General features: G+C 46.9%; 3 protein-coding genes across 3 annotated transcripts; all 3 read left to right on the top strand.

Annotated features, from left to right (window-relative positions):
- The first annotated feature begins 23021 nt into the window (after window positions 1-23021).
- On the top strand, window positions 23022-25182 carry LOC121596120 (cytochrome P450 CYP12A2-like). Its single transcript, XM_041920784.1, has 8 exons — window positions 23022-23289; window positions 23358-23604; window positions 23663-23779; window positions 23844-24000; window positions 24067-24182; window positions 24242-24398; window positions 24460-24708; window positions 24774-25182. Exons 1-8 carry the CDS (start codon window positions 23055-23057, stop codon window positions 25107-25109), a joined length of 1614 nt encoding a protein of 537 aa, XP_041776718.1. The 5' UTR covers window positions 23022-23054; the 3' UTR covers window positions 25110-25182.
- Window positions 25183-25651: 469 nt separating this feature from the next.
- LOC121596121 (probable cytochrome P450 12a5, mitochondrial) lies at window positions 25652-28312 on the top strand. The gene is made up of 8 exons (XM_041920786.1): window positions 25652-25947; window positions 26322-26568; window positions 26637-26753; window positions 26826-26982; window positions 27051-27166; window positions 27228-27381; window positions 27443-27691; window positions 27762-28312. Exons 1-8 carry the CDS (start codon window positions 25749-25751, stop codon window positions 28092-28094), a joined length of 1572 nt encoding a protein of 523 aa, XP_041776720.1. The 5' UTR covers window positions 25652-25748; the 3' UTR covers window positions 28095-28312.
- A 113-nt stretch (window positions 28313-28425) lies between these two features.
- On the top strand, window positions 28426-33164 carry LOC121595413. Its single transcript, XM_041919378.1, has 16 exons — window positions 28426-28726; window positions 28796-29042; window positions 29134-29250; window positions 29317-29473; window positions 29543-29658; window positions 29724-29877; window positions 29942-30190; window positions 30260-30590; window positions 30927-31229; window positions 31292-31538; window positions 31595-31711; window positions 31774-31930; window positions 31989-32110; window positions 32181-32334; window positions 32400-32648; window positions 32705-33164. The coding sequence occupies exons 1-16, from the start codon at window positions 28531-28533 to the stop codon at window positions 33038-33040; spliced, it is 3252 nt and encodes a 1083-aa protein (XP_041775312.1). The 5' UTR covers window positions 28426-28530; the 3' UTR covers window positions 33041-33164.
- Window positions 33165-71230: the final 38066 nt, after the last annotated feature.

The raw sequence follows: 71230 nt of genomic DNA on the forward strand, positions 1-71230 counted from the left end.
GGCGGTTTGAGGTTCAGGTATGTCTGTTTGCAGTTCAGCTCACTGCTTCGTTTTCAGTCGGTAGAAAGATTTACTCCACACACTGTTTGCTGTTGTGCTGCCTGTACGGGGCATACCGATGTGGCCACCTTTTGCAAAGGCGAATTTGGAGCGGGACATTACACCGACCCGATTTGCTGCAGCTGTGCAGCCGTTCGGTGCTTTGGGAAGGAGTATTAAAACATAAAATACCGCAAGCTAAAGTTAACAAAACTACATGATGGACCAGTGGGCCCAGCGACACAGGAAGGTTGGACCAGAAGGTTGGTTTTTTGAAAGTAAGTAACATTTTGCTGATTCTTGGAGGAAAAAATGGGCTACAGCAGCAAACCCGTAGCGCGGGGGGTAACGCGGGCAAGCAATCGCTTTTCCCTTGCTCCCCTCGAAACTAACGTTCAATGTTTGGGGCACTGGGTGCCCACGGTATGCCAACATTGAACCGTAGGAAGAAACCAAACAAAACAACAAAAAAAGGGTAAAGTACATATTTTAACGCAAAGTACTTTGGGCGTTATTAATGTTTTTATTTTTGTTTTTCGTTTTTCCCGTCTGTCCCGGCACTGCAATTGCTTTGGGGTTTTGTTTATGAGGCTATGATTTGTGATTATATTGCGATTTAATTTATGTTTGCCAAACGTTTTGCAATGCTTTGCAGTGTTTTTAAATTTTTAATTTAAGGTTTGGCGATGGGTTGCATTTATTTGTTGATTTAAGGCCTTAACTTAGTTTTATGCCTTATTTTCAATTTTTTAATGATATTCCTTGAATTTTAGAATTAATCGTTTATGTAGGGTTACAGATTAGATTTTCAAAGTTAAACTCTGCCTTAGGATTCCAAATAAAAATAATCAGAGGATCAGTGAAGGATCAGGAACGATCTTACGCAACTACAAAGGCTTTAACATGTGTTCTGAGATACTCTAGGATCTGTATTTACCCGAGACTAGAATAGCTCTTATACTGATGCCAAAACAGGATCAGGTTCATTGGAGGTAACACGGGTCGTAATCGTAAAAGTCGTAAAACCTGTAACTGAGAATAGAATTTATACCAAGGTATTGTTTTAGGCCAAAAGATAGATCGAGAGCATTCCAAAGAGCGGGCCTTACTGTAGCCTAGATCTGTCTTACTGCCGTAATTGATCTATGAACCTTATTTTAATATACTGCAGTGTAGGAAACGAGAATCGGAACACATTCAGGAGTCCTTTTAAGAGTCAGATAATTCTCCAAACGATTTTCGGATCACAGTGAGTAGCAAGAATCAGCATTCAAAGGGAAATATTGAAAGAAAAAGCATTGCATATTAAGCGTGGAGGACTTCCTGAGGTCATCATCCACATCATCAATTGTTTTTGGATTTTACATAAATGTTTAAATGTTAATAGACATTTACATAAAAATCCCTCACTTTTTTACTCAAACCCGTAGAAAGCCCGAAATCAATAATCATCGGTATGCTGTAATGAGCCGAGAGTGAATAAATCTGCACCCCTAAAACCGGCTCCAATTCGATACGCGTAATCATCAAAAATACAGCAAAAAACCCCACTCATCCGATGATGATTGCGCGACTGCGTTGCCAACTTATTTACAGCTTCGTTAGAGTGGAGAATTAATTTGCCCACCAGCGTAGTGCTGACAGGGTAAGGGCGCTAAATAAAGACCCCCACGAATGCATCTGCCCCCGGACCCCGAGAAACCCCTTAGAGGTGCAAAACGGGAGTCTCACACGGATCCACCGCACACCAATCAAAATTCCATCGTTTACTGATTTTTTTTCTCTCTCTCCTTTTGATGAAGTTGGGGCGTCCCGTTTTTGTCGCCATCGTCCCAGCCCGACCAGTCGCAACCAGTGATCGTTGGAGTGTGTTGAATAATGAAGCAAAGTCATTTTTGCGCACGATCGCGAGTATTTGGTTGGTGACTGCAACGCCTTATTGATAAGGCGATCAACTCAACCGAGGTGTGATTTTGGGGGCACATGGGCTCGCATGTGGCGTTGAAAATGCGTTGATTGTATCGTGACGGGCCGTGGTCAGTGTTTGCGCGTGGAGTCGATTTCCATTCCGCATAGAGGTCCGGTATTAAAACGTACCGAGTAACGACTTCAATAAATTTATGACTTTATGCAACTACTCGTTTTCGTTCGCGCAGTGTTGTTGCGAGTGCGCCTCGTTTCGTTTCGTTGCTCTGGCCTGTGTTACCCGTAGGGACTCGTTTTATGCTCAACATAATTTCCCACTTCCCAGTAACAGCAAACGGCGAATGGTAACGGCAACAACGGACGGATGGACGGCCGTGTTCGGGCGCAGGTTTTTTCTAAATAAATCATCTGCACCCTTCGTCCGGTACCTTCTCTCCTCGGTTATCCTCAGGGTCAGGGAGTGCTTGTTTGTGAGTCCTTAACTCGTCGAGATCTCTACAAAACAAAACTCAACACAACACAAACGCTTGGACACGACACGGTGGAACACTGCGAATCGGACAACACACCGGGGAAAAGGAAGAAAGACTCCTCCTTTGTCGAACTTTATATAGTAATCATGTTGGTTGATTGGTAATTTTTACTCGCAGACATTTTGCTCTCTCTCTGTTCCCCGCGACCCTTTTCCCTCTGGTCGGCCACGCCACCAGTTATTATTATTCTACACCCTTGATTTTCTTTCACCGCTCTTCGGTGCGGTGTGGTGTGGTTCGTTGGAGGCCTGGGGACGCCACGCCATCAAAAACACACTCCGGCGCACGATGGACGTGTGCAATCGGACACATTCGTATGCGCGAAATTTAACGAGATTGGCGTCAAGTGGGACCCCGAACAGGGGAGACTCCAGAGTCCAGCTGAATGGACTGGCCGCTGCTGCAAACTCGGGGTGTCCGGTTTGGGGCGAGGATGATAAATTGCCACGATCGATTGTGATGGTTGGCCGGGTTTGAAAACCCAGCCCTCCAACTTGTGGCTTGATGGCCACCTTGTGCCCTGGCTGGGAAAGTTTCACCACACCGCCGACAACGACCAAGACGACGATGATGATGATGACGCCTTTGGTCCGAGCGATCGCCCGTTGGAAGCCATTTCGTCCGTCAGTTTCATTTTGAATGAGGATCGCTTGCTTACCTTATTTCTCTCTCACTCTTTCTCTCTCTGTGTTACCTTTTCAGCGCCCGAAGGAAGCGTTGGTAAGTTGGGCTGTGTTTTACTTATGATTGATGTCCAGCTGGCCGAACGCGGACGCTTCGACGCTCTCCGCGCTACGATCGCGTCAATAATTGGTTAACTTTGCGTTTGCATAAACATTTGTTATTTGAGGTGGAGCGATTGCAGGGAGAGTGAGCAGATTGAGGTGAGGCTGTTAATTGAACGGATTGATCGATGGTGCGATCGGTAGACAACGGCAACAGTTGTGCCACAGTTCGGTCCCGTCCAGCGGGGCAACCTGTCAATCTGTCAGCTGCAATTTATTGAGCTATCGATAGGGTTACGATGTTGCTGATGATTGTTTTTTCGTCCCCTCTGCGCGTCGATTGCTACATAGTATTTTCATTATGCTGCTGATAACTGATTGTTGTGAGGTACAAAAAAAGGGTGTCTAAAGGAGAGGAAACTATTTACCGAGAAATTACGCACGGTTGAATGGGAACTGTTTCGAATTGATTGAACGTTGACCGCTTCCTTGCACGTTCGCAACCGTGCCTGTCCACGGCAATTGCAATTGCCCAGGGAATGGAATTCATTTAAAAAACATTAAACCAACCACACTCGCTTCCGATCGGTGGTTCGTTTGGGCCGATTGAATTCAATTGAATGTGGTGGAAATGAGCTTTTTGCTAAACCATGCAGAACTGATGCTCTGTTTGTGGTGAAGTTGTCGATTGCGATCGATTTTGTGGCGACGCTGCGGAAAACCCGAGCCTCTCAGTTTACAGCCGGAAACCACACATCCTTGTGCGAAGGGAATAGTTTAACGCGGTGGAATTTAATTCCACTTGGAATGCACTTTACCGCTTCAATTGATCGTGCTATATCGATCGATCGTTTCGGGATAGGTTGTGGTTTGTTGTATGAAAAATAATTTAAAAATAAAACACAACACCTAATTGTTCTTGGAAGCAAATGAAGACAATTCCCGCTGTTGTTATTTGCTTTGCAACGCCTCGACCAAACAACACGATGCTCAAGTAACGAATCAATTTGTCTTTGGTTGTTAATTGCAAAAACAGAACCCCGCTCTGTCTGGCTCGATACAATCAAATCGTTTGCAATCGTGAGCAATCGTGACTAAAGTGATTTCTGACTCCATTTCCGAATAAGCTTCTACGCCAGGGCGTTTTTGGTTTCGATTGGTTTGCTGCTCTGCCGAAGCGAATGGTTTCCGGCTGATCGTTCGGCTCTCTACCTCTCGTTCTGTGGGTTCGATCAGGCTTTGGAGATCGTGAACGAAATCGCTTATAACTCTATAAAATTAATTAAGCCCTACAGCATGAACATTCGAGCGGCTTAATCGAGGGTCTATCTTTCCATTCTATTCTAAAGGCTTTTTTGTGGAGCCCACAGAGAGAAAGCGGACTCTCTGCACGCTTTGATAGGATAGAAGGCATTGAAAGCATCTATCAAAAACACGGACCCGATGTTCATTAAATCCCGGAATTCGATAGTGAGGTTCCTGTGGTGGCCATTTTTAAAGCTCGATCGATTGGGAGGATCACTCTCCGCCCCAGCTCGTTGCCTAGTGACGTCGATCGGCCCAGCCACCCAGTTTCCCCAGTTTCCAAGCAACACACCGGGGCCATTTTTCATCTCTGGCATCTCGGGTCTGTTGTGCCATGTCTTGCATCGTATCCCTCCGGGGCGCTCCTTTGCCGATGCCGTTTTCTAATTTACTTTTTATGATTCAGCTTAAAATTCTCATTCTAGCGAGATGGGCAAGGCACCAGCACGGGGAAAAGATGTGTTTTGTGTTTCGTGTGTTGTGTGTTATGTTACGGCTTTATGTGCCGTTGATGTTGTTGTTACTGTCCCGGAGCAGGAGGTTGTAGGGGAACCCATGTTTTCCACCAGTCCAACCCAAGAACAAAACCTTGATCATTACGAACAGGCAAAAACTGGAAGAGAGTGAGAGAGTGAACAAAAAAAAAAAAAGACCCGAGCTCGTCGTTCCGCGGCTATTAGTTAAGTTATACAAACGTTCGGCAATATGGCTGACACCGTGTATAATTATTAGATTGAAATATTACAAATCGCCCCGGGGACGCAAAGCGCAAGCGACGGTCGAAAAAGGGCTCTCGGGCTGAGGGGAGGAGCACACGGCACAGCTACGAGAGGGAGAGAGAGAGAGAGAGAAAGAGAAGGGAAACGTAGCCAATTCGTAGCGCTTGAAACCCGCGGCTTGAACACCGGTCGAGGAGGTCCGAAAATCGAAAAACTGAAACTGCGAAAGAAGATGGGCGTTAATCGAGGGAGCGACGGAGACCCGGCCAAAGGGATCGCCCATTCGCCATCGTCATACCAGCGCGAGAGACAGCGGGAGCGGAGGAACGTACGCGATCGCGGCCCTGGATCGCGGTGCGGCGGGTTTTTGGGATCGTTCCTTTTCCAGCGTTTTGCTGCAGCGTTCGGTGTCTGCTGTTCTTGCTTTCGTCCGTTGTTTTTCGTCTTCATTTCGTCGCCGGAAGGGGATCCAATTCGACATAGACCTGCCTTCGCCATCGTGCTTGTGGATCAGTTTTTGGTTGCGTTCCCTCTCTCTCTCTCGCTCTTGTTTCTTCTGATTTCGTGTTGCTTTTGTTTTATGTTTGTGCTTCTTGCTGTGTTGTAGGATGGAAGGAATTTCGTTTTTCCCATTTCTTCCAATTTAAGCTCATCGTTTCGCGCTAGCTGATGATGATGGTAGCTTTTGTGTTGGGTGTCTGTGTGTTGCCTTTGCTTGCTCTTGGATGGGGCTAGTTTTTTTTTTTTTGAAGGCAAGAACTTAACAGGATCTTCTCCACTGCCCGTGTCCTAGTGTTACCCGGTCCCGGGGCTTGATGGTTTCACCTTCAGCGCTTCGGAACACCCGCCCGGGTCGGAATTGTTGGGTCGCTGGCAACATCATAATAAATGATCGTGCAAAGGGGAAGCAGGGGGAGCGGGGGGCTTACATGGCAGGATCACGGGTGTCTGGAGCGCCCTGTGTTTCGCCTGCACTGGAATTGGCCTGCAAGCCGGTGTGGTTCGGGTTTAATAAGTTTATCTTCGTTTAATATCTATCAATATCTGTTTATGCCTACGATCGTGCTCTGAGCTATTCGTGCCCGTCGAAAGCATGATTTTGGTGTTCCCCGGAGTGGCAGGCTATGAGAGCGGGGTACTGCAGATGTTTAGTGTGCTGTTTTTGTAGAGGTTCGTTCCCGTTTTTGACACGGAAAGACGATCTTTCCAGAGCCAGATGGTTGCAGTTCGGTTCGATTTAATCGCTGATTTTTAACACGATTTAAACGCCTGTTGTTTCCAGAGTGGATTAAAATGATGCTGATGCAGTGGAACATGTACAGCTACGGGTAATTATAGTTTGGGAAGGATTTATCGCTATTTGAGCATTTTAATAATAACAAACATGTTTGTGGAATGTTTGCGGTTATTTGCCGTCGGTTAAAATGCTTCTAAAATGAAGCACACGAAACGTAAGGTTTCATAAAGATTTTCCTCGTTTGCAGTTCATGTTTGAATCATACAAAAAAAAAACAATAAAATATATCATCAATTCCCCTTCACTTCTATTACACATTGTGGAAAGTGTTTAATAAAATGGAAGTGTTGTTTTTCTTGCCCCGAAAAAAGATAAATTCAATCTGTACCCCCAAAATGGCCAATAAACTAGATTGTGTTGCCGAAATTTATGTCCTTTGGCAACACACACACACAACACAAACCTCGGAGGGGACAATAAAAAGACACGAAGATAAAATAAATGCATTCATAAAGATGTTAATTTGCTTCTTCATTTGCACACAGCTTGCGGAACTGACACGCAGGGAAGATGGAACAGAAACGGAAGATGGTCTTTCGCATGAGACAATATGTATCGCTGGCTATCGTCGTTTGTAAGAATTGCGCCATTTCCCCTCAAAAAAAAAAAAAAAAAAAAAAAAACACCAACTTCGTTATGGTTGTCTTCGTGTTGTTTCCCTGCAGCGTCTCCCATCTCCAGCGGGAAAGAAGAATTGACGCACCGTGAAGCGTTCATGTGATCATTTCATTTATCACCCTAATCGCAAACAAAGCAGATTGGATGGGTTTTCTCCCATCCTTTCCCCCTTTCTCCTGCTCGAAAACAGAGCGTCGCCTTTGATTGTACAGAAACCACCATTAGGAGGAAAAGTCGTAACGTACAAGCCATGATACGTGTAGCTACAAATCCCCATAAGCCCCGTGCAGGCGACGCAAAGGATCCTGAAAATTGCGTAATAATGAACACGTATTCAATTTGTGATGCGAACAGCAGCAGCAGCAGCGAACTGAACCAACAAATTCACTCCGTAATGCCCTTGGGAGGGAGAAAAAGGACACACCCAGTCGAACCGAGCGGCGGGGAAACCGAGCGCGATGCGTTTGTGCATCTCTTTCTCACTGGCGCTTCCCAGGAAGGGGTTCACTGCGCTCGAGCCGCTATCGATTTCAGCTGCGACGCTTTTCCACCACTGTATTATATGGGGTGAAAATTCAATCAACGGTCTAGGGTGACCGTGCGGCTAGAAGAACACACCAACAAGGACGAGAATGAAAACACACAACAAATGGCGCACCCCTGTTTTGCGTGAAACTGAGCGTGGAACCGGGTGAGAGCGAGTGAGTGTGTCAGTGTGTTTGTGAGTTTGTGTGCTGTGATGGTAGTTTGCCCTTCGCAAATGGATTCCTTTTGGCTGCTTCTTGCTGCCTTGCCCCCGCGTACATTAGCTTGTTTGTGTGGTTACCATTTTCATGTGGTCAATGGAGCGGGGAGGAATAGAACGGGATTTTCCACGTTGGTCGGAGGAGGAGAAGGTCGCGGGAACGGACGAATGATGGCCGAGTACGCGCGCGCGTTCGTAATAATGATGGCGTGTCGGTGAAAATGAGTTGCAAATTTGTTTGCTCAAGGCTTGCTGTGAGTTGTAATGTGCCGCACAAATGGACGTGTGTTGATTATTAAGCTTCAACATTGTCTGAAAAGAACAAGTGAAATTTTAATAATTTACTTCAAATTGTTTTCAATTTATATACAAACTTTTATCACAGCACTTCTTTCCCATACAGATCCAAAACCTTCTCGTCACTAATCCAAATCAATTTCCCTCCGCTCAATGATTAACCACAACTTAACCGACCCCACGCATCCGAGCGGGACCAAAATCGATCCTTTTTATCAACAGGCTCGAAGCTGTCACACAATCCACTCGAGGATATTTATTTCCCCTTGTGGAGGGTTAAACACACTACTATCAGCCGCCACCGACGAGGATGGCCGCGCCAGCACGGCAGCTAAAAGGTAGCTAGTGGCCAGTGCGTGCGTGTGTGTGCGCGCGCACGTTGCGTGTAGGTGCACGCTTCTCGACCCATTCTCCATTCTCCATAGTGTCCATTTAGCGCTCGTTCCCTTTTCTCTCAATGTATCGCTCCTTCTTCTCCACCCTTCCCTGCGTCATCCTTTCAGTGCAATCCGCGGTGGCGGTCACCGATATCGTGAGTGCATTATGGGTTCTCCGGACGCCTGACCGGTGCACCCATACGGTAACAGGATTTATCTCTCCGGTGGCTCAAATTAATGATCATAGTTGGTAAAATAATCTCTTTCGAATACAAACATGCACTGCTGTGTGGACAGGACAACAAGAGGGGGGAGAGGGCAGCAAAAGCAGGAAGAGGCGGATGGCGCGAGAAAACGTAACCGCGAGCGCGCGAACAAACGACCTTTTTTTTCGGGACGAGCGGATCGGGGACGGGAGGAATGGGCCGGGAATGTGTCACATCATTTATTCTATCTGAAGCGCGTTGACGCATTCGGGGCTTCCAATGTGGCAGATGCAACGCGGGCCCGCACATAGTCGTGGAGGATCGTTTAGATCGCCGCTATGCACTTCAGCGGGCGTCGGGAGCGGACGGTGCGACGGGAACATATTGAAGCCGACCCCGGAGAGCAACCGAACCGGCAGCTTATCTGGACAGCTGTCCACTCGCGCTTCGTACGGCCATTTATTTCCCCCGTTGCGGTGCACTGGCGAGCGGGTTTTATTGTAATGGAAGGGCAGCGGGAGGATCACTCGCGAGCGTAGGTTAAGCGACGAACCCGAACCCGATGCTTCACGCAGCAGTCGTCCTCCTGAGCGCGGTGAACGGTCCTGTTTGCTGCAGCCTGCTGGCGCGCGGTGTTCGTTGATGATCGTTTAACCTTTTTCGGGAGGTTTCGGTGTGTTCGTATTCGGTGACAAAGCTGGAGGTGTTAAATGACCCTTTCGGATCGTCATTAAGTGTGTTACAATGTTGCTATTAGGCGTGATTAGGTTGATCGATGCGGGGGGTTTACGAGCATCATTCTCGGTGCATTCGTTGCAGATGGATTGATAGGAGATGCATCGATACAAGGAGGAATTTAGAAGTTTGTTTGGAAGAGATCTTGAATATATTAAAATTAAATGTTCTGTTAAGGTTAATGATCAATCTCTCATCGATGTTATAGTGTATGAAGACAGTTGATGAGAAATTATTGTTAACATCTCTTCAGTGTTGTTCAAATAGTTGTTACAATTCGCCACGCTTCCCACACATAGGTCACACGCGTCCTATACATATATCAATCCACCCTTGCTTTCTAAGGCCTGTGACTCTCAGCCCAACCCAGTCGTGCTCTATAAGCCCTTTTTCACAGCAAATCGCGTCCATCCACCCGCCTTAAACGATCGTGATTTTGAATTAAATATTTAACACCACTGGCACCTCCTGCTCCTATCAAACGACCACCCCATGCACTAAGGGACTTGGAATCAAACACCAACCAACATGGATGGGATGAAACAACTAACATCTTCAACCGAGTGAAGTGTGACAATCTTCTGTCTGCGCTCATGTTTTATTCTCATGCCCCATTCCCTGCCCGAAGGACTTCCACTTCCCTGTGGATTGTGATTGTGTTCCATCTCCCCCTATTTTTGCTGAAGTGGATTAACTGGGATTGCCTTCCCGCTCCCTCGCTCCTCTTCCAGTGAAGCTGTTCAGCCGATAGATTGAAATTTATGGCCGACTTCATTTGGGTGATTGTTTTAAACCACCACCAAAGGGGGAAAAGGGCTTTAAAAGGCTCTGTGGGGAGCTGTGGGTGAAAACTCGTTCTGTCTGGCGGGACGGCCCAATCTTTCCCTGGTGCCCGAACGGGGACAGCCGTTCATAATTTTAATGGGTTTTTCATGAGCAGTGCGCTGTTTTCGGGATTTTCTCCCGGTGTTTGGAACGGGGTGGAAGGCGTGTGGCGTGGGTATGTCACACTGCCGCGTGTTTGCTCTATCACGACGACGACGTTGGGTTGAATTAGCCAGCATTACGTTACGCCACTTTACGCGCAAAAGATGAGTTTTCTCCCGGGCGTCATGGTGGAATAATGGCGTCGTAAAAGTGATGTTGGTTGGTTGGTTGGTGTCTGTGTGTGTGTGTGTGTTACTAATTTTGTCGAGTGGTATAAACGCTTTGTACTTTGGATGGTTTGTATGGGAGCTTGGAAACACCCTTAAGTGGGTTGGGTGAGGGTGAAAATCTTCGCTTCCAAGTTTTGCTACGTTCTGCCCGGCAAGGGGTTAATTAAATCAAGACCGGCAAAATGGTTACAATACAATTTTCCAACCATTTTCTGCCGCTGCCGATGCAGCAGCACGGATCGTATAACGGTTGTTGCTTTGCATTTTGAGGGTTTAAAGTGTAGAAAGTATGAACGGGAAACTCGATGGGGGGAGATCACTTATTGCAGCACGTTGGTTCATGATTATGTACACAGACACCTTCGCTTTGTAGGGCTTAGCGTCTTATCAGCCCGGGAACACGCCTTTGCGCCCTTTTTAATACAGTTGTGAGTGGCGGTGGTGGTGGTGGTGGTGTGCTGCCTTGTCTTACCATTGTGTGTAAAGTGGCGGGTAATTTGTATGCTGCTTGTGTGAGTGAATTGTATAAAGAAATAACAGTGCGTTGGGGTCATTTATTTTTATGTTATTTTTGGAGGAAAATCTCCATTCCACTGTTTTTTCCTCCAAATGTTGAATTCATGATGGAAAATGCCATAAAAATTCCTAATGATCTGGCCAACAGGCACCCAACAAACGTCCCCATAGTACTGTCTAATGCGATCAATAACGTTTAATCCACCGCTAGATCTTCCTTTTTCTTGTATGTATCACGTGCGGAAAGGTATAAGTCCGGCAAAAGGTACAACTAGACACGCACCCACGATCCCGAATCCAACCCAACGTGTGTGGTCCGTGGCCGTTTGTTTGCGGGGTGACACAAGGGTTAGGTGGCTATTAAAATGGTGGCGGCATCCTGAGCATCCAAGGACGATTGAAGCGCACCCCGGGGAAGCCGTTTTACGTTGAGATAAACACCTTTTCAGAGGCACACGCGCATCGTTTGATGTTTGATGGTGTCGATCAGGGAAGGAGACGAAGGCAGCAGAGAATAGGGAAACCTCAACCTCATGTACAACAATCCTCCAACCCGTATGTCCTCCCGTGAGTCGTAAGGAACGTTGTATTCTTGGCCCGTTTTTGTGTGTGTGTGTTGTGTGTACGTTGTCGTTCTCCAGTGTGGAATAATTTTTCACCTTATCGAAAGACTAATTGTCCCTCGGCCCACGGGTCCCTTAGCCGCCCCCGGTTATAAGGGGCCCCAGCAGAAGGCTCGCACCCAAAACGCACGGCACCACGGGGGTTGTCGGGATCGGGCTCTTTCCCTTTTCGGAGCGCATTTTATTTGTGTCATTACCGTTTCGGTGTCGATACGTTTTTTGGGATACCGGCCGACTTCTTTCTGTTTTTCGGGCGTTTCAGGCAGGAATTGTTATGATTGGGCTTCTCTTTCCGGGCTCGCATGTCACAACATTAAGATTTATGCGGTCCAGGATCTGGGCAGTTGCGGTCAGGTTGCAGCGAGCGAAGGTAGCAGAGCACAAAGGCTAACCGTATCGTGTTACCCTGGTTACCTGATACCATTTGGATTTGATTAATGAACGTGTGATGATGCGTATGCGTTATCGTTATGGCCGGGTCTGTGGCTGAGTGAGAATTATGGTCATTACGGCACAGAACAAATAAGCGACGAGGGACAAAATGGTGGCTAAATACACAGAGTGAGTGGGTCAGTGTGTTTTAATCAAGGTTATGTTGCTCGTACGCACAACGATTTGTTGTTTGTGTGTACCGTATTTTTTGGCTGCGCAATTAATAGCATTACAAAACTCCATCTGGTCTTTTATTTTCTATTCCAATCCTACTGAAAGCTCGACAACACTACGAAGCCCGAAACAACAGCTTCAATATCATGTAATAATTCTATTTAATGGCAGGTTTGTCCCATGTCCTAAGCCATAAGCCTCTACAATTCGGCAAACGATCCTGTACAATCACACAAAATGGACAACCATCCTTCCTGAAGAAACAAAAGCGACACACACACACCAAACCATCCCTGATTGTTGTCATAAATTGGCCAAATGCAACACAAACCACTGTGCAGTAGATCCGTTCGGGATCATTTGTATCAACGTGGTTTGGCTTGGATCGCTTTCGGCCCAAATGGGACGATTTGTTTGATCTTTTGTGCGGTGGAAAAACGATTAGCCCAAGCCCCGTACAAGCAGCCCACCTTTTGGGACGAATGGAAAAGAAGAAGAAGAAGAAGAAGAAGAGGGTCCCAAATGGTCACAATCGAACCGGTCAATAAGCACAACATCGCACAACAAAACACCCTCTTTGGGTATTTGGACGGTATTTGAGCTTCCTACAGCTGTGTGTGTGTGTGACTGTGCAATGGTGCAGAAAAGTCACAATATTATGTACTGTTGTTTGCTGTTGCCGCACCGCAGGGGATAGAACGCAGGGGCTGGTCTCGATTGGTGAAATCGATTTTTCATCCCTTGCTTGTAAGGGAGAAAAAACCAGCATAAATGTGCAAGCTGGACCTGGATTGGGTGCCGAGTAGCTGAGCCCTGGCAGGTTTATTTCGGGACAGCAGCTTTGCAAAGCAAAGCTTTTGGTGGTACTGCGACCGGACGACAATGACAGGGCAAATGGAGCGAAACGGTGTAACATAAATTATGCTCACAAATGGGAAGCGATGAATTCAATTATTGGTTGCTGCTTTTTTAGGGGAAATAAAATCATTGACAGTGAAAAGTTAGTTTAAGCGTAATATTGCATGAAGTTTAGGACATAAAACATCTTTTGAAAAGCTTACAAAATAAGCCGATAATTTAAACTGCGGATGGAGCTATTTTTAGACTCTAAAATGAATATTTAAATAAGCTTCTAAATGATGAGTTTCATTATTTTTAGTTCACAACAACAAGCACATTGTCTTACAAGAAATACGAGCTAACCAAAACAATCATTAGAGAATATTAAAGTTCAAAAATTAAATTAAAGACACACACAATTTAAGAGACCTTCTGCCATTTTTGCCTGAAAGAAGCAAACAATTTTCCGTCGGCAGAGCTGAAAAGCCACACAGCTTGGCCTCTCGCCGTTTGCTTCACCGTTCCCTGGAGTTTTAATATTTTGCCCTCTTTTAAGCACATCATAAATGCCAACCGCCTGCTGCTGCTGACTTGTAGGTGTCCTTTGAAATTTAATTAGTTTTTATTTTAAGCTGCCTCTCGGTGGACACACAAGAACAACGACAACAACAAAAAAACACGCTCAGGTGAACAAGAAACAAAACGAGACAGTCGGCACATCCTTCAGATTAGCAGGAGAAGAAAGGTTGAAACATAAAAGCGTTTCGTATGAGGACATCGGCACATGCGACAGACGCTTTGGTGTGTGTGTGTGTGTTTGTGTCCCCGTCGGCAAAACTAGACTAGAAAGCCGGACCACGGATGTGCACCCCGAACAAGAGCAAAGGACCCAACCCCATTAAACTCTTTTTTGCACGTCGGGGATGCTTCTGTTGTGTCATTGACGCAGGGAAACGCAGGCAAGCAGCTGCTTTCGTTCGGGAGACGGCTTTGGCGTTTGGCAATTCGGTTGAAATGGGATGAGCCAGGCGCTTGCGAGCGTGTTCCGTGCGTGTCTCTACCGAATAAGGCTCTTGTGATGTGATGTTTTTGTGTGTGTGTGTGTCACTTTTTGGGCTCGCTTCCGCCGCCGAGCTAGCACGTACTTAAGCTTTCTATTTATTATTGCTTTTAAGGTGTTTTTTTTGGGTTTGCTCTGCTCGTACAGCTCTTACCTCTCAGCAATCTGCATTCAATTAGGATGACAGCGGATTATACAATGTGGCTTCTTCTGGCCGCATGTCCCGGGGAAATATGTTACCAGACTGCGAGGCTGGCAAAAGTCATTTCATCCGCAAAAAAAAAGGTGTGTACATTGTACACATACGAGGACTTTAGCCTGTTCCCCCCGAGGGGATTATGTGTTCCGCGCCCGCAACGAGCAATGGAAGCATATAGCATGGAAAAGGATCACATGTTCAGGCGGCGAAGAAATCGTCCATGAAGATTAATAAATTCAATTTTTCAAAAGCTTCCCTCGTGAAACATTGTAATACGTTTGCTGCATTGCTTCGGGCACTATTTGCACTAAGACATTTTGCTACATTTTATGCGAGACAAGACACGACACGGCGGCGATGGCCTGCCTTAAACTTTGTTAGACACTTTGTCCCGCTTCGGCGTGAAACTGGCGGTCGGCTGGGAAAGGGTTGAAAAAGCCTCAGTACTGCTGCTGCTGCTGCCTCAAAGTAAATTAGCAATCATTGAGACGTTTAAAATAATGTGGCCCCAACTACACAGTCCAACTAAACGAACGGGGCACGGCAATGGGTCAATTCGCTTTGCTCTGTGCAAGCGATTGCATCGCGCTCCAGCACCAACGGCGCACCGAAAAGCCAAACATCCGCCACCAACAGCAGACTTCATAATGATATGATCGCTCACGTTTTCGCTTTATTTCTGCTTTAATAATACAATAAGCACCCGAATCCCGAGTCCCGACGCAAGACCCGCAAGGCCCGAGCAGTGCTGCAGCCACATGTTTATTCATTCCGTGCACGACTGACTGCACGTCCTGGTTGTTGGTTTGCTGCTGCTGCTGCTACTCTTCCCTGCTGTCTGTCTGGTCCAACACTAGAAAACAAGGCAGAAGGATGCACTGTTTGCGAGCACACAAAAAAAAATCGGAGGGAAAAACCGTCCAAACAATAGAGCGAGCGCGCTGATCACGGCTTGGCTCTTTGGCGATGTAAGGGAGAACTGTCCGAAAGGATCGCTGGCTTTATTATGTTATTATTGTACCGGCCAGACGCGAGATTGATGCTCGAACCGATCCCCCAACACACCACCATCACTGGCAGCACAGCCATTGCTGTGCCAAAATGGAGCGAAACAGCCCGCAAAAAGTGAAGTGACGATCGCTGCAAAGTGGAGAAGAAGTAGCAGAAGTAACACTGGCATCACTGCAAAAATCACTACAGAACAGCGATACAAAAGGGACACAAAAGGTGGCAAGATAGGCGATGAGAAAGAAGCAAAGAACACAATGGACGTACGGTTGATGGCGGAGTGTCCCCGGCGTGTTGAAATTGCACGTTTATGTTTTGCGCGCAGATCGCTCGCAACAAAACACTGCGCGCAGCCATCATGTGGATGGGAAGATGAAGAAACAATTCCACTGAAAAGCATATCATGCTTTACAATTGTGAAACATAAATTCGAACAAATAAATGTCGAACGTCTGCTGTGTATATTTTTATAACAGAAAATGCACACATACACAAACACACAGATTGGCGAACGATTTTACGTCCGTGGCGTGTTTTTCGCTCTTGTTGCTGTTTGTTTTATTGTTGCCTTCTCTGTTTTGCGCCGGTTGTTTTGCGAAAATTGTGTCTCACACACGCCTGGCGTTGATCTGTCTGGCGAATTCTGTTTTGCGCGAATGATGCCAATGCTGCTGCTGCTGCTGATCATGATGCTGATGATGATGATGATGATGTTGGCAGGACTTCTTTCCACTGCAGCAAAGGGCTTCCTCGTGGGGGGGCAAAGGAAAAGGGAAAAGGGTGTTTTAATTCTTCTCCCGTGCGCTTTCGCGGCAAGTTTCGTTTCGCCAGCGAGTTCGTTATGTTTTGTGCTGGGTTTTGATTGTTTTTTTTTTGTTCACCCCTCCCCAGTTTTGGTTCATTGATTTTTATTTACGATCCACGGTCGCCGTGTGGCATCTTAACGCGCCTGCGAATTGTACGATCATTTCGGGCGCGATTGTTTGTCGTGTAAGTTAAGTGTGGATGGGTGTTTCGCGTCCTGTGCTGCAGAGAGGACGTGCATAAACAGAGTGCGCAATAATCTATGCTGTTGTTCTTTTAAATTTGGTATTTTTATAGGTTGATGGATGTAAGAAGATATTTGCCCAGTGGGAACATGTTTTTTTTTTGTTTGATTTTGAATAAGAACATTTTAATGGTTTTTCGAGAGGAAATAAAGGAAGAGATTTTATGCTACAACATTCATTTCAAACCCAAACGTCCAAACCTTTGTGGTAAGGAATGTTTTGTGTGTTCTGAGTCTCCGATAACATTATTTACCCTCCAAACCGATGCATTCGTTAAGCTGCTTCATCAAGCATAAAACACAAAATGCACCCAAGGACACGGTGAAGCATCAAAAGAGGAAAGGGAACCATTCCCGTCCCCTTGGCAGAAAAAAGGCAAACCATTATTGATGTGGTAAAAAAATAAGTACTAACGATCCCGGAAAGGAAAAGTACTTTACAACATCTGCCGCATCTCTCACACACGGATTTTCTAATAATGTAATAATGTTATTGGATTAAATTGAATTATGGCACAGGCCACGCCGGATGGGAATGTGTGTGTGTGTGGTTGTGTGTGCTGTAGGACAAACTTACAACTCCCATAAGGGAACAATCAAATAGACACACAGACATGCGATTGTGCCGAAAATGGATAACGTAACGTTACATCCCAGAACCGTGAGCCATTTTGCCGTCCGCCATTGCTGACGCATCCTTTTCGGTCCCGGGGTGGAAGGGTGCACGAGCGAGAAAAAGCGTTATGTAAACAGCCCGTAACAGTTGGAAGAGGACAAAAGGCCGAGGGGGCAGGGTGGAAAACCACTCCCGGGAACACGACCGCAGATTACCGCTTTTATGTTCACACCATGCTTTTTGGCAACGGATGGCATTTCCACACGGATGGCAGGAGGGCCCTTTGCTGGCAAAAACTCCATCCTTTGGCGATGGATGGAAGGAAAATGGAATGCTTTTTCCCCGCCCCCCGCGTGATCGGGAATGATTGATCAATGTTTGATCTGTAATTGATTGGAGTTGTTCGGGAGGCGTTGGTCGAAGTTTTGCCAAGCCTGTGCCTGTGTCTTTCGTGTGTGTGGGGCGGAGGAGAATGAACCATTTGTCTTGTTTAATATTGAGTTTTCCCGCTTGCAGTTCGGTTGGAATCATATCATAACGACCAACTGTGTCCTGTAATCAACCATTCTCGGTGTGTGTGTGTGAGAGTGATTTTTTGCTGCTGCAGTTCTTGTTCTTTGAAACATAATCAACACGCACATCAAACCACATTGCTGGGCCGCTGGAACAACGGGATGATTATGAAACATAAATCTTATCATTGCCAGCTATCATGTCCAATAAACACGCTGGCCCGGTTGGGCAAGCTGTGTGTGTGTGTGGCTAGGTTTACACATCTATTCGTTGGCAAAGGAATTGATTTATGCGGTGGTGCACAAGAGAGTGTCTTAAGGGGAAACCGCAGGGAAACCATCAGTCGGGATTGGCCGCTCTAGTTTATATTGCTCTAGTTTATGCTTTTTTGGGCGAGCCACACGAGGGTCAATTATATTCCCGGAGAGTTTGATTAGAAGCAACAACATAGATTGTAACGCAGTCAGCGTACTAGAAAAAAAGGGGGAATGTGGGTATTAATTGAACGAGCTGTGAAGGATGTGGTTGTTTGCGCGTGGATGAAGTGGAAGAGATGAGGAGGCTCTTAACGAAGGTTATTTGATTTGATTTTAAGGAGTGGTAGAAAGGGGATGCGGGTCACAAAAAAGAAGCTCAGATAACATATCAAGGAAAGGGTTCAAACTGGAGCAAACAACAATATTCTTCCCTAAATTATATAAAGCAATGACACAAATTTCTTCTTTACCCTCAAAAGCATTAGCCAAAACATCCAAAATGAAAACTTTTTTGATACAACGCTGCATTCTCTATACATTAATCAAGAAAATGGTCACATTTTCGACCACAAATTTCAACCATGAAAACATTTCCCTTTCTTTTATTCATGATTTTATGCCCCAACATTGTATTTGGCAAGGCCTTTTCCCGGGGGGGGAGAAAAGCAGCATGCTTTGCCTGCTTTCTAGCACGTGTTATTGTGGGTGTAAAAACGCCCCCCCCTCCCTCTCAAAAGGGGAGTGCATTGTGCTTTAATTTATTCCCACTGACGACCAGAAGCGGCTGGGTGTGTGAATACAATAGCCACCAAGAATTGCCTTAATTTGCAGAATATATTCCCCTGCTTTGTTTCTTGGCAGGCCATGCCAGCGCCATGAATGATTTGAATCGCTCGGACTCCCATTTGTCCAGCTCCAGCGCCTGCTATGGCGAATGTGTGTGTGTGTGTTGGGGAAATAATCGGAAGAAGAGTCTCTGTGTGTGCGCGGTGTGTGTAAATGGTGTGTGATGTTTATGTTGTACTTAGCACGTGAACGGGAAGCTTTATCGCATTTATCGTTGCCTTTGCGGCTTAGCCGCATTTTATGCGATGAATAGATGGTGGCATAAATTGTGTTCATTGTGTGTGTATTTTTTTCTTTGCTTTGTTTTTTCGCACCTCAACGGCTAAGCTTCAACGTACGCGCCATTTATGCTCAGCAGTAAAAAGGGCAACGAAGGGCTAAACTTGCATGCATGTTGGTTATCTGCTTTAATTTCCTTCCCATCCCCCCCCCCCCCCCCACCCCGTTTGTGGCAGGCTCGAACAGCTCGAAGGGGGCGGGTTTCGTTATCGAAACGAAGACGATTAGTTCCGCTACTGTGATTGCGTTAATTAAAGGAGCATCCATGTGTTTGATTAAGTTTAACTCACGAACACACACATACACACACACACACGGGCGCACCCGCACTTCTGGATGCATAAGCGGGGTGGCGCCCTTTCTTGCTCGATTTGCCATTCCGTGGCGGTGAAGGTTTGTTTTGCGAAATGAGCGTAATGAATTCGATGAAAGGTTTTGTAGTTCACACCTCGCCGGAGCGCCACGAGCGCCACCGGACAAAAGGTAAAGGGAAGGCTCACTGAAGCGGTTACAGCACAAAAAAAGGGCAACAGCAAACCCAGCGAAGGGTGTCCTCGTTGATTGGAGCAATTAGCTGCCCTGGGTGGTGCCCATCACACACATAAACACACTGGGCATCTATTGTTTTATTTGATCGAGGTTCTTTTTTTACCAAAGCTGGGCAGCGCAATGTTTGTTTTATCGGAACGGGAGGGTTTTTCGCAATCGCAATCAACCATCAACCAGTGCCTGTAGGTGGGTTGAATGTAAGCCCACACAGGCTTGGTCGATTGGTCGATAAAGTAAAACACCGTTTCACTTAACGCGTTTGGCCGCGTCGCACAGTAGTTGCAAGTTGGTAAATGGAGCGTGTAACTGTTTTGCCAGGTCCATTAACAATCGGTTGTGTGAGGTATGTTGATGCTTTCGTTCAATGCAGATGATCGTATTGAGTAGTTTTTCTACTACTGAAAAGACTTCAAGGGATTGAATATGGAAAAGTCTTTAAAATACATCGCTCAAACTACTGAGAACTCCACAAGGTTGTCGGTCGCGTGACTGCTCCTTCCCGGTACTGCTACCGGTTCCATGTTCGTGAGGTTAAATCCTCTCGAGACCATGTTGACATGTAGCAGTACCCCCGAACCAGAACTACCAGGAACTCTCCCTCACTCACTCTCTTCTTCTCTTGCGTCTGTGTGTGTGTCCCTCTACCATTGAAGAATAAAAATCATTACAAACCACCACAACGGGATGCATCCTTCTGCCCAGTCCCGTCTGATCGCTGGTGGTCAAAAGGAAGCAACCAATTGTGTGTGTGTGTGTCCCTTTAAGGATGAGCAAAAGAACGACGGGAGTGTCCTCTGCAGAAGTAAGCTTCGCTTTGTGTACGTAAGAGAACGGTGCCTTGTGTCCTAGCAGTAGGACATCTAGGAGAATAGCATTAGGTTGACCAAACACAGCAGCAGCAGCAGCAGCTGGTTGTTGATGTTGTGGCGAGGACAATAGCAAACAACCAGCTTGTGCCTTTCTGTAGTAATGAATCGTTTAATAGAAGATGGTAATAATATTTGCTTTGTGACCGATTGTGGTTTATACATGTGATGCGCGATGTATGGAAAAGGCAGATGTTTAGGAAAGAAGCTGTTTTTTTGGAAGTAAATTCCAGAATTTTGTTAAGATAGACACAGAGCTATAGGACTTTGTTCTTGGCAATAACATAGCGAAAACGCAGTTAAAACTATCAGCAGAAATGAGCTATAATTGAGGAATTATACTAATCAATTGAATAAAACAAACACACTAATAGGCAGACACCATCAAACAGCCAAGCCGACTAGAATTCCGTCCATCTTGCTGCCCATCCACTTTCCCCTTACCTTTGGCAACTAAAAAAACCTGTGCCGGTGCGCAACACTCTATTTTGTTAATTTTAATTAAATAAATTTGTACCTACGTGTGTTAGCAGCGTGTTCACAGCAGCAACAGCAACAGCAGCATCCAGATCGCTGACGCCTGATAACAACACGCGTTGTCAGCTAGTTGTCGCACTACTTTACCTCCCCCCGATCGCCTCTTACCCTTCTGGCAGGAAAGGGGAACCCTATCATCACCCCGATTGCGTACGTACGGCTGCGAAGGTCAAGCTGCGCGCGTAGCCCCTTTTGTGCGCACTTTCTTTCGCAAAAAGGTAGCCTGAGCGCGTTACATGACACGACAGCTTTGCGCTCTGCCAATTACCACCATTATGTTCGGTGACGATGACGGTGGTGGCGGTTCTGAGTGCGAGGACACATCCACTCAGTGTGTGTGAGGGGGGGGCATGTTGGGTGGTAATTAAATAATTACCGGGCTTAAGCTGCTCATTACTAGTTGACTTGTTTTATAACATTATTTGCTGAGCGGTGAGCGGTGTGTAATGGAGCTCCTGGGGAGGAGCCCGTCAAGCTCCTGGCGTTGTTGCCTGGGAACTGTGTGTGTTATTCAAGATTGTGTGTGTGGATAAGCACCAGTAGCGTGTGATTTGAAACGTACTAAGTTGGGTTATTTGATCTTTGCTGCATTCAAACAACTTTATGTTTGTAGTCTCATAGCTTTCTTCCTTATTTGGACGACCATTTTGTATTTTAAAATAAGTACCAACATGGCTGTACAGGTTATGAAGGGGTGCATCATAAAACGGTGCAAATCACCCCCTCAGTGCCAGAACTCAATCACCCGGACGGACACCCCCAAAACGGGACCGAAGCATGACAGAACAGAGCGCAGCCCGCCTTATACGATTCGTTAAAGTGAACGATCACTTACACCAACCAACGGACGGTGTTGCCCCGTACCCGTGCACCATTCCCTCTTTCGATTCTTGATGAATCATACCGTTAATTGGTTTAATTTTCCTTTCTCGACATCCCGAAAAAACCTCGAGGACATGGAGAGAAGTTTTAATTGGAAAGTTTCTTTCTCCCTACCGTTGTCGTTTTGCTTCCTCTCAAACTCGATACGGCAGCCTTAAACAGGCTGCGATAAAAAGGGAACACATTATGATGAGTCCCCATCTCTCCCACCCACCCCGTGTAAGGTGGAAAGGTAATTGAAAAATCAATCAAAATGGCACCGGTTGCTCCGGCTCGGCACCGCGTAAAGTGTTGATGACCGTGCTCTTTGCATGCGGTACGATCGCGTTTGAAGTTGGCTGGTTGGCGGCGGTGGCCGCGATCACGGGGAAATCATCTCCCGCGGGCCGATTGGATTCGACTCAATTCGGACCCAATTTACCGAGCGGAGGGTTAATTTTCTATTCCAGCGGCACTGGGTTTCGTCGGAACGGGCAACATTACATTGAGTTCAATTATGGCAAAAAAGCTCACCACCGAGCCGGTTGCCGGTGCTGCCGAAGGTGATAATTTATACATTCCGTACGGTTTCTCTGTTGACTCTGGGGCGAAGTTTATTGCAAAATCGCGTGTTGCTGCGGTGCGGTTCGATTGGGCCTGGTTACGCGGCTGCAGGGCATTGCGACGTACACACCATGTGAAGTTATTATTCCCCGCACAGGAGCAACTCACAGAGGCAATCATGATGATGATGATGTAGTTGTTCGGGAAAATATGAATTACGCTACAAGTATGATTAAAACCGTCGGTGGTTTGTTTGACGTATTGAGATTCACCCTGTCCCTTTAAGGGTTAATGTCGGCCTAGTGCGCATTTTTCGGCAATTTTATTTTGCTCCAACACATAGACACCCGCTAATTGAACCGTCAACGAAACACATTCATACACGCTACCAATGACCTCGCGATTAGACGCCGCGTATACTCTGCTTCGCGCAAGATAAACGCCGGTCCGAATTCACGCATACGCAAAACCATGCGCAGACATACACATACGCCCGATCTCGTGTGCAGAAGTCCGTTATGATTTTGTTACATCGCGTCACAAACACTCGCGCATAATGTTTGCGGTGCGGTCAAATCCACGGCACGATGGGACGGTCGCATCTCAGTATCTGTCCGTACGTTTGCCCGTTCGCGATGCTAAAATTAACAACCGTCAATTCGCTACGCTTCCGGCCTTTCGGTGGTGCGGTTCGGTGGCGTAGCGCTACAGCGCAACCAGCTGCTGACACGTCCGTCGATCCGGAGTGGGAGAACGCGCTGCCGTTTGAAAAGATTCCCGCACCGTCTTTAATCGGATTTCTGAAGGAATTTGGACCTTTTGGTAAGCACCAGAACCAGCTCTAGATAAGCAAGTGCAAGTGCATGGTTAAAGTTCTCGTTTTCGCACAGGTAAATACAAGGATGGTAATCTGTACGATATCAACAAACGATTGCGCGAGCTGTACGGTCCAATCTTGCGGATGAACGGTTCGTTTGGGAGGGAAGATTTGGTGATGACGTTCGTACCGGAAGACTTTGAGAAGGTACTGCGCTCGGAGGGTCCCTGGCCAAGACGTACGGGGATGGATTCGTTCGTGTACTATCGCAAACAGCATCGTCCGGAGTACTTTAAGGGCTACGGCGGGTTGCTGGCCGAGTAAGTGACCCCTTGTTTGGGTGTGGCATCACTCGTGAAGATTTGCGTTAATTTGCAGACAAGGCGAGGACTGGCACAAGATGCGAACGATCGTCAATCCGATCATGATGCAGCCGAAGGTCATCAGGCAGTACGTGGACAAGGTCGATACAGTGGCCCGGGAGTTTATGGCAATGTAAGAGCTGAAGATCCCTAGAGAAAATGGTACTCTTTTAACAATCTCATCCGGCGTTCCATAGTGTCCATGGTCTGCGCGATGAGAAGCAGGAGTTGCCGGCTGACTTTAACGAATGGTTGAACCGTTGGGCATTCGAAACGATGGGTGTGCTGGTGCTGGACTCGCGGCTTGGTGTGCTGGACAAGGACCAAACGCCCGAAGTTACCCATTTCATCGATGTAAGATCTGTTCGGGTGTAAATGTAAATGAGATCAACTCGTTGAAACTTGCCTCGTACTTCACAGCTAACAAAAGAGGCAGTCACCTTGTTCTATCAGCTTGATATACTACCATCGATATGGCGGAAGCTGAAAACGCCCGCCTTTTACAGACTGATGCGTGCATTGGACGAGCTTTATCAGTAAGTACATTCCCGGGCGAATGTTTACAAATGCTCCAATGCTGTTGTTTTAACTCCAGTTTAATTGCTGCCCGAGTCGATGAAGCTGTAATAAGGATGGAAAATAATCCAAGCGCCGATCAGGACACGTTGAGCATTCTGGAGAAACTGTTGAAGGTGGATCGTAATGCGGCCTTCACGATGTCGCTGGACAGTTTGTTCGCAGGTGTTGATACGGTACGGTAGTTCAGCTCCAACCAATTGAACCGTCCCGTTGATATTACCCCATTTCCCCCAGACCTCTTCAGGATCGACGGGAATTCTGTACTGTCTGGCCAAGAACCCTGACAAGCAGGAGAAACTTCGTGCCGAGCTGCGGAAGATTATGCCCAACAAGGACAGTCCACTCACGCCGGATAGTATGAAGAATATGCCGTACCTTAGGGCTTGTATCAAGGAGAGTCTGCGCATGTATCCACCGACCTCGGGCAATGGTCGTTGTACCGGAAAAGACCTCGTTCTGCAAGGATATCGCGTTCCCAAAGGAGTAAGCATCAATGAGAGTTAATTCGAGGGGCTCGCTCAGGCTAATGGAAAGCTTTTCTGCTCCAGATTCTCGTAGGAATGGGCCAGCTGGTACTGCAGCGAGAGGAAGGCTACTTTACCCGCCCGTCGGAGTTCATGCCGGAACGTTGGCTTAGCGGGGAGGCTGCGGCCGGTTGTCCCAGTGCCAAGGAGGTTCACCCGTTCATCTACCTGCCGTTCGGGTTCGGGGCCCGTTCCTGCATCGGCAAGCGGTTGGCAATGATGGAGATGGAGATACTGATTTCTCGCATGGTGCGCAAGTATGATATTGGCTGGAATTACGGCGAGCTGAAGTACAGAGCGACACTTGTCAACATACCTGCGAACGATCTAAAGTTCCAGCTGAAGGAAGTGAGCGATTGAGCAACTGCTTAGGTAAGGTGCTAGGTGGTAAGGAAATATTGTTTTGCAAATAAATCGAACGAACCAATGTTCAGTGGTCGCTTGTTTGATTATTTCCACTTCAAACGACCCCCCAGTGAGAAATACCGTCAGTAAAGCGCAATTTGCGGATCACCTTTTGACTCGGAACACTTGTTTGCAGGTGTTCATCAGATGTTGATGACATGATTAGACACCAGATGGACAATGAAACCCTTCACGCACACATGCACAGCTACGTATCTCCAAAGTCACGGCCAACCCGTCGGAGTAACGCACCAACACACACGCGAATGGGCCAAACAAAGCGCGCTTCGCTTCGACATCTAGCAAGGTCACTGGTAGCGTTTGGCCGTTGCGTACGCGTCGCTGTTGAACACGATGTGGAACGTAAACATTTAGCGACGGATGCTATCCTCACAACCAAAACCAAATGTATACGATGCGGTAATTTACAACGCCGATAAGCTAGCGCGGTGGAGATCGCGTCTAATAGCACCTCAAGGAAATGAATGAATACTTTTCATTAGTTTAAAACTCACATTTAACTGCGAAAGGTGTGATTAATATTTTGTAATTGTACATCTTATTGGTGTACTTAACCTTTCGTAGACCCGAAAAATGTTGATGCGTCGTTGTTGGTTGACGAAACCCATCGGATGTACCCGATCTGGTCGGTGGGGTAACGTTCAGGCGCAAGCGCAACGGAACACTGCAACTGCAGAGCATGTGATCGATCCGGAATGGGCCACAGCTAAACCGTACAAATCCATCCCCGGGCCAACGCTGTGGCAGCTGTTCCGTGGGTTTTCTAAGGGTGGTAAGTGTGCCAACGACAACGTGCGATCGAGAGTGTGACAACAAACGCTGTGGGGCGCGGTGAGATCATTTGTGTACGCGTGCGGCATACGAGAGTTAGCTTGGTTAGCACACACAAACACACACACAGAGGCATAGTATTTGTGATGATGTGGTTTTGTTTTGATTGAGCGTAACGTAATCTATGCACCCGTGTTGACCGTTTCCGCAACCGGCTGTCACCGTCGGGTGCTGTGTGTTTGTGAGAGATGAATGAAATAGTAAAGGGCATGTATGACCTTGGCGCGTTTTGTTTACATGCGATCGTGGAGATGAGTTTTGATATTTTGACATAATTTTTGAAGTATTTAAATATCGATCTTCAATCTTCGACAGGCTGCTACGATGGACTTAATCTCATCGAGCTGCATATTCGTTTGAGGCAAGAGTACGGAGATATTTACCGCATACCAGCGGCCATGGGCCGTGCCGATGTTGTGATGAGCTTTGTGCCGGAAGACTTTGAAAAAGTGTTCCGTACGGAAGGTCAGTATCCGGTGCGGCGCAGCTTCGAAACGATGACGTACTACCGGCAGCAGGTTCGGCCAGAGATTTTCGGTGAACTGGGTGGGCTGGTTACTTCGTAAGGAGATCCGTTGCGTTAATGAAAGAATTGTTTTATTGAAGTGTTGAATTGTGTACACCTTTCAGACAGGGAGAATCGTGGCAAAATATGAGAAGGATTTGCAACCCGGTACTGCTGAACCCGAAGACGGTGAAGGTGTACGTCGAGCAGATGGATGCTGTGAGTCTTGAGTTCATGGAGATGTAAGGAAGGAATATGATCAAAATTGAAGGTAAGATAAGGGATTTAACAACCTTATTTGCTACACCCAACAGTATGGCCAATCTCCGCGACGAGAAGAATGAACTTCCGGCCGATTTTAACGAATGGTTAAGTCGTTGGGCCCTCGAGACGACTGGTGTGTTGGCGCTGGACACTAGACTGGGTGTGCTGCATTCCACGGACTCCGGAGAAGGACAGAGGCTGGTAGATGTGAGTGAGAAGTGCTAGAGATACAACCTTTCACTTCAATTACATTCATACATTCCCATAATATCAAGGTTGTGAATGAAATCTTCTATTTAACGTATCAACTGGATGTGCTACCATCGGTTTGGAAGTACATCAGTACTCCAAAATTTAACAGACTTATGAAACTGTTTGATAAGGTTACCAAGTGAGTATTGCTTAGCACACGACTATGCTATGAATGTATGACACTTTTCAATTGTTTCAAGTTTAATATTGGATCAAATCGAGCGAGCGATGGTAAGATTTGAAAAGAACCCACCAACTGACAGCAATCACAGCGCCCTGAAGAAGCTGTTGAGCATTAACAAGCATGTGGCGGTGATCATGGCGTTAGATATGATATTTGCCGGCATTGATACGGTATGCTCTTTTCCGGGATTTTAGTTTTGATTTTCCTTAATCATTATTTCTTCGCTTCCAGACGTCAGCGGGCTCCGTTGCCATACTGTACTGCTTGGCCAAGAATCCCGAAAAACAGGCAAAACTACGCGCCGAACTCCGCACGATAATGCCAACGAAAGATACCAGACTAACGGCAAGCATGATGAGCAATTTGCCATATCTTAGGGCCTGCATCAAGGAGGGTATGAGAATGTTTCCCCCTACGGCTGGGAATTTTCGTGCCACTGGACGTGATATGGTGCTGCAGGGATACCGTGTACCGAGCGATGTAAGTGACTTTAGGAATATATTCGATTTTTTACTCTACAAACTCCACAACATGTTCTTCCAAAAACCAGACGGACATTGCGATGGGTGCACAGGTGTTGTTGAGGGATGAAAAATACTTTCACCGTCCGACCGAGTTTATTCCCGAACGGTGGCTGAACGATCGTGATGCGTCCATCCCGAGTGCGAAGGAGGTGAATCCGTTCATTTTCCTACCGTTTGGGTTTGGTTCGCGCAGCTGCATTGGCAAGCGGTTGGCAATGATGGAGATGGAGGTGATACTGGCCCGGTGGATTAGACAGTTTGAGTTCCGGTGGAACTACGAGGACTATAAGATTCGCACGACCGTTATCAACATGCCGGGGTGTCCGCTGAAGTTTGAGATCAGGGATTTGGAGGACTGATGTAGTGGTTTTAATGCAGGGACAATTCAATTGTTAAAAGATCTGATAACTTTAATAGAAAATTGCCAATTTATACGATACCTGTTTCTTTTTTGCACCCAAAACATTGACAACGCCTATCTTATCGAGTCGATGCATACATGGCTATCAAGGGTTGATATGAGTATACGGGGGGAGTGGGGTGAGTAATAATCGCGGAATGAGTTTGCTATTTTTGGGGCGCGAATGTGTCTGTGCGTCACTTCACGCATACACAGTACACACTTCCCCGTACGCATGTATAGGTTTTGCGCTAACAAAATCACTTCGCACTCAGATTAGATAGATCATTGTAGAGCGAAACAGTCGCTTCGGAAGCAGCTGGTGTAGCAGATTGTTCAACGAGCAGTGTCGCGTTTTCTGTGCAAAAAGTGTATTACATCAAAGTGAGTGCAGAATGAACGTGCTAAAATCTCCACTGTGGCAACAATGGCTACGATCCAGCGTGCTTCCGTGTGGGACAACTTCGAACAGACTGCTGAGTGCACAGGCCGCGGTCGAACACGTAGATCCGGAATGGTCCACAGCGAAACCGTACGAATCAATCCCCACTCCATCGTTTATGGAGATGGCACGAATGTTTGGCAACAAAGGTTAGGTTTTTTTAGCTTTGCTGATCTTTCTTGCTTTGCACAATTAAAAATATGCTCCTCATATTAAAGGTCGTTACGCAAATCTGGATCTGGTGGAGTTGCATTCCCGCATGTGGGAAGATTACGGTGATATCGTTCGCTTTAAGGGAATGTTTGGTCGCCGAGATATCATTATGACGTACAGCCCACCTGATATTGAGAAGGTGTTCCGCAACGAGGGACAGTGGCCGATACGCCGTGGGTTCGATAGTTTTGCGTACTACCGTACGCACGTACGACCAGATATCTTTAGCGAGACGGGCGGTCTAGTCACAGAGTAAGTAGTTGCATCTTATCATCTACTGAAGGGAGTGAGAAGTGTAAACATGGCAAAAGCTGATATGAATCTTTCGATTTGGTACTTACAGACACGGTGAAAAGTGGCAAAAGGTGCGAACCATCGTAAACCCGGTGATGATGCAACCGAAAACAATTAAACTTTACGTCGATCAGGTGGATGAAATAGCGCGAGAGTTTATGACACTGTAAGCGTTAATTTGTGTACGCTTAGCAAGGATGGTAAGGTGTTTTACAATCTTTTTTTGTTGCAGGGTAGCAGTCATGAGAGATGAGAAGAACGAGCTACCGAAGAACTTTGATCAGTGGCTTAATCGGTGGGCGCTTGAAACGATGGGTGTTCTGGCGCTGGACACTCGGTTTGGTGTGTTGAAGGATGAACAGACGGAGGAAGCCAAAAAGATCCTTGGAGTAGGCATCTCTGACGATTCCAACTAATTATGATCAAGTTATCATTAACGAATCATTTGAATATTCCAGCTTGTACGTAACATCTTCGAGCTAACGTATAAGTTGGACGTGGAAATGTCGCTCTGGAAGTACATCAGTACACCATCCTATAGGAAAATGATGAGTGTCTTTGATGATCTAACAGCGTAAGAAGATCGAAAGAGGAAATACTACAGAGCAAGTTTTAATTCGATTGTCCTTCGTATTACAGATTGATCATGGCCAAAATCGATGAAGCGAAGCAGCGTCTCGAGAAACATCCATCAAACTCAGCCAATCAAAGCGTACTGGAGAAGCTGCTCAAGATCAACAAGCACGTTGCAGTGATCATGTCGCTTGATATGCTTATTGCTGGAATTGATACGGTATGAGCTATGGAGGTGCATCTTCATTCCAAAAGTCTTCCAAAATAACAATCAATTCTTGTAGACATCATCCGGATCGACCGGAGTGCTGTACTGTCTAGCGAAGAATCCGGAAAAGCAGGCAAAGCTGCGTGAAGAGCTGCGTACCATCTTGCCCAAAAAGGACTCTCCATTGACGGCGGAGAATATGCACAATCTACCTTACCTTAGAGCCTGCATCAAGGAGGGTCTGCGAATGTATCAACCCGTAGCTGGAAACATGCGTGCCGCCGGTCGGGACTTGGTCCTGCAGGGCTATCAAATTCCAAAGGGAGTAAGTGTACCTCAAAGAAGCTATACTTAAGAAGAAAATGTATTGAAAGTGTTATTTCCATCTATCCAGACGGACATTGCCATGGGTACGGCGGTATTGCAACGTAGCGAGAAGTACTTCCGCCGAGCCTCGGAGTATCTACCGGAACGTTGGCTTTCCGAACGCCCAGCAGATGTGCCGAGTGCAAAGGATTCGAATCCCTTCATCTTCCTTCCGTTTGGCTTTGGTGCACGAAGCTGTATCGGTAGGCGGCTCGCTATGATGGAGTTGGAGATGATTACCGCCCGGCTGGTGCGGCAGTTCGAACTTCGATGGAACTACGATAACCTACACTTCAAGCAAGCGTTGATCAACATTCCTGCCAATCCGCTGCAGTTCGAACTGCGGGATGTAGATCACTGAAAGAGTGGAAGCTATGTTTTGTTTTCTTTTTATGTCCTATGTAACTATCTTATCTGTGAAGGAGAACCCGAACAAACTGTCTTCCTACGACTTGTAACAAATTCCCAGTATTGAAGGCGTTATATGAGCTCTGCAGGGTGGATCAAAATAATTATTCAACTGCCAAATACATCTGAAATAAAAGTCGACACATTGACACATTACAAACAGTTGCTTTCAAAACATCATTGAAAAGATATACTCACGAAAACGCCCACTACAATGCAATGAATCACCCTGTATTATCATTGATGTGTAAAATAGCTTGTCACCCTGCTGTCTAGATAATAATGTTGTTTGTTAGCACACTTCACTAGAACGCTGCGATTGATTGAAGCACTCAGCACCTTCAGTTCGATGCACCCTTTGCGTATGTTAGTCGTGTGCGCGTGTGATTTCCCCTTCCGAAAAATGGCTTGGCGTACTTTGATGCAACGGTCTCGCGGTCCCACTGAACGTATGTGCGCAAAAAGGTATGTAAACACCGTTGCCACAGCAACGAAGCAGTTCATAGATCCGGAATGGAGCCACGCAAAGCCGTACAAAGCCATTCCCAGTCCGAAGTTGTTTGCGTTTGCGAAGGAATTCAAAGAAGGAGGTAAAGCGACCGTTGATGCCTAAAGATCAACTACTTGTGAAAACAAAAACCCTTCTTCGTAGGCCGTTATTACGATCTCACCGGTGCCGATCTGTTTGCTCGATGGCGTCAAGATTACGGTGACCTGATACGCATCAAGGGAATGTTTGGCCGACCGGACATTGTGGTTACCTTTCAACCGGAAGACTTCGCAAAGGTATTTCGCACCGAGGGTGCTTGGCCGATACGGAGAAGCTCGGCAACGCTATCCTACTATCGGCAGAAGGTGCGCCCGGAGGTGTTTGGAGAGCTGAGCGGGCTCATAACGACGTGAGTGAGGTTGGAAACGATGGTACGTTTCGTCGAGTAATTACTGTTCGCTCTAGGCAAGGTGAAACATGGCAGCAGCTGCGGACCATCGTGAACCCGGTGATGATGCAACCGAAAATCATTCGCCTCTACGTGGATCAGGTGGATGCTGTTGCGAGAGAGTTTATGACAATGTAAGATAGTATGAGTATGGGAACTTGTGAATGTTTTAGCTTAAATGTCTCATTATACACAGTGTGGCTGAACTGCGCGATGCAAAGTGTGAAGTACCGGCCGATTTCAACCAGTGGCTGAACCGTTGGGCACTAGAAACAATGGGAGTGCTCGCACTGGACACGCGGCTTGGTGTACTCCGACCGGAACAGACAACAGGGGCAAAGGCTATCATTTCGGTATGTTTAGAGCGAATGAAAAATCATTGTCATTCAGGTGTTCATTTCGACCCCGCAGCTTGTGCAAAAGATATTCGATCTGATGTACCGGCTGGAGTTTGAACCTGAATATGTTCTTTGGAAATACTTCCAAACTCCATCGCTCAAGCTGCTGATGCAGGAGTTAGATAATTTAACGAAGTGAGTTGGAAAATAGAGATATAAAACGGCATCCTCAGTTACATGTCTTATTACTCTTGTACCAATGTAGTCTTGTGATGGGGAAAATCGATGAAGCAGTCCGAAGGATTGAAAAGGCTCCCAAGATGGAAGGAACTCAGAGTGTCCTGAAGAAACTGTTGAAGACGAACAAGCAGCTGGCAGTGGTCATGGCTTTCGACATGATAATGGCCGGAATCGATACGGTAAGGTTGATCTTCATCAAGTTGATCATTAAATTCGAATGACTTGTTGACATCACTTTTCGCAGACATCATCGAGTACGTTTGGCATTCTGTACTGTCTCGCGAAAAACCCATCCAAGCAGGCTTTGCTGCGCAAAGAACTGCGTAGTGTTCTTCCGCACCATGATTCACCCTTGACGCCGGAAAATATGCGCAACTTGCCGTACTTGCGTGCTTGTATCAAGGAAGGACTGCGGCTGTACCAACCAACGCCAGCAAACGTGCGGAACGTGGGCCATAACATCGTCCTGCAAGGATACCGCATACCGAAAGGAGTAAGTAGTGGAAGCGTCCATTTACAGGTCAATGTTTAATGTTTAAATCGTTTCAGACGGAGGTAGTGATGGGGACGCTAGCGTTGCAGCGTGATGCAACTTACTTCCCTCAGCCAGACGCATATCTGCCGGAAAGATGGCTACCCGAAGGACAGGGCACGGGTATACCCAGCGGAAAGGAGGCTCATCCGTTCATCTTTCTCCCGTTTGGATTCGGTGCAAGAAGTTGCATCGGCAGACGACTGGCGATGATGGAGATGGAGATCGTTATTGCACGGCTTGTGCGTAGGTACGAGGTGGGATGGAATTACGGCAAGCTCAAAGTGAAAATGGGCTTTGTTACTATTGCCACAGTGCCGCTTCAGTTCGAACTGAAAGATGTGATTGATTAGGGGCATCTATAAATAGCTCTGTAACGCTAACGGCGATAACGGTACGTCCGGTGGTGTTGGTACAAGTGTTTTGCATGAGTCAACTGTTCTAATCTAATCTTATCTTGCCTCTATTCACTGACCTAGTACACTGAAACAGAGTACTGGACTATGTTTTATGATAATTGAATATAATTTGAATATTTTGCTCAACAACACAACTATTACCATTGCCTTTTGTCACATAAATTTTGCAACCTTATTTTGATACTTTGACTTTACATTACCAGTTAGCAACAAAGTGTTTTAAGAATTAATTAAACAACAATGTATCGCAGAACAACTGCCCCAACAGACCATCGTAAGGTCCCGATACTATCAGGCCCCGTCTTAAGGTGTTGTTTATCGACGTGTGGAAAACGAGATTGTGACATTGATAACACAATTTACTACCTAACTCAACCCAGTAAGCTAATAACTCCAGCTTGGCTGTATTGGCCGGTGCAGTCCATAACCTACCCCGAAAAGGGGTACATGCTGTTATCACAATCTCCAAGTCTCGCTCGCACCAGCATCGATGGCATGTGGCAGGGCCGGCCGAAGGAAAACTAGCCTCCGAAGGTGAATAATTACTGAACAAATTCATTTAAATTGTGCATAATTTCTCAATTATTCAGCACACTAACACACACACACACACACTCGTACGACGGTAGCGCTGGATGGAAATGAGCTTCCGGGCGGCTTTGGCCAATCAACGGTAGGTCCTTTCACTCAGCAGCAGCAGCAGCAGCAGCAAGTCGAACGCGTGTATGCACCCGTGTGCACTACCTACAGAGTGCAGTTTTTAGCCAGCAAGAGACACACAAAAAACAAGAAAAAAGGGGGCTGGAAAGAAAATCGGCGCCTTGCATCGTCAACACATTAGCATGCAAATGAGCTCTGGCCACTGAAACGTTTCTGTTGTTTGTTGGTGATTAATTTCGAGGATAACAAAAACAAAACAACTGCAGCTTTAGCTTCAAAAGGGAGCTGCGGTTTTTGCGAGCACTTTTCTGCCTACTTTTTGTTTACTCCTGTGACTGTGGCGAAAAGGGAGTTTAGCTGCACTCTAGTCACGATCGACCCGATTGGGGACGATTAGCACTTAAAGGTAGGTTCGCCCGCCCTGTCGGGAGGCCATTGCCCGAGGTCCACTCCACATCTTAATGTTCATGATTTTCACAATTTCATTAGCATCGGTTAATGAGCAGCACCGCTGGGTGTACCGATCGTGCACTGGAATGCACTATTTGCTTCGTGCCGCCGTGCTAGATGCCACCGGGACATAAATTTCACCTCCCTTCCATCCCTCCGCCATAATGGTGGGCGTATGATCCACCTAATTGGAAGGCTCATTTGTGGGGGGGAGGAGATGAAGTCGGAACTGAAGCCGCCAAAATGGCTTCGTTGTGCGTTGCGTTTGTTTGATTGCGGAGACAGGCGAGTGTGCGCGCATTATGCTCATTAAAGTCGTTACCAGCACCCGCGCGCCCGTGCGCAGAGTAATCGCGTCTCGCCGCGCTGAAGGGTGCCAGTTCATAGCCACCTTGGATTATGCACGTGGAAACGATTACTTCCTTTGCGCTCGAGCTGTGCCGGTTGTGCCGCGATGCACAGGCCGTTGCTGTTGATGGGTGATGGTCCTCGTTAGGGACGGTTTGAGGTCGCCCCCGGTGGGCACCCATTGAGTGGCGAATAAATAAATCGTGCGTGAAATATCGTGTGAGGATGATTTGCGCTTGTAAGACGGTAAGAGTTTGCTTTATAATTAATAAATTGCCAATTAGAGAGATAGTAATGTTTAGAGTAGGGGTAGAGGTTTTGTTTTTCTTTGTTTCGTGCGAAATTATTACTAAAACATTACACCGAAGCTTTATTATGCATAGTTCGTTAAGCACAAAGCTCATGTTTGCTAGGAATAAATGATGTAAAACGAATTGATGGGAGTTAACGGAAATGCAGAAAGTAATGTTTTGCTAATTCAATTAGAGCTGTTCCTTTTAACTCGAAGCTTCTCCTCATGCACTCTTCTCGCAGGTGTTTATCAGTGTTTTAAAACGCTTTTAAATGCGGTCAAGTTGTATGCTTATCTTCATTCGAAAGAGCTCCATTTGCTGTATTGAAAAGTCTAATAAAAAAGATAAAAAGAAAAAGATCACTTCATATCTGACCTCCCCGAAAAATACTCCAAAACCATACTTTGTGATCGTGTTCTTCTGCCTGCCTGCACACTGCCTTGAAAAACATGTTAAGTGTAACTAACTCATTATGTTCGAGGCAATCCTTGGCGCGACCAGCAAGAAGATATCGCGCTTTTCTTTCCCACTTTATCCTCATCTTTGGGACCATCTTCGCTTCCCTTTTTTCGATCATTTTCTGTGTGTTCTCCCGCAGAGCGAAACCATTCCATGTCCTTCCCTCTCTCCCCCCCCCCCCCCCGCCTATAGTGCGCATTGGAGTCACTGAGTTTGTTGGAGCTTTTTGCTTCCTTTTTGGAGCTGATGCTCAAGTTTACGAGGGGCTGATCGTCGTCTAACGTTGGTTGATGCTAATCAAAAATTTTCCCCTGTTCCTTCACTGCTGGGGGGCTTCTTGGTGGGGGGGGGGGGGGACCATCTTTCATGGTTTCCAATGAAGGCATCGTCTGTCCTTTCCGTGTGTCTGTTTTTTGGAGAGGTGCCCGTTCTAGCCATTCCCCGATACAACACTCTCGTAAACACCGCGAAACGGCAGAGCGGGATAGAGAGAAGAGTAAAAATAAATCTTCAAATTCCCGAAAGCGATCCCTGCGGGGTGTGCTGCAGCCACGAGAGCACGAATCAAAGTGTTCTTTTTCTTTCTTTCGGTGTTCTTTTTTTTCGGGGAGTTAATTTGGAAACTTTAAATTATCTCATTATGGGTGATTTCTGTTTCTTCGAAACGCGCGTTCCCGTATTGGGGGAGGGGGAAGCTCCGTCCGCCACCGAGATCGGGCCCAGTATGGGGCGGATGTGATGGGTACCATCGTGAGCCGCCATTATCGTGCTATGCTGGAGTGTTAGGGGGCCTTTTTTGGGGTCTGTTGCTTCTCCATTTTCCTAAATTCTGGCCCCGAGCCCCAGGCAGATCATCATGATCGTTTGCGGGCTGGGTCCGCTTGCAGCTGTGCAAGGAGGGAAGATGGAGCGTTTGAGTTTGATTCGATCGTCTGAGAATTGCTTAATGGTGTAGTTGGCTTGAGATTTGACTAATTTCGGCTGGCACGCACGCAGCGTTTTCGCAACATGTTGGAATTGGAGGAAAATTGACACATTACCAGTAGGGTGGTTAAAGCAGTGCCCAATCATCGAGGTACCTTGTGGAGGTTATTTCGATTGACAATCGTCAAATTTACAAGCTATTATGGTATGGAACAGAATGAAGGAACTGACTGTTACTATGATACAATCACAATGATAATAAGACAATCGTGAACGTGATTGCAATGGTAAATGATGCCCAGTTTATAGATGAATTGGCTAGAGCTGAATCCGATCATTAGTTAAGCTTTGCTAGAGTATATCATGCTCAAGCTACACTCTTAGTGACTCATTGGAAAGCAATGTCTCTCTCGAAGTCAACATTTTCCCATGCCCAAAAGTAGGTGCAATAATTGACTGCCGGGGATGGAAAGTTCACCCGTCACCGATTGATTTGTGCTGCGAAATATGAAACTAACTCGACCCGATCGTGCACATACCGCCCCCGGGCCCGCAGCAAATAATCACCCAAACCTTACGAGACATGAAACTATTTCAGGAATCCCGACACACACGGCACGACGAGTTGGCACTTTATTTAGGGACCGTTTGCCGAGACACGGTAGCTGTGGCCGGCTCATATTACTTGCGATTTAAAATTCAAAACTTCAACCGCACACTCAGTCGTCGGACACTCTCTTGCCTTGCCGTCCAGGTGCCGGTCCTATGGTTTGGGGCACGCTCTGGTTGGCTTCCGTTTTGGGGGAGGGGGGGGGGGCGTACTCGGGTGATGAGTAACCGTCACCATCAAAAGGTACGCTGATCGACATAATGAACCACGGCAAGGATCACAAACACGCGCGAAAGACACCGAGACACTGAGGCCAGAAAAAGCTTTCAAATGCTACCCCCCCCCCCCCCCCCCCTTTTTCTCATGATCCTATGCATGATCATCTTCATCACGGTGCGTCGTGCATTAAGAGAAGCGAAACTCCGCAGACGAACACAGTCGTGATAAATGATTCGTCTCCGTTTCGTTGTCTCACTCCGAAACCGAAAGGATCCTCGGAGCCCTGCTCGGAGGTTTGGCTGATTATCAAAAATAACACATTAGTTCCCGTTTTTATTTCAATTTAGCGTGGCAACCTCCTCATCATCATCATCCCCTCATCATGATCGTCATCATCATCATGAGCAGCAGCATCAGCAGCAGCAGTGTGCGTGAAAGATATAAATATTTCATGGATTATGGAGATTTAAAACGGTTTTCAAACGAAACGCAACATGGAAGTAGCATTTCCAGGCTCTTGTTTTTCGTCTCCAGTGGGCAGAAGACGGGTGGAAGGGAGTGAAAAATATCAATCCACTAAACGCGACCGGTCGTGGTCGTGGACGCTCCCCGTTTCCTAAAGGTGACCCCAAGAACAACAGTGAAGCAGTGCTGTTTTTTGGTGAAAATAATAAATAAGGCAGAGAAACAAATGGATAAAAATAAAACTCACGCTCGCCGAATGAAGTAGAACGACAATCGTGGAAAGAAACGCCGTCCAGCGCCGAAAGCTGCCACCGAATTGTGCCACAATCGAGCGTCGAAGTCTGGGCCCGGGCGCTGCAAAACGGGGTGGATGGAAGCAACGTCCTGTCACGTTTGAAATTGGCGGCCATTTTTACTTGGCGGTGCTGCCGCGGATCTGGGCGCTCGTTTCGTGTGATTCCAATGAAATTTTTGGGGTGCCGAGTTCCTTGGGAAATGAAGCTAGCTGCGGGAACATAATTTTTAATGTCGATACACAATCGCCGTGTGTGTGTGCGTTGCGTGTGTGTGTTTCGCCGTCTGCGGCACAAATTTTGATGTTTTATGGTGCGTCTGTGTTCTTGTCCTCCGATAGAATTTAATGGAAAAGAAAGGCAGCTACAACATTCACTTTTTGTTCTTAATTTCATTTCAAAACTTGTTTTATTTGTTTTCCTTTCACAGCAAACGGCAAACACGCGCACCAACAACAAAAAAGTATAACATTTTCACTCATCTGCCGCGCGGAGTTGAATTTGAATGATTGAAAACACCGTTCCCGCAACGAAACGGAAAGCAATAATATCTTCACCTTTTTTTTGTAACACGCTTTCGGAGCGCTTTCATCCTCCCCGGCTACAGAGACGACCGTATGGTAAGACTGATAACCCATTCGCGCTATGCTTTATTGGTGAAGTTTTCTGAGCGCGGGCAATAAAAGTTTACGATCGCGAATAAAAGTTGGTAGGAATTATTTTCAAACCTGCAGAAATTATGTTTTCTGCTTCGTTTCTTTCTGGAGCAAAAAGAAAGTAAAACGAAGCCTGCGGGGCAATAAATGCTCAGAATGATCTGAGCACACCGAACTAGGGCCCCGGAGTGGGCTGGTGAATAACTCAGAAATCAACAAAACAATCCGTGACGCTCCAAACGATGGCTCATAAATTATGAAGAATCAGCAGCGGTACGGCAAACGGAATCAAACATTCGAAAGGGCGAATTATTGGAAGCGGAAAAGTGAGGTCGAGCTTTCGATTGAACTCGAACGATGGGTGGAGGGAAATTAACATGTTTCGCGTTCGATTCGCGGCAACCGCGTTTCCTTCGATGGGTGTTGTTGCTGATGCCATTCACGCTGATGGGTATTATTTACCTTCGGGTTTTGGCTTTGCTGTTTTGTTGAATTTGGCCATAAAAATAATGAACCAAACAAGGGTGGGGGTTTCATGTTTTTTTTTTGCACTATCGATGAAAGAAATGGTTGATGGAATGTGAAGAAGTCAGCAGCCGTCTTGGAGCGACCATCCGATCGATAACAAAAAAATATTGTTTGTTCTATAACACTGCTGCAGATGGAATAGAGTGTGCTACATTATGAGGTAAAGGTACACGTTTAATTGCAAACTGATTGATGAAATCGCAATCAATTGGCGCTTTAATTGCCAGGTGAATTGAGCAGTACATTGCGAGGGACTTCCTAACTTGTTGCCTTGCTCCATGGCTTCATAAAGCACCATAATTAACCATTTTATAGATACTTAAATGCAACCAGTGTTGATAAGTACTTCGAATTGTTGCTTGTAATAACTATAAAACACAACAATAATGAATTCGCTATAACAATGTCCGACAATGCACACTACACAAAGGAGCGATAATTAATGTCATTTAGAACTCCCAACAAAGCACGATCGTTCTGCGTTTCAATGTAAATGAGAGTCATTTACCACAGCTGTTAACGGCGCAAAATCAATCACAGCCACCTTCTAACCGAACGTAATTTCAATACTTTCTAACATCACAAACCACAAAAAAGAACACAAATTACTCGCGATACGATCGATTCCTTCCACCGTCTGCTTGCTTGTGAAGGAAAATCATCGCATCATTGCTGCCCTGCCCACCTCCCTCGTACACTAAACCAATTTATAAACCGCGCCTTAGGTTGTGTTGCTAGAAACGATCAAAGAATTATCATTTCAAGCTCTCGACCAGCACGACGATCTCCCCCCTCTCCGTTCTGTTGCCACCGAACTGATTTGATGGATCGAGGATAATTTAATTGATTTATTAGCGTCGACCCCCGGGAAGCCATGTTAACAGAGCACAGCGCAATGCCCGGGAATGCCCGAACCCCGGTAAAAACAGAAACGTAGGCAAAAACAGGCCGAAGAAAACAATCACAACACACAGAACGCAATTACGTTGTTAATAACTGGATGGATAATTTATAAAAACAACTACATCATTTCTTAATTTTCGTTCATTTTGTGTACAGTGGGGTGGGTTTCGGTTTTCTTCATCGTTGACTGTGCCAATGGCTGGTGTTCAGTGTGTTCCCGCAGGTTCCCGCATCTGCTGTTCGGGTGTGCGGGGTGCGGTGAGGTCTTACCGTCTTCGTAGGCCAGCATCCGTGTGGTTGTTGTTTTGCCTTCTCCACTCCACCAACCACTCTACCGTGCCTTTGGGGGAGTGTGATTAATGATCCCGAAATTATATGTTCGTACAGAGCCCTCGAACGATCGAACCTTCGGGAAGGAAGTGCTTGTTCGGGGGAGTTCAGCGGGAGTTGACCCTATGTAAGTGATACAAAATAATTGTCCTATATTTAGTTGTTTTCCATCGTCAGAATGAAAGCTTAATGCTATAAACATGATCATACATAGAACATTTATATTACGTGAAAGATCACTCCCAAAATGGAGGAATATAATCGACCCTCCACAATCAATAATCTAATACCTTTTTTCTAATGTAATTTCTTTCCCACTCCTCCAGCACTCCATTTCAAAGCGAAGACCAATGATTTTTCATTTTAATTTAATTCTCCCCCTTTATTCCCATCTCCCTTTCGCGGGGGAAGAGAAAGTAGAATGCCGATGGCGAGGGCTTCATTTTTTTTCTTGTTGGACACACATAGAAGGAAAAATCATTCCCCGTTTGACTAATATTCTTTCTTCGCTTTATTTCCCCGATTCTGTCCGATTCTCCAATTTCCTGGTGTTTGGTGGTGTTTTTCGAGGCTTTTAAATTTTCTGTTCCGTCATGTGCATGCTCATGCTTTACCTCCATCTTGTGGGGCCGTTGCATCCTACCACTCCACTGTACACATTTGGATCGGCGTTATCAGCGGGGCGGCTACGACCGCTCGATTCGTGTGTTGCGTATCATTAAGAAGCAGGCGGCCGGCACAGTTCGCCCACGTTCGCTGGAGGATATTTTTCTCTCACTCCAAACCCCACACGGCGGGACACGATTGTGTGTGTGTGTGGCTCCCGGCAGGGGTGCTCGCAGTGAGCGAAAATTGAATAAGCGGCCGTACAGGGAAAGGCCATTCTGTTTCCCCCTCTGTACAACCGTGTTTTCCATTTACATATTCATAAATTTAAAATAATAATGATATTCTCATTTATTATTAAATTTACCCAATCGCGTTCGTCCCGGGCGCGCTCGCTCGTTCAACTTTGTGGCGTCGAATTTTCTCTTTTTATTAGTGGCGAGCTTATTCACCTTCTCACCCCCATGAGGGGGAGGCCATTTCGGTTCGGTATGGACGTTTCGATCGCTCTTATCCACGCGAGATAAACTATCGGAGCGATGATGGCGTGGATGATCCTCGCCACGAAACGAGGGAATATATTTTAACGTAATCGGTTTCCCATCCCTTCCTTCAAAAACACTGCAAACACCCGCATACTACTTCCCGGGAAGGGTGAGTGGTAGAAGATAATCCAGAGAGCATAAAACCAGAGCGAAAGAGAGAGAGGCGAGGTTCATGCAGGTCCCCCGGGAGGTTGTTGAAACAATATCGTAAAATCCAAACCGCATCGTCATCGATACGGGAATGATTGTGCATAATGTTGTTTCCCATCACCATCTTCCGTTTCCTTTCCCTCTTCCAATCCCTTGTCTCTATTGGGCCCTAGGCGATGCTGATAACGATGTGCCATCCAGCGACGCAAACCAGCGGGTGATCGAGTAGAAGTTATAGTTTTGCTGAATAGGTTCGATTTTTTTCTCGATCCACCACCATCACCGCTTGCGCCACGATCGCGATCGAGATCGATCGAGGTTTCGAGATATCGCGAGGCCCATAAATGGTGCAGCCCCGGAAGCTTCTCATTAGGAGGTGCGCGTACCCGTACCCGGGGGAACTTGTGAGATGGGGAGCGGACATGACCGCTCGATCGATCGATCTCGATGAGCTGTGGAAAGCGATTGCAGCACGCAAAACATGCAGCAAAATGGTTCGATTGTAATTTATTTTCCGTATCGCATCGGCCGTACGGCCCTTCGCCGGCAGGGGGTAACTCTCATCGCAAACGGGGGGGTTTTGCTTACAACGCGACACCGACCGTGTTATCGGTATGTGTGCGCAATTGGTGCAGTTCCGTGTGTTTCGATTAATGAATTCATTACAGCAACCCTGCTGTGCCCGTGCGCCAATAACCGGGCACGGGCAAAACCTATCAGCAGGTTTAAATTATCGGCCCGACGACGGGGTGACATTATTTGGATGGTTTTGCGGCTGCGTGTAGCAGAAGATTGGAGTGAATAATGAGGCAAGTGATTGCAGCGCATGCCGTGATTTATTGGAATGTGGCGAGTGGCGTCGTTCGCGTTCGATCGATCGATCGGTTTTAATTATCTGTTATCAAAATAGATGCAGGAAAAATGTTAAACAGCTACCTATTTTTTTCTACTGCCCTATTAGAACCCCCCCATCGACACGCAATCTACTGAATCACGATTAGCTGCGGTTGGCCAATCGTGGGCAAACGGTATTCATAAAGTACAATTATTGATCGGTTTTACGGCTTTGCCCCGTGGCTACAATTTCTACAGTAGGTCCTTTGCGCTTTTGGTGGGAAACTTGATGATTTTAATGGCCTTTTTGTTTCGTATGAATATTTATTTCATAAAAACGAGCTCCAGCACATCATCACCTTTACTGCTCAGGGAACATCTCGCTTGGCCGCTCGCCGGACACCTAATAAACGACCGCACGTAGGAGCGAATCAGGCACACTGTTGCCTGATGAAAAATTTGTGCCCGGCCATGTTTTGTACACCCCCTGGTCCCTCTGGCTACCACCACTCTGTTCGTTCGTTAATTCTTTGGATAATTTTATTAAATGTCCACGGCGCACAAAACACCACCGAATCACTGGGCCCAGGGCCGGAGACGATGTCTTGCTTTTCTGCTTGCGAGATCATTTTTATGCAAAAGTCATTCAACCGCACAACAGGTAGCCGGTTATTTGTTATGTCGTTCCTCGAATTTCGTGCATGGAACTACCTTGTGGGGGATGAAGAGACAGAGCGAGAGAGAGAGAGAGCCATGAGGGAAGAGAGTTTGTGGTCTCTATATTAAATTCTCCATTTTGAATACAATCAGCTCCCGCCCTGGGCCGCGCGATCCTTAAAAACGACGCTTGTGTGTGCCCGAGCTTGTGTGTGCGCGAAAACCGTCCGCGTTCCCTTTTTCGGAACGATAAATCCGGTCTCCCAGCGGTCCCAGCCCAGGGGAAACGGGGTGCGCGCGCCAACGGCTGCAGACGACGCAAACCGACCCGACCCGACGATATAGCTGTCCGGGAATTAAGACCATTAAGGCAAAATTTATATTAATATCATCCCATCTCGGTTAATTAATGGTGGTTCGCTTGCGTTTGCGTTCGCGTTTTGGTCGCGCAGTGGTTCCAAAGCCTGCTGCGGTTGGTTTTTCTTTTGGTTTGTTTTTTTCCCCCTTCGCCCTGGTGCCGCGCAAAGAACCGGCAACCATGTTTTTTTTTCGGTGCGTATGTGACGGCGCACTCTGTGCGCACATGTCACAAACTGCCCCGCGCGCTTTCCGCTTAAAGCGCGCAAAGTTCTTGCTGCGGGTCGGAATATCATTTTCGTACGGTCGGCGTCCGCGCGTCGTTTGTGCCCGTCGTTTATTCTTCTGCCGAACGCACCGCGGCCATTACTGCGCGGCTTTATCTGGGAGAGACTTTTCGGAGACAAATGGCAGCAAGTAGCGAACGGACAGCCGAACCCGATAAAAGCTTCGATCGGACGTTTTTGGGAGGTTTTGGGCCGCTTCTTGCTTTGAACCCGGGCGCGCACTACAAACGCACCGAACGAAATAATCAAACGCAAAACGCACAAATGGCCCTAAAAAGCGGGTTCCTGACTGCGTGCGCGAATCGGGCACGCGATAAATTGGCGTTACTGGTTTTTTGTGTGTTTACTTCTTCTCGTGTTGCTTCGCTTCTTGCGCTGATTGCCTGCGCTTGCGATTCGCGATCGAATTCATTTACCATGTTCGGGAATGGGTTGTTGCGGGAAAATGATATAAGCACCTCATTTGGGTATGTTTGGGAAGGGGTTTGATGCCTGTGAAGCATGTTTGAAATTTATTAACCTAAAAAAAATGCTTCAAAATAAGCAAGCAAACACGACAAACTAATCTGTGACCATCTTCTTTTCCATAATTAATTTCTTCTAGGCAACATCTCTCTAAGCTCCGCAGCTCTGAAGCAACTTAAGCTGGGCTCAATAAGCAACCCCTTCCCCAAAACGCTTCCTTTCATGCTTGCCGACAACAGGGAGAAAGATTCAACTCAATCCTTTTCGCCCCTAAAAAACCCCTCTTCATAATGAGCATTCCAGTCGGGAGGATTAACTCATGTGATGCGATCCGCATTAAGAGGTAACTGCACTGAGAGCATACCGAACCGGATCACCGTAGTAACATTTCTACTAGCGCGAAACATTAATTTAGCTTCGAATCGGTTGAATGTCTCCACCAACACTGGTGTGTAAATAAAGAGTAAAAGCCCCCCGAAAAACCGAGTCATCTCCCTAGCAACGCTTTCACCGCAACGCTGCAAATGGCGCGGTTCCCTTTGGTGTGTCCATCCGAACGTAGGAGGCGGTTGAAAATGAAGGTGGGGGATTTTAGGAAGAAAAGTTGGAAAATAAATTCCCGATTATCGTCTTTTGATTGGTCAGTCCACGCTGGAACCTTCTGCACTTTATGATCGTACCGAAACCGACGGCGGGACGGCCCCTAAAGGAAGGAGTGGGACGATGGAAGTAAGCAGACGACAGGTTGTAAAGTTCGAAAAATGCACTTTAATGATTCCATTCGAAACAGCGCGGCAGTGCGGGATGGGGCTTTAAAATACTTTCTCATCCGAGAGGAGCGTCACATGGAGAAGGGGGGGGGGGGAACTCAAGAAGAAGATTTGAATTTATAATTCAACGAAAATAACCTACGGCGGTCGAGAACATTGGGACGGCAAGCGGCAAGCAAACCGTTCTCAGCAGATGGCGACCGCGAGCGCAAGATCACCGTTTTGCCTGCCATTTCGTTCGTTCATTCTTTCGTCCATTCCATTCGTTTTGGTCGTGTTGCGCTCGCTCGAATGCGTTCGTTATCTAAAATGAGAATGAAAATAAATTTGATAATTTATGAAAATACATTAAGACCTTCGCGGTCGCGCCGAGTCGTGCCGCGCGATTGGACCGGTAAGTGGAGTGAGACAGAAAGAGGCCGCGCTCCCGAGGTCCCGAGTAGGAGGAAGGAGGGTTCCAATGTATAAACTCTTTATTTTAAACGACCTCACTTTCGGGAGGCGCAGCTGGAAGTTGGGGATGACAGCGGGAACGAAATGAAGCTACCAATCTTTGGGAGCTCGAGCGTACCTTCCGCCATCTTTTCCATCCACGATCGTATTCGTCCGTAGGTGTCTTGGGGAGTTAATTTTCGTGTGCTCGTCCCCCTCTGATGCTTCTAAACTTTGTTTTTATGTTTATCTTTCCTCTGTAGATCCATCGTTCACCCGGCCCGTTGAGCTTCACAGGCAGAACGTGGAAAGCCAAGCCACACGGTAATAAAGTAACCTCGAACGTCGCATTTTGGGGCGACGATTGAGGTTCCAGACAGGGGTCAGCTGAGTAAATGGAGAGAAAAAAGAGTCCCAACCCAAACACCAGCGTAGACGCATAAATTGAAGTTTAGCCCCGTAGGCTAGCCAATGAGAATGAGGCGGGTACGGGACGGGCCAGTGTACTCCATACACCGGCCAGCCACGGATCAAGATCATCAGCATGATCATCGTGGTGCAAGATGGCGACAGCGGGCCAGGGGCTAATCACGCGAGCTGAAGTTTCATCTTTCTAAGTCGTCGACACTGCGTTGCGTTGTTTTGCTTTTTTTTCTCTACTTTACGATCTCATTAGTGTACAAGAATGGCTGCCCCAGCAAGCGCACAGCACGAAAGCACCTCTCCCGTGGGTTGTAGTAGTGCCCCTTTGGTTGGGCTAGACAAAAGTATCAAATTTCCAGAAACAATTTAATCACTCTCCGGCAAGGTTGTTGGATTGAAAAATCTCTCCCCTAATTAGATGGGAATAAATTAAGTGAACGGTTCTCAAGCACCGCGGGGTGTGTGTGTGTGTTGTTTTTTTCGGGTGAGACTCTGAGCACAGCTTCCAGGCGGCCATATTTCCGTTGATTTGTGGAACCAAAAATCACTCCGTTCAAGAGGAGATTTCTAGTAGAAAGCCCAATTCCAAGTGTTCATAATTCCGGACCAGGAAAGTTTACATCATTATCGATGATGAGGACACGGTGCCTGTTGGATAATTGTCCACGAAGCGGGAGTTTCTGGCAATCGCTCACAGCATGAGCTTCCACAGGATGAAATAATGATGAAGAATTAGTGTAAAACATTTACAGTCAAATTAACACACGCGTCCAAGCACCCCCGATGCTTAATTTAATACAAAACTTTTACCCACAAATACAGCTTCAAAGTGCACCCTTCACATCGTCCGTTTGCACATCAGAAACGGTTCTTTTGCCCATATGCAGCCTCCTCTGCCCATCACAAACAAATTATAATGTTGACCGCGTCGGCCTCCAAAACGACAGCGCGATGCAGTTTTATGTTCCAGTGGTTCCAAAGCCCACCGTTTTTCGCCGTTACGGCCTGGTTGGCCGCGGTTGTCCACCGAAAAAGTTCTGCTGGAAGAGGGAAAAGTAACAAACACACACACACAAACCATCGCGCCAAAAAAGAAGACTAAATTCGTTGGCCATTATTTTCGGTTGCGTTTAATGCTCTCCGACCGTGCTTTTTTAACAGGTTTCTTCCCTTCGAATCGTTCCCTTCTCAACCGGAGTTTCGGGGCAATGCGCAATCAGAAACAATTTCGACAACAAACGAGAACGAAGGAAGGACGAGTGCCGCACAGGGCGGGGGGATTTTGGGCGAATTTTGTTCTGTGTTTCCCCGGGGCTGCCGAGTGATCTGCTTCTTTTCCGGGCCCGGCCTGTTCGGCACGCCGCCTTTGAGCACCATATTTTCCATTCCGGTTTTTTGTTTAACGATCCGTTCGGGTGAGGTTGTTGTTTTGTTGGGGTTGCGGTCCGTCCGGCCGGTCGGTCTTCTCGTTCCCATTGCTCGAGGTTCCATTTCAATCAGCTCCTCCAGCTCAGGGGGGCGTCGATGGGTTTTGATGTTTTGCTCTGCTTCAGTTTTTTTTTTCACATTTCTGCCAACATGTGTGTGTGTTTTATAGCAAATCGTGGTCGTGGTTCTAAACGACTTTGATGGTGGCAGTGGGGGGAAGAGACGGAGAGAATTGAATTTAAATTAAGCTCTTAAGAAACGCGCATCGCATGATCGGATGCTATTTTCTGTGGCACGTGTTGGAAGTCGCGGCGGAAGCGGGTGGAAATTGGAGAATGTGTTACTCAACTCAAGGGAGATAAGTTTTGAGCCAATTTCCAAAAGCCCCACAGCAGCGCAGTGTCTAGCATAATTAGGAGTTTCTAATGTTGGCCAGCTGTCCCTCGCATGTTGCAGTCATCCATTTATCACTAAATTATGATGATGGCAGGTAAATTGAATTTGATGGACGATGAGCTCGAGTCGCAGGCCCACTACATGCTGCACTTAAATCGAATGATGTTGCAATTTAAAAACGAAAGAATCATCCAACCAAACACACTTTAATCGCTGTACATAAACGCGATACGTGCATTTGCTTACCATCCCCAAAATATTCAGTAAACCTGTCAAGGTCTGTTCCTATGTACCAAAAAACGAACCTTCCTACTGAGCAAACTCCCAGCAGGGAAAATCACCCATACACTGATGCTGTCCCGGGCTGTCTCCCCAAAAATGAAAACACTCTTGTGGTGCGCGCGCGCGCGCACATACCCCTGCACAGCGACATGGGCACGGCCAAGAAGGGGACCAACCGAGCGCCCACCGAACCGTGTACACAAGAGCGCGCGCGTGTGTACACACACAAAAATCATGGCGGCAGCGATGCGCAGTCAAAGCTCCGGGCTGATGGCTTTGTTTCTATGGCAGCACACTGGAGGAGGCGAGCATTAGGAAACGAGAAACGAACACCAAGACGACGCCGATGATGATGATGATGATGAGGGTGATGATGAGGTTGATGAAACCGATCTCTCTTTTGGGTTTGGTTTGGTTTTCGGGCCGCAAGAGACAGAATGAACAACGGAACGGATTGGTTGCATTAGATGGGAACGGATAGGTAGAAGGAGCAGCAGCAGGAGGAAAAAGCATAAAATCGGGCGGAGCATCAGCTTGAGAATGGAACAGAATTTCGTGGGCTTAATGTTTTATGTTTCTCCCTTTTATGTTTGTGTGAGTATGCTGCTGGAGCCCGTTTTTTTTTCGGTTGCCTCTTGCCGTTGAATTCTCAATTCTCGGGAACATCTTGCGCGTTCTTTTTGGGTTGGGTTATTTTCCCGTTGTATGAAGCTTTCCGATGTTCGCATCATCCATTCGGGGGTTGTGTGCTGCTTTAATAGAACTTTCCCGCTTACAGGAAACAATCTTTATGAGAAGAATAGTACAGATGGTGAAAATGATGATGATGATTCCATGGGCCATGGGTAATGACAGCTTCTTTACAGCGCCCGTGTGCCCGATCGCGATGAAGCGCTTGGGAAAAACGTCAAAAAATGTACTCCAAATAAACAAAAAAAATAACACAGGTGATCAACAGATCACCGTGGGACTAGACGAAGAAAGGAAATGGATTTCCTGCACTGGGCCACTTTTATTGCCGATTACCTTTTCGTTTGTGACATCACCGCCACGACCTGAAACCGATCGCCGTGGACATACGGTGGAGTGGTTGGGTTTTTTTTTTTTGGAAGTCGATTCCCAACACGCCCTCTGGCATTAGTGTCGTAATTCTCTCGATGTCGTTGGGCGACTTGATCGATCATACCAGATAGCAGTACCGTGTCCACGGAATGTTTACTCTACTCATTTCCAAACATATTTTCCCACCCTGCGTCGCCCAGCTGGAGTCGGCTCCTAAACCACCGAAAACGGCCAAGAATGCGCCTGGGAACGATTGCGCTGGGAAAACAGGCTTCGATCGAATCGAAACGATAAATTGTCCCGCTTATAAGGCACTCGTGTTCAATAATTTATGCACCTATGCGCCACGCCAGGACCTGACGGCGGCCACAGCAGGTTCGACCTGGCGCCAGGGTCAAAGGTGCTCATTGTTGCCTGCCCGTTTATAATGGTGGTCCGTAACCCCTTGCGGGGGTCGATTGGATTGGTACTGCGTCAAATCGGGATGGAAAAACACTAAATAACATGTAGTCAGTTGCTGTGGAGATGCGGTCTGAGTTTCCCTGCACAGCGTTTGGGGGTCAGCTTGCAGCCAGTGAACCTTGGGGTGAACCGGGAGTAATTTATGCTTTTACAGTTCTATTAACAAGGGTCGCGCGGTTCGAGGGAAAAGCTTTCCATAACGCTTGATGGTGAGATAATGGTGCCGGAGGTTGCTTTAATTGCTGCTTGTGTCCACCAACATTGTAAGCAAACTTTCTTCGCGTCTTTCGTTACGCTTGCAGGTCCCATTTTCCTTCAATCAACACTCTCCCGGGGGGGAAATGTCCAATAGGTCGTCGCAGCTGTTGTATCCGTTCCGCTCTCTTCAATCGCCAATCTACAATGTAGCACAGACACACACACTCAATAGAGAGGTACATAAAGCAACATAATACTTGCTGCGCGCTCTACTCCATTAGAAAAATAAGGGCGGCTTTGAGCTCCATTGAGGTTATTGAAAAAGGGTTTGCATTATTAATTCATCCCGACCAATCCCACTGGGTGTGGAAAAACGCGCTACTAGAGCGAAGAGACGAGGGTGGATGAGGCAAGAGCATAACGCAGTCCCGGAACCGGAATGGCGGCTGACGGATGATGGATTGACTGGTTCGCCCAGTTGACAGTCGCAACAGCCAGTAGCCGAGGGTGATTGCTTTTGGTTTTTCAATCGCAGCGAGCTAATTCCCTTCCCGAGAGCGCTTCATCAGCCCGGAACGAAACGTGGACCCGCACAATAAATCAGTCTCCCCCCCCGTGTGGTGGGCTACCCCACTTACGCTTACGCCCCGAATTGACTCAAGTGGAGGGTTCGTTTCGCCTCATTAAGTACACCATTATCGCAACAACAATTCGACGCTCGGAATCGCGGTCACGTGAGTTCTAATGTTTGCGTTTGCGGGGGATTGTCGCTTTTTATCGGAATTGGGGGCACAATTTTGGTCCAACAGCCATTATGGGGGGCCACCGAGATTGATCATTAAATATGTCGATATGATTGAGTTCCTGTGCGCGCTGGTGAGGGCGGTACCATTGGAAAGGGGCCAATAAAACGCTCTCGCATGTCGGTAAAGGACTTCCCTTGCGCTGCGCATTAATGTGTCTCGCTGTGGAGTTATCAAAACGGCCCAGCAGACAGAGAAAGAACGGCTGCTGTGGAGGCCGTTTTGTTTGAAAGCTATTCCACTTAAAAGTAGTAAACGTTACGACTTTTGGATAGATTTTTATGACCAGTTGGGATATTTTAACTGCCCGCTGAAGGTAAAGTTTTGCCTGCCATGCCTCCCGGTCCGCGCTTCGAAGGAGTAAAGTTTTGAAGCCGTTGTGGCAGCATTTTATGGCTTCATTTCTTTGCCAAACCCCACCGCCTTGCCCGTTTAATGGTGCAATATATATATGTGTGTGTGTGAATAGTCTGGGGTCTGGTGGTGAAAGCGTGGTGCGTTGTGTGCTGTAATCGACGGTTTCGATTGCATTAGAGAAAATTGCTTTTCCTTTTTGCGCCCGCCGTGGCTATTAACGGGGAGAGTTCGAGGCGAATCGGTGCGGTCGGTATGACTTTTTCGCTTGACCTCGGCCATTCGATCCCGGATCACGATCGCGGTTGTTTTAGCGGGCATCCCGCGCCATTAAATATGGCCAGTTGCCAGTTTGGAACCCGCTGGAGTGATCCAATACCAATGGGGGAGGAATTGTTTTATGTTCGTTTTATGGTAATTATGAAATCGATGTTTTACTCAAATTATTAGCAAGAATCAAACCTGAGGGAGGGGGGGGGGGTCGGAAAGGGGGAAGAAAAGCCATAAATTCTTCTCGCTGTAATTATACGATGGAACTAAAACCGAACCGAAATGGCTTCGGGGTTGATTGGAATTGCAGATTAGTGTTTGCTATTCAGCTCTCTGCTTGAGAGTGTATGTGACGGTCCAACCTTCTTGTTGTCGGTTTTAAGTAAAAAGGTTCAAACACACAAGAAGTACAGCAGTCCTTATCGTCCTAAGTGGAGGAGAAACGGCACAAGCTTCCCTACAAATAGATGGAAAAACAATCCAACATCCGGCGCAGTTCTTGCGCACCCGTTGAAGGTCTATCAAAACAACACCGGAAAAGGTTGTACATAACCCGGGCTAGTTCGTAAGGAAAAGACACGAGAAAAGATTCGATTATAATTGTAGGCTTGTCGTACGTCGATCGGACTCCATTTCAGGCGGTAATAAAAGAGCGGAAATCAATGGCACTTCCGTTCGAAATTCTTCATAATCAGCTCGGCGAGTGTTTTGGGTAGGATTCCTTAATATTTTGGACACTACCCGGAAACAACTTGTCTTAACAAATTGACTCCAGGGGAGGATAATTAATTCATATTTTCTAAGAAAATAGACCTCAAAACCTTTTTCGAAAAATAGGTTAATCGAGAGTGGAATCGAATCATTTTCTTTCAACTCTATTGCAAACCCTTTTCTTAATGTAAAAACCCAACAGCTGGCTCCGCTCACAATGTATTTCTTTGCCTCGAAACCCTTGGAGGCACTGGGCTGCAACAAAACACTGCCCAAAAAGGCATCGTTAACGGCGTTCAACATACACACACACACACACACAAAACGGAGAGCCACAAAGAGTCACTCTAATTCACCGATGGCCTCGAGCGACAATTACGCTCCGCAAGACGCAGGCAATATGGTTTAATTAAGTTACCTGTCACACGACGCGTCAGGCCGTTCGGTGTCCTTTGCGCAATCAAATGGGGCCAACAACTGCTCGGTGGCCGGCAGGCTGTTTATGTGTGCCCACTAATTGCTTATGGATGTTGTGTTCTAGTTGTTAAACTTTTATGTAATAATTACTCCTTACTAAGGCGAAACAGGGCGCACCGTGTTTATGTGTGTCGTTTTGTAGCTAATTAGGAGATTGCTCATAAGTTGAGCTCGAAAACGAAAACGAGAACGCGCGATCGATTGAGCGGAAAGTAGGAATCGGTTAATATTGAGTGGCCAGTGGTTTGCTGGTTGATATATTTTACGTAAGTCACACACATTTACGGCTGCCCATTTGTGAGAGAACGAAAGCACACAGAAGTATGAAAATGCTATAAATCATACTCCAAAAAGTATCACATTTCAGGCGTGTGAGGAGGAGGGCTCTTTTCAAAATGGAATAAATTTATTATATTTATCTCGCCACATCTGCGTTGAGACGTTCATTAAAAAGTCTTCAAAGCTGCTATCAGGTACCAGCAATCTTTCGCTACTGAATCTCGTTTTGCGCTTAATGAACGTACTTCCCGGAACAATGTCATCCACAGCGTGCTGGGGGAGGCGCCCAACATGTTATCAGCTCAGGACAACTCTGGCATTTGAGTGTTCCAGCTATTTGGAGCGCCCGCACGCTACTGGATACACATGGGAAATCCTTCCAAGGAAAGCTTTTTCGCCTCCAACGGTACCGTAATTAGTCAGATGTAAGATGCGAATGATGAAAGAATGGCAGACATTTGCTCCTTTTTTGCTCTTCTTGGACTACTAGCGGTCGCTCGTGGTGTCTACCAAAAGATCACCTAACCACGATGTTGTCAAGCAATGTGCGCCCCAAACCCGTGGCGACCAGCGTCCTTATCGCGACCAGCGTCTAGCTTGGGGGAATGAAAAATTAAAGGTAGATTTGACGTTGGTGCCGCAGCGCCACCACAAAGTGACACTCGCAGAAAAGGGAAGGATATTAATGAGTCCGTCGTCGTCGGTTTGCCGGTAGCCGCAGCGTGCCGTTTGAGTCCGTGCCGTGGCATAATAATCGTCAAGCCCAGCGCTGCAGAGGCCACCGAGCGCGCGCGCGCGAGAGAGATAATCCAGCCAGCCGCCAGCCAGTCAACCCAGCCAGGGCAGGCAAATTCGTCTTCCGAGAGGGAAACATGATCATTGGCCACAGATTAAGCCATTCTCACGACCACAGAGCCGCTCAGAAGCTAGGTGAGAAAGAAAGAGAGAGAGTGAGTGGGAGGGAGGTAGAGGTAAAGCAAATTGAATCGCTAAACGCAAGGCGCACAGACCCGGCCCGTCGTTTGGACGTGGGAACGCGAACGCTCGAGCGCTGCTGCTCGACGGATGCGCGCATGGTAACAGTGACGCAGGCGCATAACTCACCGGATCTGATGTCCGTGGCGTGGCGTGGCTAGAGAGGCTAGAGGGGTCGAGTCTAGGATAAATTCGTAAAACGTGACACGGCATGATGGGTGTTTTAGGCCCATCCGGGGGATCGAGATTGATGGTTCTGCGCTATGCCGCGTTTGCACAAGCTTGACTCTCTGTTTGCACAAGATTATTGGATCGCTTTCCGGTCCGGATTGCTGTGTTAAGTGTGGTGCACTTTAAAATGAGCCGTTTTATTGATCTTTAAGCGGATTATTGTTGCAAAGCAGAAGGGCAGCTAATGGAGTTATATTAGAGCGGGTAAACGGCGTCTAAGCATGCGATCGTACTTGGTTTGTTGTTGAACCGCGATCAGCAATAGATGATTTGGTGCAGTTGAAGCTTAAAGTTGGTTGGAAATAATTCGTTTTAGGAGTTTTTTTAAGAAGACAGTCCCCAAAAACACATAATGGTGTCATTGCCTTGACAAGCGATTGTCAGCGAAACTGATCCCTATCAAGATAGGGTAGGGTAGATTATCTTATGAGATTTATTCATTTTCTTGCCCCCGATTGGACATCTTAACCCTTAACTTCAGGCACTTCTTCAACGCAATCGGTACTCATATCATGCTTACCACACTCATCACTGTCTCACGTTGCGAGGCATCATCAAAAACCTTCATCAAAAAGAAACATTTCCTTCAAGATTAACCGACCGATTACGGGCAGACCACCTAAAGCAGTCCTTCTGGATCGTACCAGGAAAGATCGTACCCCAGAAAGATCGCGCCCATTTCTATCCTCCAATGTCAAAACATTGTTGTTAATATACCTATAAATTCAACATCAATCAAAAGTCATCCTTCATCTGTGTGTGTGGTATCTGAATCCTTCCCGCCGGCGGCAGAAGCTTTACGTCTCAAACAGCCAAATGGAATAATCAAAATTATGATCAATTAGACAAATCGAGCGTCGTCCCTCGACGCCATCGCACCAAAATCCATTATCGCACGCTAACGATCGATTATTTCTATTAGAGAAGAACGTTACCGAACGCCTGACGGATGACGGATTTGCCTTCAGCAATAACAGGCCCCGAGCGTCACTCGAACAGGCTGCGTTTTTTCCTCCACTTGGTTCAATTTTTCATCCCTCAAAAATACCTCTCTCGAGCGAGGTTCTATCTCATCATCACCCGCTTTTTTGACGAACAGCCCGAGAAGGATCAAAGTTCATCGTTCGTTGACTTAGCGGGAGATTTTAAAGTTCGATTTCGGGGTATGCCTGTTGTCGTATGCTCCTCAGCGGTTTCGTGATGTTGTGAAAGCCAGCCCGTGCGCTGTACGTTCATTGGCGGGACGGGCTTTTATCTAAATCCCATAGAGGGAGTTTGGGAGGGGAGTTAGTTAACGGTCACAGGACCGGTGCTAGACGATGATGGAGCTATTTTTCGCCATTTCATCACAGTGGAAGTTGTTGAACTTTGGCCACCCCTTTTTTCTTCTGCTTTGTGTCTGAATTGCTCCATTCTGGCCATTCAACGCACGCATACACCGTGGCCGTACAGACGAAAAAACACACTCCAAAATTGAATAGAAAAGCACTGGCCATGTGGACGGAGGCGAGGGTGACTTCATGATTGATACGGGACAAAATAATGCCGCCACAGCAGCAACACCGAATGAGGTAATGTGAGCTAAAGTTCTTCATCATCCTGCCGAGGTGCTGCAGTACATTCTATTTATTGCTTTTTTGTGTGTGTTGTACATCAGAGTTTTAGCCCCCGTCGTAGACACCGGTGTACTTCTTCAGATCTTTCCCGATGCCTGTTTTGGGGGGTGAAGCAACAATGAACGCACTACCACCCCCCAGCGCAACAAGAGAAAGAGTGAAAAATTGCTGTTTCGGCGCGATCGCACGGGTAAGCCTGCTGGTAGTGCAGGGTTCTTAAGTCTCCTTAATGGGGTCTGTTGTTGAAATTGAGATTATTTTCCCTCCTACCAGGCTTACACTTTCCATTGTGCTGGTCCGGTCCAATCTCTTGAAGCGGTCGGATTATATTACGCGGTCATTTGAAATTCCCGCTGGTGGGTGTTTGCTGCAGTTTCTTTGCCGCTGAACATCCCGAATCATGATCATCATCATCATCATCGGTGTTTGTGGCCATTGTGTGAATTTTGAGCTCTTTAAGCTTTCGACGCGTGATTACGTCCCACAGTGGCGGTTTACTTTAAACTATCGGATTAAGGAGTATCGTGGTCGTATGAAGCGGAAACGAAATTGGGTGATTTTGAGGGGACTTTGAGGAGCAAACACTAAAGAACTGGTGACAAATTGATGTTTTTTCTGTTTTTATAAGTAGTTCATTTCACAACGCATTGGCTTTGATCAATTGAATGAATTCCAGCACTCGAATGCCTTCCCTACCAGAATGATGTGAAGCTATCGACCATCCATTAACGAAACACTTAACAAACCATCCATCGTCTTTCCAATGTAAGCAGCTGCTTCTTGGGTTGCAGTTTATTTATGAATTTATTTATTAATCCCCCATCCCGCATCGTCCCAGCGCCAGCGCAAACAATCCATAATTCCACGCCTTCGAAAATGAGCCCGCTCAGAATACACGGAGCGGAACGAAACAATCAGCCAAAAAACCGTCCCCACCGGAGGAGATTGAATCGTTGCGCGCGTGGGCCGTACAAATTGTGCACAAAATTTATGACTTTTCATTTATGATAGGCTACCATATAAACGTGTTTTTCCCCGTGTGTTCGTCTTTATTCCCCCGCGGTCGATTACATCTTTTGCATAAGATTGACTTACCGACTGACTGCTGCGGCTGCTGGTGCTGCTTCCACCAGCTTAGTGCTCAGTTTGGGGCAAGTTGTCGCAGAGAAAAGGAAGGAATATTGCAAAGGAGACACAATGAAAACGGCTTTGCCGAATGCACTTTTTTTCGAGGGGGGCACTGGATAAGCTACTGCAAAAACAACCAAAAAATAAGCGCGCTGCCGTAAGATTAATGCACTCCATACACGAAGCTTTCAGCAAATGATCTGTCCTGGACCGTGGCGCAATGTGATAATTTATTCGCGAACGTTTTAGCAACAAAGCGGCTCGGTTTGTCTCCCACTCGAGGTGATAAATATGTGAATGTCTTTTAAAGTGCACAAAAAAACACATATTACTATAACACTTTTCGAAGCGACACACTTTTTGTTGGTTTCTATCAAAACACTTTTCTTTAACTTATCACAACTTTCTCTGCCCCCAACGGCTGTCACGTTATGATGATGGATGTCTACGAACAGAAGATACGTCGTGATACAGAAAGAATGTGCCGCTCGGGTCAGCTGAGTGGATTTTCGAGATGTAATTTTCGGTACCGTTAGAACCCTTCGCCCTCTTCGGCTTCTTCTTGATGACAGTTTGATATCGGTCGGGAAAGTAATCAAAAGGACGCGCTCTGTTGCTGCTCTGTGGTGTGGTGTCCAGGTTCGTACGGTATGTTCAGCATTTCCGGAAGGATTTCTTAATAACGAACGAACGAAATGGACGGTGCAGATGGTTCATATGAAATATGGGTTCGGGTCTTTCCGCATCGAGACATGCTTTATTAGAGTGAGCATCAGTTTTTTTTTGGGAAGGAAGGGATAAGATGATTATACACCAGCACAGTAAGATAAAGTTGGAAGCGAAATGCTTGCAAGAAGTGAAAATCAATTAAAGATCAATACCACAATTTGCTTCCAACTGCAATCATAATTGGTTCTTGATCGCGCAAACAATAATTTAATTATATTATTTTTGTTGAACGCGTTTTGACCCTTTAAGGGCAATGATTTGACCCGACTGTGCGCCCTTCCTCCCCGCAGATCGTTTTCAAACTACAAGAAAGTCAGCATGTTGTGCTTTCCTTGCGCTGCACCTCGCGGAGTAAGCGCTTCTCGCAAATGCCTTTTGCGCCCTTTTTTCCCTCGTCGAAAGCACCAAGATCTCCCTGCCAGACCGAGTGGCGAACTTTCGCATTCTGTGTCTTTCGCCAGAACCCTTTACGAGCTGCCGAGAGCAGCAAAAACCCGAAATGAAAAAAGCACCAAAGACAATCAACCAAGTACAAGCGCGCAAGCACGGGCAACCGGCAAAAGATCGCGTGGAATGTTCGCTGCATGAGTCTGGGCCGTGGTGTTCGGGCCGCTTGGACGATCCTTTTGGAAGAAGAACCCGTCCACTGATGGGAGGGAGGGGGGGGGGGTACAGCAGGAGCGACGCGACGGTGTACGAATGGCGTGAGAAGAACGTGCGCTCGCGTTTCTGCTTTGCGCTCCCTAATGACGGCCCGGCTTCTGCGGAAGAAACGAATTGGACCACCCAAGTTGAGAAATTTTTCTTCCTTCGCCGCGACCGTCATTCTCTCGGCATTCGCATGCCCGCTCGCTCCAACGCACATGCACACCCGCTCGCTCCCTCTTTGTGCCGAAGATGAGGGGGTGAAGAAGTTGTTCTGCCGCCTTTTCGGTGTGTGTGTGTATGTTGGTGGGTTTACGATGCGTTTGGGGGCGAGCTTTGGAGGCTGCCTGTTGTTGCCTGTTGTTGAGGCCGTTAAGCGTCTCCGAGATCGCGATCGCGTCCAGGAACGATCTATGCAAATCCAAAGCATGCCAAAAGTGTACCAAAGTGCCCTCACTCCTGGGCAGTTGTGACAGGGAAAGAGGGTGAACAAGGGGGAAGTGTTTTACATTTTTATTTCTATTTCGAATGCTTCTCGCACTGCTGGGCAAGATGGGTCGTCGTGAGCGTTTCTGAGCGTTGTGTGTCGTCTTATTTTTTGCAATGCACCCAAATGAGCTGCTGATCGAATCGGTTTAAGCCGGCGGATAAGAGGATGAAAAATGAGGGAGAGCGATAGCCGGAATGATCTGTGTTTGTTTCATTATTTGGAGTTTGTGTTAGGTTTTTTGTTGTTGTTTTATGGCATGCGATGGATTGATCGCCGGAACGAGGAAGCTCGCGATCAGTCGACGATGGCCAACGATGATAAAGCAGCGGACAGGTTAAAAATCAGTTCGGGAGCAGCAGGCAGCAGTTTTGGGAAGGGCAAAAAAAAACAAAAATGTTGCCCAAGTCCTCCTTCAGGGAGGCAAGAGGATTTAGTCTAATCGTTGCAGTGGATAAGCAGGTCGTTTCTCACTCGAGTCGGGTTGTGTGTTAAAGGTTCAGGAGGAGTTGTGTGGTGTAGATTAGGTGAAAGAGGCTATTTTTCAGTGCGGTAGTGAGTTTAATGTGCTTCCGGGAGGGAGTCTCGATGAGGATGAGTCACTTTTTGAGACAGTATTTGTAGGTCAGTAGTGGCAGTAGTGTTTTTTGTGTTGTTTGCAAATCTAGAACAGAAGGCAGACGATCAATTTGGATTGGAGTGATCAACATGGAAGCGTTGCTAAGTTGAAATTGGGTAAGAATGCTGGACATTTATTTTGATTGTATTAATCTCTTTCCTGCATGCAATTTCCGTAAAATTGGGGAGCTTAGAACACTTTCTTGAAGTCGTTTTTGAATGACTTATCAGACATCCTATCAGTTTTTGGACTGTCATTGACTCTTGCAATTTAACCATCAAATCTCATAAAGGTAATAATCACTTTCAATTTATGTATTGTCTTATAGAATCTCCTTTTCTATGTGGCTATCAGTGTGAAATTCAAAGCCTAGGATTGTGCCTTGACACCTGCAAATATCAATGTGTTGGGTGCTTTCTAAAGCAAACCGTAGTATCAACGTTTTCCATAAATGCACTATCGATAGCACACTGCTTATCCTTTAAGTAAAAAAACACGATACATTGTGAAATGGAGATTATGCTTATCGCTGCCAATTTTCACGTTTCACAGCCTCCTCTCGAGAACATAATTCAATTATTAGCTCACCATTGCGAATGACGACGTTTTACCGAGGTTTTACCCGGACGACCCTATTTGCATCTGGCGAACATTATTGCCTTCCCGAAAAACCCACGGCAAACACTGCACTCCGCACACCGCAAACAACTCGTTATCGTTATTGGGGCCGGCCGAGCGTTGGAAGTAGGATCACATGGCCTTCCGCACCGCCTTCCGCACCGCCTTCCGCCCGCCCGGGGAGGCCCGGCAAAGCAATTTAATCGATGAAATTCCATGCCCTTTTACGTTGTGCGAAAGAATTACATACAATGGCAGCATATATTTCCCGCACAGCACTGTACAGTGTGCTTCTTCTCTCGCGAGCGCGCGCCACCCTGTTATCGATTTTTTCCGTTGCGCCGTACGCTGTCCCCCGTTTGCGTCACAGTTGCAACGGTTGCAGAACATAAATAGCGCTCCGCTCCGTGAAGGCTATCAGCCCCCTTTCCTCCCTCCCTCGGGTGTACAATAGTGTGCTTCGGTACTAATCATTTGGCACCATCTGGATGCAGGCAAATTTTAACACTCTTCTGTGTGCAGTGTAACAACCAGTACACAAGCACAAGATTTACTTACCGGCGTGCGAGCGCTTCTGTTTGGCTATTGTTGCAGCGATGTAATAAAATGGCGCAGACACTCTGTCGCTCTATCGGTAGCTCTCTCTCTCTCCCTCTCTCTCTCCGTGTGTACTTACTTCCAACACACGACGCGCGGCCAGTACACAATTCAAAACAATCCATGAATAAATTTTCACCTTCTGGGGGGATGGGGAAAAACCTCGGAAAGATATTTTGTCGCGTTGCACTCGCTTCTGCATGAAATTGACCTCTTCTACCTCCTCGATATCCTCCTCCTCCCTGTGGTGCTTCTTGTTGGTGTACCTTACCTTCGAATCGCCCAAAGGCTCGAGCCTCGCCGGCCCCGCCAGCACCAACCAACAAAAGGTCGATGAATAATAAAACGCGCGCGAAACATTCCTTCCGTGTTTCCGTGTTACATCCTCGAATTGCCGGGTACGCGCGTCCTGTCACTGATACGCCTCGGTGTTCGGCCGGTGTGCCCTTTGGGGTGGTTTCGGCTGCCACCTCGGGTTGTTGCAACTGCTGCACGGGTCGTGGTCCTATGGAAAATCGGTCCCGCTTATCGATAATCCTTCTTCCACAAGCTTCGCCAGCTCGCGCGGGCAAGCTGCAAATTGAATAAAAAGCCATTAAACAAAATTATCTCGCCCGAGCAAAATTCCTTTTACGGCATTTATTCCGGCCTGCTAATGGATTGCCATTGTACGCAAGCGTTGGGATGTTGGGATGTTGCGGTGCGCAGAAATGCAGTCGCGTATCGCGACACCACCCGACCCAGCCAACCGGGGTGAAGATGGATGTGGAGCAAATAAAATCCTATCCAGGAACCAGGCAACCGATGCGACCTGGTGGAGGACAGAGGCGCTGACGTGTAGTGTTGGGGTGTGAAAACGAGCTAAGCCGACGACTTCGATTACACATTGGTGCATGCCAGGGTACAGCAACAACACTCCGCAAAGGTGTCAACTATGCTGCTGGCTATCGATGCATTAATTGTGCGAGTCACAGCGACAAAAGGGTCGTGGTAGAAAGGGCATCATTTGAAAGGATAAAAGCTCACTTTCTTGGTATGAAAAGAGTCGATTTCTTTGAACATTGTCGTTTCGTGGTTTTAGGAAGGGGTAAGAAAGCAACCGAAAAAAGTTATAATTAACGAAAACGGTGCATCGCTCGCACAGTGGCACGGTTTCGTGTGGTGAATAAACAACAAACACCGCTCGTCGTCAATTCAATTAGCTTTATTGTAATCGTGTAGAATGAAAACACACACACACACAATTACCCAGCACTATTTTTCATTCATTTTGCACTGGTTCACATAATTACCGAATCGTGAGCATAGAACCACGAACGCTTATTAAGGCCCATGGAACTGAAGAGCTTCAAAGGGGGGGGTCGGTGTTAAACAGTTCAACAGCCTGCGCTGCACATCGACTGCTTGAGTCTTGAGAGCCCGCGGGGGGGTTAGATATCACGAGCACGTCCGTGTTGCGTGTGCACGGCTGGAATGATAGAATGTTGTGTGTGTTTTGTTTTATTCGCTACTGCCACCAGCTGCAGTTTGTTGCAATTTGCCTTCCATTTGTTTGTTTAATTTATGCTTTTGTTTACAGTTAATTTATGAGTGGGGAGAATGGTGTTTGGTAAGGGGACGATGATCTCAGAAGTGTGTTGAAGAGAGGGTTTCGTTTCGCTTATTTGTTACGAATGTATTTGTATGGTGAGCTGATGGCTACCTGAATGACATGTGATTTTAAATCATACATAATTTACCATGAAAGGCTGGGCGTCTCCATGTCATTTTGTACTGTTTAGTAATTCATAAATAAAAATTAAATGTTTCTATTTCTTAGATTAATATTTCTTTTCACTCCAACGAATATATATTCTATGAAAATTACAAATTGTCTGCATTATTTAACAAGTTCATTTTGGCCATAAAACCGACTCAAATGGAATTGTGTAGATCTATCCCACTAGCTTCAATCCCACCGTCCTAATATTAACATCACTAAAATATCACTCCACTCTTCGAAAAAAAGAAAACCAAAAACCCAAAAACACTTGACAAGATCGTAAAACGAGCACAATCACATAAAAGCTTCATAATCTAATCCACCGTCCCAAATGACACATCCCCGAAAAGGGGATCCCCAGCCCAACCCAACGGCGCCCGCGGAGAGCCAAGCGCTCCGGAAAATTGCTTCCTTTCCATTCTACCTAAACCACTGCGATCAGGCACAAGAGATTGAACTAACGAGACAGCAGCACCAGCACCAGCACCAGCAGCAGCGGCAAGCGTGTGTGCAAAAGTGTTCACCGCGATAAGGCACGCGTGCTTCGAGTTTCAACCACCCCGGGATGGGTGGTTGAAATTGGGTGACTCTCTAATTTGCATACCCCCTTGTTTACCTCCCCTCCGTTTTCGTGCGACGGGATAGGGAAAGGGATACACGGACACGTACACGAATTTATGATGCCGGGCTTTGGTGGTGGCGTGTACGGGTACGGGTTGGAGGGAGTGTTGTTTGTTCATTTGGCACCGCATTTATGTTGCACGTTAAATTTATCTATCAGCACGGTCACTCCCGGTTTCGGTTGCGGGTGTGTCGGTTTGGATACGGAGAGCAGCCGAGTGAAGCAAGAGTGAGATTTTCTCGTTCAATTATTGCCACTAGATGAAAGCAAGAAAGCAAGAGATGATGATGGTGGTGGTTCCGATCCGAGCTCATTAATTCAAGCAGACACACTTTATTAGCTCACCGCGTGGACCGAAATTTATTTGGCAAAATAATAGTCTTTATATGATGTGAAAATAATACACAGCGTTCCTAATTTAAGCACACTCGTCGCTTCTTTGCTCTCCTTTCCATTGCGTGTTATTATTTTATCAATCATGCCGACATAATTCCAGCCTTCTGCCAAGCAACCAAGCAACCAAGCAAGCGCTGCACGGTGATTGAAACCAACCCATCGCCCTGTTGAACAATGACGCGAGCAAAACAATCTCCAAACCAAACAATCAATTCACTTGAACGCTCTATACAACAGCCAGCCAGCCAGGGTGGCGTAAATTGAATTGCCTCTTTCGCGTGGGTTTTTTGTTTGTGCGTTCCCTTGCTCATCATGCGCTTTTCGTGTATAACCAGCCACCATTTGCTGCCAGTATCGGAATCAATTTCCACACAGCTCCAAATCGCTCCACTCCTGTCCCGCAATCTGTCCGTGCAATGGGGGGATCTTTCGTTACGAAGCCTCCAAAGCGGTGGTTACGCTTTCATTTGCACAATATTGCTTTTCCTCCGACTCCTGTTGGGTTGGGTGTCCCGGAACATGCCGTGTCATCATCATCATCATCATCTTTAGGGCGTGGAAGAATGGGGAATCTTCTGCCACAGTTCGGTCGCCATCTTGCAGCCAGTTTGAGGGGCCAGTTGCTGGTTGGTTGGTTGGCTCGGGAAAAAGATTTATTACGGTGAAAGTGATGATAAGAGAGCGTGTTTTTTGTTCTTTTCCTTCGATACAATGGTTTCCGATCCGTTCCGGGCAAAGCACACACTCACACACACCGTGGGATGGGATTTCTTTGGGAAATTGTTTTTGGTGCGCTAAAATAGAAAAGCAGAAGTAAGAAAAAGGATACGCTTCGAAATGGCTACCATTTGCGCCAATCCTTAATCTTGATTCTACCCGTGAAGACACTTGATGGGTAGAAAGAAGCGCACAGGAAAAAAAAGAAACCTTTTGCTGTTGTAACGTAATGAGCGTTGAGGTTGCGCTGTTTTTGATATAAAGTTTTTGTTGTTCGTTCGTTGTTCTTTGCCACTGTTGTTCTTTTGCACAAACGGTCCCCGAATCACCTGTCGCCAGAATGAGACCATTTGGCCCCTAGTAGCATATTTTTCGACCGTGCTGCTTCCACTCCATTCCGCTACCATTTCCACAATGTTTTGTCTTGGGCGAACAAATACCTTTCCGAAAGTGTGTTGCGATCGGGCGCTGGCGCTAGATAAAAGTGAATGGCGGGGGAAAAAAAAGAATGTGCGCAAACACTACTGCGACTCGCGCCTGGTGATGGTGATGGTGCGCGTGATTTATGAAACCAAACAGAAGGGACATAATGAAAAATTGCTGCCCAAGGAAAAATTATGACCATCGTCGTGCAGGTCGTCCTCGTTGGCGTCAGGTGATGCTTGAATGCGGAATAATAGGATAGCTTTAGTGTGTTTTCTTCTTGATTTTTTTTTTTTTTGGGGAAGATATTTGGTGTAGGATTGGATGATTTTACTGCAGTTAAAGGGTGAAATGAGGCTTACAATTTGATGCAAATTTTTCGTGGTTGTTTCGTATTCATATTATTTCAAATTGTTGTATTTGCAGAACGTTTTTTTGGTTTTATTCATCCCATTAGCTGTGGATTTAAAGAAGGAAACTACATTTTACCTTATCCTTATTTGCTCTCTCAATACAACAACGAACAGCAAAGGTAAACTTTCTCCAAAAATTGTTTAATGCCATCCGACGACTTACTCAACACCTTAACCAGTTTTGATCAAATTTCTGCTTCGATCTTTCTCCGATGCCCTTTGGTCCTTTATGCACCGAAATGCAATCCCCGGAGGCCCTGTTCCCCTCTACGTACAGTCCCAATTATCCAACACCAACTAGGACGACCGCTCAATAAAACTCACACTTGTCCCCCTTGTGCCCCGTCGCTTTTGCCGTCGCTTATCATGCCACACAATCTCTTCATCGATCGGTCCAGCACAGCGGCACAGCGAAAGGAAACAATCGACCCAACACAATTGGTGTGCAATTTAGTGCAGAAAGCACTGTTTCCCTCCCCCCCCTCTCTTTTCATTTCTCTTTAGCTAGTAATTACCGATGTGCCCATGTACCAACGCTTGATGGTGTTCTCGTTACAAGTAAAGTCATTACAAACGAAGCCCGTCCGAGCGAACTCGGGTGCAAACTTTCCCACATCCAACCCCAAAGCCATCAGCATCGTTCGAGCTGCTGCTCGTCTTCAATAAAGAGCAAAAATAAGATAATTAATACCTGTGAGGCTTCCAGATTGAGGCGGCCCAAGATTGAATGATGAACGGTCAGCACGGCCGCTACGGGGCGCAGGGGATGATGATACGATACGGATGCAAAAATGCAACACCAATCATCGGCATCACTGGCGGCTGGCCATTGAACGAGGTGACGTGGCTTATAACTTAACTCCACACCGAAACAGCTTCCCTTGCAGCTTTGGCCGTTGAAAAGCCAATCAACTGCACCTCGTTGGCTCGTTTGCGTTGGAGTGCGTTGGATAGAAAGGGGGGGCAAACGGGTCGATTTCTTCCTAAGAAGTCGAAGTTGAAATGAAGCGAGTGGAGAAAAAACCACGCACCTTCACGTGCCAATGAAGCAAAAACCCCCTTTCCTGGTGAGGGTATCTTTGTACGGCTTAAGAGTGCTTTTACAGCGAACCGGGAGGAGGAAAGTACCTCCCTCCCCCCATGCTCCGCCCAAGCTAGAAAAGAGAAGCTGTCACTGATCAGTAGCGTCGCCGGAGATTGCATCCACCGCTTCAGACAACTTTATGTGCAGCTGGAGACGCAACGCAACGCAACGCAATGGTTAGCAAATTTATTGCCCTCCTTCCCCAACTTTTTTGCCTCGACTGGGGGCCCTCCGTGTCGGCATGCAAATGCTGTTCGGAGTGGTTCGGATGCCGCTTTGCGCAAAAGTTAGTTAAAACGCATCCACTCGAAAAAAAAGCGGCTCTACACCACCATCCCTATCGCCGGTTGGATGAGGTTGTAAAATTGTCCGATCTTTTTATTGCAATCCTTTTCAGGCAGCAGGGAGAGCGGCACCAGCAGCAGGGAGGTGCTAATTGCGGGTGGAGAATTTTAAAAGCAATGGTAGCGTGCTCGAGATAAGCAAAGGCAATGCATGAGCCGTGTGAGGCTGGTTGGTTGGTCGGTGCGTAATTGATTGCTGGAGAAGGGATGAAGAGAAGGGATGAAGGGTGTGCGCTAATGGTGTGCTTGTGCAGATGGCTAGGAATTAGCATACCGCAATTAAACTATCAACGATCGCTCGGTCCTGGGATGGGATAATTAGATCGTTTGTGTGTTTAGTGGCGGCTGATGATGTATCGCTTGCGTAAAGAGGATGGTTTTATGTAGCAAAAGACATTCGATTGGGCGGATCCGTGTATAAGAAGAAAGTTCAGTACAGGATTCTCAATTTAAAATAGAATTTACAACGATATTCTTGATATGTGCTCACGGACGAAAACTGCAATAATTCCTTCATAACCTTCCTGCTCTATCTTGACAACCATTTTCCATATCTAATCCACAGTTCAGCTAATCATTGCCATTCTTGCTGCACCTTCCGACACACTTTTTTCCCTCCTCCCTCACACGCGCTCTCACGCGCAAGCTTTAATCCCAACTTATTAAGCCATCAATGCACTCGGCTCGGTCGCAACAGCAAACCGGGCAGCAACCAAGCGCTCCGTAGACGCGGCGAGCAAAAATATTAATAATTTAATCCCATGAATTATTCCCAGCCTATCGGATTACGCGGTGCATTTCGCGCGCCGGTGAAAAGTTCAACCACCGAATTATACATCACCGCCCGGGTGTGCACCACCCGAGTGCTGCAGCACGGCAGGCGTGCCCCAATAGCCAGCATATTCTGCGGAAATTGAAACCTGAAATCCTGCACATCACACCGAAAACAACAACAACAAAAAACCGCTCCACAAACGAGCAAAGCGAGAAAATAAACTCCCAAACAAGCGCTTGGAAACGAGAAAACAAACGAGAAATATTTTTCTGAAACTGATTATCGGGACGAAATCTGCGAAAGCGAACGAAACACACCGAGCAATGCATCGAGTCCGAGGCCTCCAAAAGCATCCCCTTTTCGTAGCTTCTTCGCTTTTCGGCCGTTCTCCTGTGCTCCCTTCCCAGCAGCTTCCGCGGCCATCTACCATCGCACGCATGATTTGCTGTGACGATCATCATTCAACGCCCGGTATGCGGCAAACGAGCCAAGAAGAGGTTGTTGTTCCTTGTGTTCGGGTGTTCTCTCTGTGTGTGTGTGTGCTTCAAATTATTTAAATGTTATAAAATACGCTCAACAAGACGGGGACCACACACGTCGAATTTCCCATCGGAGTCCGCTTGGGCCGGGCTTTTCTGGCTTTGCTCGGCTCGGCGTTCTTCCAAAGTACCGAAACCAAATGCTCGCGTCGGATGTTGCCGCTTGTTCGTGTGGAACGATCTTGCGGACGGAAGGAGATTGCACATTTCTGCAGCAGTGAAAGAGAAATGAGATTTCACGAGAGAGAAAGAGTAAGAGAGAGAGAGAGAGAGAGAGAGAGAGAGAGAGAGAGAGAAGGAACTTTACGGCAACTCGGGATGCTAAACGGTGCACACTTCACTTCACAAGCTTCGATCGTTCTCTTCTGTCAGCTTGATCGCGGCGACGCTGGGTGAGGCTGCAGATCAGGGAACGGACACATCCGAACACGAAGGTGCGCGCACGTTCGAACAAAAAAAAATCCCCCGGTGAAACATAAATGCAGCGACTCGTCCTCACTGTCGATGTCGTTGATACTGGGCATGCAGATAAGTTTGTTGAGCGCTCAACAGCCAGGGGTCAAATCTCACGTATGCACACGTTCGCTGACTGTTTGCGGATGATGATGACGGTAGGGTGAAGAAGGACCTAAAGTCGCCAACCGGGCCAAGCGGCGCGAATTGAAACGTGTATGATGTTCACGAGCGGCCCAGGATGAAAAGGGTCGAGAGAAATGAGCTTTTTTAAGGCTTGCAGCACCTCAAAATTGCGTTCCCTGCGCAGAAGCCGAAGAATGTTGAATGTTAAGAGGAGGGAAACAACAGTTTGAGGAAAAAAGAAAGTGTTCTGGAGAGGGCACGGAGGAGAGCACTCCAGTCAGGTGAATGCCCTTTTATTAGATTCAGTGTACTGCTTGTACGAAAATGATTTATTTACTTCTCATTCTGATAGTATGCAAAAGAGGGGATTTTTAGATAGCAAAACTGATCTTTTTATAGCTTTCCTGCTTGCACACAAAAACAAACAAAACTTTGTCCTCTTTGTAACATGTGGTTTCGCCCCCGCGCGGCATGATGATTTTTATTTGTTTGCCATATAAAAGTCGTAAAAATTTCGCCCAATCAACAGTAATAATTCGAAAGCCCGGCGGCGGAAGAGCTAGGAAAAAAAGGATCCTTCACAAAAGCCGCTGACACTGACAAGCTGATGGGTTGATGAAATATAGCACATTTATTGCTCTACCATCTTTTTTTGTTTCGCCGAGCTGCTCGAGCATGCAATAGGCAGTTCCTTAAAGACGCTTACGTTGCATCGCAGCCGAGGAGGTCCTGTTTTGTTAAGGACCCCTCTTTGGAAAGGCAGCTACAGCACAACACGAAAACACACATCTTCCAGTACCAAGCCCCAGAATTGCTCGAGCGCGGTTGCACGGGCGGCCCATCAAAAACTGTTTGCCGAAGCAATGTCGACCGATGCGTCGCAAAAATAAAGGGAAGAGTCATGCCAGCCCGTGCAGCGCACTAACCCACAATCGCAACACACACACACAGTCAGTCAGTAGTTGCCGACAGTACTTTCGTACTTGAATGTACTTATTTATAATAAATATACATGTACGAACTGTCAAGTGAACAAACAGCCGAACAAACTTGCCTACCGACTCACTCTACCCCTCGGAAGCACCGGCCACGGCCTCCCAGGCTGGATCCAGTTTTTTTCCCTTTCCCCGCAGTGGTCCTCTAGGCGCCCCTCCACGTGTGCACTATTCGCGTTGGCCCTTGCACAATGGCGCCATTTGGCCATGGGAATTCCTTTGCCCTGGGGGTGGAAGAAGGACCCCGGGGGGATGGTGGAATGATGTCAAGCGGGTCCCGTAAATTCTTCCCTCTCTCGTGCGCATTGTGCAAAACGGCAAGCAGCAACACACACACACGTACAAAAATGGCAATAATAATAAGAAAATAGGGTCCACTTACTCAGCAATATTTGTGCAGATATTGACAACAAGCTGTTTGCTGTCGTTTCACTACCAACTAAAAGGGCATGGGGTGAGGGCAAAGAGGAAAGTAAGGCCCCCCATGCGGAGGCCTGTGCACCCAAGGGAGGTTTGCGATGAGCGATTATGTTGGTAAAGAAAACATAAGAAACCAATCCACCCACCCGAGGCCGATGGAGAGGGGGTTCCCAGAGAGGATCGCCCCCGTCGTCTTCGACCGTCGTCCGTTGTTCCATTTCATAATAAATCCAATTCCGTTTATGTCGGGTCGCATGCGAATTGCAGCGCGATGCCTCCCCCAATCGGTGCACTTTTATTATATGACTTTGCCAATAAACTGCGCATGATTGACATGCGGCCAATTGTATTGTAAACGAGCAATGCGAGCTGCTTCTGGCGTGGCGGGAGCGACCGGCTGGTGTGGCTTGGTGGGTGGATCGATAATAAACTTGCTCGAGCTGAATTTTCGATTCGAGTGGCATTGTGGGTATGTGGAACGTGCTAGATGACAATCGTCTTGAGGCCCGAGGAAAAGAACAAAGACGAGAGCCAAACGTTCTGTGAAGCTCATTAGAATCGATCGGAAACCGTAAGATGGGCAAATGAAATCGTTAAATAGAACAACGAGGCCTGTCGTCGGTGGGAGGATTTGTTGAAGCATTGATTCTCAAAATCATAGAGCAAAGAGGAGCAATGTGATTCGTGATGTCTTCTGTTGAACTTCCCACATCAAATCAAGTTTATATCTAACTAGTGATCAGTTTTCAATACATGTTCTTTTACTTATACTACTTCAACATTCGTCTTCGGTTTGACTACCAACAGACCTCTTCCAGCTGTACATTAGACACTTCGGTGGGATATCTCTCACAAAAAGGGCTGCCCGTAAAATAGACCATTTCATGGCGCGTAAGCTCACTATCCACCACGCAATAACAACGGGTGACAACAGGCCGACTTCATTCGAACGCCGCTCGTATATCGAACATCCCCCGAAACAACACCCCTATCCGCTGTGATTGTCGACCCCCCCCGCCCTTCCCTGTCCAAAACCAACCGAACTCCGGATAAAACTGACAGCCGCCGAGAGGTAGCCTCAAAAAACGCCAATAAAACTCCCGTATCCCAAAAAGAAGACAGACAACGCGAGCAACACAGCCACAGTGTCGTAAAGTGCGGTCTAAAGTGCGCGACGACGACGACGACGACGCACTCGGCACACACGAAAACAACGCAACACATAATGCGGCCCCCAGACCCGGCGTGTCGATCCTAAGCAGCGACGGTGATAAACCGCACCTCAGCCTTTCCGTCCCGCGTAGCGGATCGTGTCGCGCGGTCGGAATTTAAGCCACTTTAGTCACCTTTCGAAACGCGGCACCGCGGTGAGGACAGCCGCGGTTCCCGGTGGCGGTGGTGGTGTCCTGCGGTGAGCCGCACGGATCGGATCGGCGGCTTTTGCCGCCGATGAGGTGTGTAATCTTTATGGTTTTATGGCGTCGAAGGCGGCGGCATCGGGACAGTGGGGCTGTGAGGCTGCGAGGGCCACCCCCGGGACGGTTCGGTTGTAGTAAGCCGGTACCGGTAGTTGTGACAGGATAAAACCGTCATTTAGCGGCGGATTACGATCGAGCGCTGCGGGGGTATGCTGCGTGGTGCAGGTTAAAGGCGCGATCGTTGAAGGGTTTTGGGTGTTGGATCGTTCGGTACGGAACAATAGGACAGTGTGAAGGGTGTGCCTTAAGTGAAACCACAAGCAATTGCTTGTGTACAGCGCGTTTCAAGATAAGCGTTAGGATGGTCAGTTTTTGGACATTTTACAACAAACTTATCGGGCTGTTTGAAGGGCCGCGTTTATGGTTAAAGTGATCGTATCAATGGGAAAGTTGAATCGTACGTTTGAAGTATTTTAAACTTTACCTAACGAAAAGAAACCTTCATTTAATTTTCACCACATATTTTTTCTGCCAACCTTAAACATCTTAGTATGTACCTGCTAAACGATTGCAGCATGGCAGACAGCAGCAACAGCAAAAAAAAAC

Source organism: Anopheles merus, chromosome 3R (assembly GCF_017562075.2).
Source record: "Anopheles merus strain MAF chromosome 3R, AmerM5.1, whole genome shotgun sequence".
NCBI classification, from domain to species: Eukaryota; Metazoa; Arthropoda; class Insecta; order Diptera; family Culicidae; genus Anopheles; species Anopheles merus.

Coding starts and splice junctions, on each gene's coding strand:
- LOC121595413 (XM_041919378.1), top strand. CDS start 28,531: ATGAACGTGCTAAAATCTCCACTGTGGCAACAATGGCTACGATCCAGC. Junction 29,251..29,316: donor GCGCGAGAGTTTATGACACT/GTAAGCGTTAAT, acceptor TTTTTGTTGCAG/GGTAGCAGTCATGAGAGATG. Junction 31,712..31,773: donor GCGAGAGAGTTTATGACAAT/GTAAGATAGTAT, acceptor CATTATACACAG/TGTGGCTGAACTGCGCGATG.
- LOC121596121 (XM_041920786.1), top strand. CDS start 25,749: ATGTTGATGCGTCGTTGTTGGTTGACGAAACCCATCGGATGTACCCGA. Junction 27,167..27,227: donor CTGTTTGATAAGGTTACCAA/GTGAGTATTGCT, acceptor AATTGTTTCAAG/TTTAATATTGGATCAAATCG. Junction 27,692..27,761: donor GATACCGTGTACCGAGCGAT/GTAAGTGACTTT, acceptor TCCAAAAACCAG/ACGGACATTGCGATGGGTGC.
- LOC121596120 (XM_041920784.1), top strand. CDS start 23,055: ATGGGACGGTCGCATCTCAGTATCTGTCCGTACGTTTGCCCGTTCGCG. Junction 23,605..23,662: donor TACGGCGGGTTGCTGGCCGA/GTAAGTGACCCC, acceptor GTTAATTTGCAG/ACAAGGCGAGGACTGGCACA. Junction 24,001..24,066: donor AAGTTACCCATTTCATCGAT/GTAAGATCTGTT, acceptor CGTACTTCACAG/CTAACAAAAGAGGCAGTCAC.